The 60,973-nt window shown below is 31.2% G+C and overlaps 1 protein-coding gene across 4 annotated transcripts; it reads left to right on the top strand.

The window, feature by feature from the left end:
* The first annotated feature begins 8,852 nt into the window (after positions 1-8,852).
* PAN3 (Poly(A) specific ribonuclease subunit PAN3) lies at positions 8,853-59,567 on the top strand. Of its 4 annotated transcripts, none has more exons than XM_076462684.1 (17): positions 8,853-8,948; positions 11,279-11,376; positions 17,272-17,397; positions 18,429-18,582; positions 23,078-23,241; positions 25,621-25,806; positions 28,360-28,417; positions 34,362-34,520; positions 34,688-34,804; positions 40,536-40,688; positions 41,010-41,166; positions 43,205-43,292; positions 49,933-50,072; positions 51,542-51,671; positions 52,288-52,352; positions 53,078-53,216; positions 57,887-59,567. In XM_076462684.1, exons 2-17 carry the CDS (start codon positions 11,302-11,304, stop codon positions 58,031-58,033), a joined length of 2,058 nt encoding a protein of 685 aa, XP_076318799.1. In that variant the 5' UTR covers positions 8,853-8,948; positions 11,279-11,301; the 3' UTR covers positions 58,034-59,567. The 4 variants fall into 4 exon arrangements, 3 of the variants coding, with proteins under 3 accessions (XP_076318799.1, XP_076318798.1, XP_076318797.1); XR_013016100.1 differs by lacking the exon at positions 8,853-8,948 and adding an exon at positions 9,020-9,391 and having other exon boundaries at positions 52,271-52,352; positions 57,887-58,022; XM_076462683.1 differs by lacking the exon at positions 8,853-8,948 and adding an exon at positions 9,020-9,391 and having other exon boundaries at positions 41,016-41,166.
* The last annotated feature ends 1,406 nt before the right edge of the window (positions 59,568-60,973 follow it).

Genomic DNA, 60,973 nt, shown 5'->3' with positions numbered 1-60,973 from the left:
AGCCAGATGGATAAGGTATTCGACTCGTAATCCTAGAGTCGCGAGTTTGAATTCCCGTCAGATCAAACATGCTCACCCTTTCAGCCGTGGGGGTGTCATAATGTTACGATCAATCCCACTATTCGTTGATAAAAGAGTAGCCCAAGAGCTGGTGGTGTGTGGTGATGACTAGCTGCCTTCCCTCTAGTCTAACACTGCTAAATTAGGGACGGCTAGCGCAGATAGCCCTCGTTTAGCTTTGTGCGAAATTCAAAACAAACCCAAACTTCCTTTCGCTAAGCTTAATACTTATTTTGTCATTACCTTGTACATTAGTAATATTCAAATCAGACGTGGTTATTGTATTCTAAACAATGATTCCTCGCTAACTGCAGACTGCTCATACACTGTATTGCCTCACACCTAATAAATTCATTCATGCTAGTTGTCATCACCACAAAGCAAGCATAAGTATTATAACTTCAACTAAGCAAGACCTATTTCACTGAAGCCAGTCACTAATTTCATGTTCTGTCTTTATATGGAACACACTTGTTTCACTGCACATGAAGGAATCATAGACGGTTAAGTTTTCAATATAGTCTTTTCGACAAATAACCTCATGGCTTCTTCTTTATAACTCTCACTACTTTACTGAAAGAAGTTTCACTTCGGAAAATTACTCGGACACTTAGAAAAAAATGGTCATGATACCCTTCAATGATTAGTTTCTCGACAAAACAACCATCATAGCTATCACACAAGCAATAATTATATCATAGTATGTACGAGGGCTTTTCAAAAAATACGCGGACTGACGTCATAAAACAAAATGTACTTTATTTAGAAGTTACAGGTCTGGGACCCTTCAAAGTACTCTCCTCCCCAACGCACACAATTATCCCAACGGTGTTTCCACTTATTGAAACAGTCCTGGTACGCTTCTTTTGTAATGTCCTCCAGCTCCTTCGTCGCATTTACCTTAATCTCGGGAATCGTCTCAAATCTTCTTCCTTTCAAGAGTCTTTTGAGTTTGGGGAACAAGAAAATATCTCAAGGAGCAAGGTCAGGTGAGTAGGGGGGTGGGGAAGAACAGTGATCGAGTGTTTGGCCAATAACTCACGAGTTCTGAGGCTCAAATTTCGCAGCAACGCGGTGCATCTTCAATTTTTCGGTCAAAATCTCGTAACAAGATCCAACTGATATCTCACACTCTTCAGCAAGCTCCCTGACAGTCAGACGTCGATTTGCCCGCACCAGGGTGTTGATTTTGTCGACGTGTGGGTCGTCAGTTGACGTGGAAGGACGTCCAGGACGCTCATCATCTTCAATGGACTGTCGACCATCCTTAAAACGTTCATGCCACTTGAAGCATGCCGTACGCTTCATAGCAACATCACCGTAAGCCGTGTTAAGCATAGCAAAAGTTTCAGTCGCAGAGTTTCCAAGTTTAACCCAAAATTTCACAGTGAGTCGTTGCTCCTTCAGGTCATTCATTCTGAAATCCGCCAAACGAAAAAATCGCACTTCACTTAAAACCGCGTAGCTAATACACAAATGAAGATATCTGCAATCGGGAAATAGCGTCGTAATCAGCTGATCTGTGCAAACCTAGCGACACCAAGCGGATTTCCCTGGAACCAACTGGAGCCGCGCATTTCAAACAGTCCGCGTATTTTTTGAACAGCCCTCGTATACCCAGGATCCCATGTCACCATCAGAGATTTTGGAAAACAAGAATTTCTAAGCCGTTTTAATCAGAGATATTTTGACTACATGACTGTCTTAAATACTGCACGAACATCATTTTCAACATGCAGATCATATTTTATATCACCTTCTAGGGACTCTGAAAGCAAGATTTACTGAGCCCTTTCAGGCAATGGTAGCATAACCAAATGATTACTTCCACAAATCTGAGAGTTAATTCTCGTCATAATAATTAGAAAGTTTGTTTATTTATTTGTTTTGAATTTTCGCACAAAACTACACGAGGGTTATTTGCTTTAGCGATCACTACTTTAGCAGTGTGAGATTGGAGGGAAGACAACTAGTCATAACTACCCACAGCCAACAACTCTTGAACTACTCTTTTACCAATGAATGGTAGAATTGATCGTACATTTTAATGCCCCCACTGGCTGAAAGGGCGAACATAATCGGTGTGACAGGGATTCGAACCTGCAATACTCACATTACGAGTAGAGAACTTTAACCACCTGGCCATGCCAAGCCAATCAGAAGGTCTACGGTAGTGACTTGTCCATCTACTAGAGCTTGTATCTGCCTCTTCAAACATTTCCTTATTCGATTAATTGAACACAGCTATATAACTATCATTTTTTTTCTACAAGTCGTATCCTAGACGTCGTAAAGACAGAGTGGCGTCTTGTAAAAGGCTAGAATCCATCAACACAAAAATCAGGGCAAAAAAAAACTATTCATGTATCCCAGGCAACAATATAAAACATAATCAACAATTTTCTTGTGGAAAACGAATACAAGTCACGTGTATACAACTTATTTCCATGCAATATCTTTACAACTTGTGCATCCTTCAAATAGCTGGATAATTGTTACTATTTCTAGTAAAAACAAGTTTCTGGTTGTAGTAGTTCTGGTTTCCTACGTAACCAGACTTTTGACACTGGTGTTAAGAACCTTTATACTCTTACACTAGGTGATCAAAGTAAAACATGGTTTGAGGAATGGTTTGCTTTGAGTATAACAAATTCATAGAGAAGCAAATTCTCTGCAATGAAAACTACGTTACTGAACTATTATCAAGATGTATGTTCGTCAGATAACGCATGGTTTGGCATGATAACATGGACTGAAACGACGTGATGCAATTATGAAATTATTTTAATGTAAGAACGCAACATCTTTACAGTAATTGTAGCATTTATGTTAATTATTAAGGCACGCAATAGACAATGAAATATTTCTTAAATGTCAAGTTTGTGTTGAATAACTTTGCAACAAATATGTTGTTTTATTTTTTATTGTTACCAGATTTTGTAACTATTCATCTGCTAAAAGGCATGGAAACCCATCTTTCCTATCACCCACGGACCATAAGGTATGCCTCGTATTTATAACAAATTCAGTGATTATATAATTCTTGGGTAAAATGTACGACACTTTGAAAAACATAATTAACAACAACTCCAATCACACCACAATAATAAGATTTTTAGTATAGTTTACAACTTCAAGTAAAACATTAGTTAAAACAACTTAAAAACAATTTATGCATCACTCACATGTCCCACAGTCAGTAATTCTGATATTTAGAAAAGTTACTAAATGAATCAGATATAATGGAAAAACAGGTCAGTTCTCTTAAATACCGAGGTATTACTGAATGTTAAAAAACAAACCACACTTCAGGTTATTTATGCTCTCAAAAAAAATACAAAAGAAAATGAAAGTTGTTCGACTAGAACAGTATTGTAGATAAATTAGAGTCCACTCAAACTTTGCTACGTATTCTAAAAACAACTGGTATGAGTATTAAAACTATAATTAAAATACATTGCTATGTATTTGTAATAAAGAAAACTTGTTCAGTTCCAACTAATGCGGATATTGAAGAGTATTATAATGTCTTAAGATAAAACAAACGCATTAAAGCAAATTTAAAGTTTATTTCTTGAACATTTTGTTTGACCACTCTTAACCAAAATAACTACATGAATTGAAAATCAATAAGCAATATCTTCTTTAAGGTTTTGGAGATATTTAGCTGGAACTCAATTTCAGGTGTTGATAATGATGTTCATCATATTATGTTTTTCTGAAAACTTAAGTCTATTTTGTTTGTTTTGAGGTTTTCCTGTTGCAATAAGCACTTTTGACACTGACGCCATTTTTGTCCCACTTTAATTAGCAACGGTGATTTCCTGAATACCATTGTGAATTTTTTGTCCTGCTGTGAAAGTGTCCACTTTAACAATGGTCGTTTCTCAAATTTGTAACAAGAGTGCTGCGACATTTTTGTCTGTCTCTGAGTGAAGGAAACCTAAGATACTTAGTACTTAACTGGAAATCTTAAGTGTGTTTTCTACTCTTATCATGTTGGTACGAATTTCATTGCATCCATTAATTCTTTTTCCAGTTTCTGGTAATTTATTTTCTTTAAAAATTTCCTAGTGACTGTAGTCTTACTTATACAAAGCTACGATCCTACGTCTTACTTATGTGGACTCCATCAGTAAGTTATATTGGGTTTGAAAGTACAACAGTTGAGTATGAGTCTCAGACAAAACAAAATTTTATTTCCCTTTTTATAAATAATAACTTGAAGGAATAAGGAAGATGTTTCTTAATGCTTTTGCAACAGTAAATTAATAAATATGAAGACTAATATTTCTTGATAAACGTCAATATAATAACTACAGTATTATAAAGTCTAAAAGCCAAATGTCCCAATTTTCAGAAACTTCATCATTGCCAGTTCTGACACTTGTATGTCACCAGAAAAATATGTCACGGTTTTCGTAATAGGAAATATTTTTTAAACCCCACTCTTATGAGAACCAACAGCTGAGCCTGGCTTGGCTACGTGGTCAGGGGAGCTCGATTCACAATCTGAGGTTCAGGGTTGCGCCCTTTCAGCCATGGGGGCGTTATATGTTACAATCAGTCACACTATTCATTGGTAAAAGAGTAGTCCAAGAGTTGGCGGTTGGTGTTGATGATTAGCTTCCTTCCCTGTCCCCGCTAGTACAGCGATATGTCTCCGGATTTACAACGCTAAAATCAGGGGTTCGATTCCCCTCGATGGGCTCAGCAGATAGCCCGATGTGGCTTTGCTATAAGAAAACACACACAGCTTCCTTCCCTCTAGTCTTACACTGCTAAATTACGGACGCCTAGCGCATGTAGCCCTCGTGTTGCTTTACGTGAAATTAAAAAACAAATCGAAAATTAATAGCTTGTTCACAAGTTGTAATGGAGGCTAGCTTTTGCAAATTCAGTTTCACCCTCTTCAACTTTAAGACTTTATGAGTTTCATATTTAGAATGGCGTGTAAGAATACATATTGGACATTAATGTTTATTTTTATGATTATTAGGCCTATAGTTCTGTAATCGGAATCTTGTGGCGGCCTCATGAAAAAATAGCAATGCAAACGTCTGTGTTTTTCTTTGTTTTGTTGCTCATCAGGAAAAGCCTTTTCCCCCTTTCCAATTATACAGTGTTTACACTCCAGGGTGCACAACATCACCTTTATTTTACTTTATTTACGAAAAACAGCAAATTGCCATTCCAAGTTATAACATAAGAATACTTTAACACAATATCTGAAATATATTTATTAATTAATTAAGTTACGGATGACAATATTGTTTTATTTATGTATCCAAATTTACTGTCTCGTATTTATTTGATAATTTCCTATCGAACTAACAGATGAGTACAATGAAAATTCTTTTATCTAATAAGTGGTTACATAAATTTTCGAGTCACAAACTTCCTATATCTAAGAAAATATTTTGAATATTTCAGATGAAAAATAATAATAAAAGCAGATATTGTACATTTTTTGTTTCTTTTGTTGTTAAGCACAAAATTACAACATAATAACATAATGTTTGGAATTTGTTTGTTTTTTATTTTTGCGGAAAGCTACATGAGGACTATCTACGCTAGCTGTCTCTAATTTAGCAGTGTAAGATTAGAAAGAAGGCAACTAGTCGTCACAGCCCACCGCCAACTCTTGGGCTACTCTTTTTACCAACGAATAGTGTGATTGATTATATATTATAACGCCCCCACTGCTGAAATGGCGAGTTTGCTTGGTGTGAAAGACCCTCAAATTACTAATCAAGCCTTCTAACAACCTGGCCATACTGGGCCCTAATACTCGCACTTAGGAACAACATGGGAACTGTTAAACCATCTCGGTTTTCCCATCCTCTGAACCAAACTAACTATTTAAAAGATAAAGCCAGTCCTTATCATTCATATATTTATCAAGTGTTTTTTTTTAAAAAAGACTCATTCAAACTAATTACCTCCACAATATCCGAAGGCAATCAATTTCATAGGGCAAACACCCCAGTTATCAGTTCCTTATACAGTGTGTTAAATGTGCTCTGCCCACCAAAACTATCGAAACCTGACGTTTTAGGGTTATAAACCGTCACATTAACTTGCGCTTTTGTTTATTGTTCGCTAAAAAATCTAATGACAGGAATAAGTTTTAAAAACATAATGTATTTGAAAATTAAAGCAATAGAAACTTCACGTTTTGATATATCTTTATCAATCAAAAATGATAGAATATTGCAGAAATGTTTTTGTAATTATATATATAGATACAGAACAAAAAGTTTGTACTTTATTTTATTATATTTACGCATAGAAATAGTTACAAAAACATATGCTGATAAAATGTGTTACAATCATATGCACGATGGTTAGAAAAAAATGCATATTTTTCTTGGTTCTTATAAATTTTTTAAGAGGTTGTGCATTTTGAAAGTAAAAACAAGTGTAAAACTGTTGTGGACATTGTGGTAGTGTCAGGATCTGTATAAAACAGTTATGGACACTATATTGTATAACCTGAGTGATATTTCTGTTATCGAAACACATATATGCATTTTGCTTAACAAACCAACTGTTACAAACGTAATTTGGCAGATGATGAACAAATACTTGGCAAATATGAAAACGATATGTAAGAAGTGAAAACCCATATTTAAATATATCACCACTAATGTGATTGACAAAAATGATCACAGAGTCTGTTTCTTATTAAGTGCTTCAAATTATCCTGACAAAAAGTTAACAATGGATTGAATGAGTATGAAAGTGAATTTATGATACCACACGCGCATTAGGTCTTCCTGCATTCCCATGATGTGTCTTGCTTTCATCTGTTGCCCTTTGTGTCATTACCTTCCAGCAGTTTTCATTAGGGTTAAGATCTGGAATCTTGCCATGTCAGCATGTTTGATCCTCTCCCTTTGAAGATAGTCTTCCACTTGAAGCAAGTAAATGAAACTTAAGATGATTTTTCAGTAAATGTAAAGTGAAATATCCTACTTATTTCTAGTCTGCTACGTAGGGTACCTGAACATTACCGTTATTTTCAACAATGTAACATGGAGTAGAGTTATCTTTGAATGTGCACTGATCAACTTCATCGAAGTGATTCCAAATTCTTAATTCTTGGCTTCAACTGAGACTTGAGGATCTCGATTAATATACTTATTGGCATTGACAGTACTTTTCCTAAAAGGCAGGTGTCCCATACCATGTGCAAAGATAAATCCTCATACCACATGACCCTGTGGATGCTTCAAAGTTACATTCAGACATGCTGGGTGAAACTCTTAATCACAATAACTTCGTACAAATCGTTTCTCATCAAGTTAAACTTTGATTCGTTTTATAAAATCACTTTGCTTTAATTCAGTCACCATATTCTTCGCCTCAGATGAGTCTCATCTTGTTATTGAAGAGAGATTTCTTTCTTCACTATCTTGTTAAGAGGCCAGCTAAATACAGTGAGAGTGGACAGAATACGTTGTGACAGTGACCTCTGAAGTTTCTTGTCATGCTCATTTGAAATCTCTGGACGATAGTCGATCATTCGGTAGGCTTATGCGTTTCAGACACGATTATCAGCTGTTGTGGAAACCTTCTTGTTAGTCCTTCCATCCTTTTGCTTCACACAGCCAGACACTCTATATCTCTGCACCCAGCGGCTCACAAAAGAGTTGTTAAAATGAATTATTCTAGCAATCTTCTTTGTCAAAAGCACCTCTTTGTCCAAAGACACAAATAATACTTTTTACCATGGTGTTAACTCGTAATCCTTGGCTGAGATAGCATCATAAGCATCATTTAGCAGATAGACTTATCAACTGACTCTTGACAAGGGTCTCCATTTAAAGCCCCTCAAAAACGATTGATGCAATATCCAGATAGTTCATAAAGCTGCTAATGTGATAATTATATAGCACTGAATGATCCATTAAACACATTTGTACGAACATGCATTAGTGCCTCAAAACAGATGATGATTCAAAAGAAAAGTGTAAAAAATTGAGTGACGTTATAAGTTTATCCTCCACTGTTTATATGTATTTATATACACCTTTCGTAAAAGTAGTACTTCTAAGATGTCGTGCGCAAAAAAATATTATTCAAATATCGTAAAAAGCAGAAATCTTTTACATACTAATGCATTTCTATTTGTTTTCCCCCTTTTATGACTTCTTAAAGTACACTCCTAAGAATGAATCGTATCTTGCATATACAGACTAACGTAGTAAATATTATTTCTAAGTGTTATTTTGAACTTGATTCTTAATGTTCTTGTTTGAGTGTGTGTGTTTTAGATGTATTTATAATATCTTTGCTTATACATTTTTATTCTTTAAGTTTAACACATACGAATATGTAGATATATAAATATAAGAAAACATTTCGAATCCTTAAATGACAGCCTCCTTACAAATACAAATTCCGAATTTAACATTGCATATAAACATTGATAATTCATTTTTATCGATAAACCACAACTTTGAATCTTAATATTGCTTTCTGGAGGTTTTGTGAACACGACTGTATTCAAAATTGGTGTATTTGGATTACATTGTATTGTATTTACAATGAAAAGTACATAATTTTAATTTATTTAACCTATGCAACATTGTTGCATAAGCTCCATTTGCAATTTACATATATTTTGTAAAATCTACATACGCTTCTTTCACTGCAGCTAATATGTCGAAGAATCGCTTTCTTGAACGGGAAGCTGATTTGAGAATTAATATTGATAGAGAGACAAATTAAAATATTGAATTTTATTTTGTAATAAATAGTAGTGCGCGGTTGACAGCTTTCAAGGTGTATTTTACTGAAGTACTTTCCAACACTAAAACATAGTTTTTTGTGTTTGTAAATGGCGATATGCTACTTTAGTTTTTGGTGAGACGAAAGAAAAGGTTATGTTTTTTGTTTGTATTTTTATCTATTCGAAAACGAGGTTATTTCAGGTCATGAGTGCGCATGTTCATTTATACTGTGTATTTGTTGTATTAAGAGAAGTGAATCTCATTGTTATAGTAGTAGTATAGTATATGAAATTTTAAAATCTGTATTAATTGTGATGTTTATATGCTTGTGTAAGCTAATCAGTTGATAAGATAGGAGCTAATTATGATACCAGCGATGAATGGCCCTTCTGGACCTGGTCGAAAAACAACCATATGTAGATATTTTGCTACAAGTGGAACTTGTTTTTATGGGAACGACTGTCAGTTCATGCATGCTAACCCTAACATCGTACCAAATGATTTATCGTTATCTCAGACTCGGACATTAGTGGTTTCCCAGCCGTCGTCAATGAGAGATTTGACGATTAATACTCATAATAAAATTACAGAAGGTAAATCAGTTTATTATATTTTAATTTGCTACTATTAATTGGTCAAAATATATGTGTCATGTTGCACTTTAATGTTATATGATAATACACTATGATTTAATGCCTAAAACACTTGAGATATGGCATCAATACTATAGTTAGTAAAATGCGTAGACAGTCTCTCTCTCTCAGTATCGTGACCACATAGGGCGTTGGTGAACATAGTTTTCCACTGCTCTATAGGCCCCATTGGTTTTATTTTTATTATTTCTATAATGATAATTCTTAATCACACTTCCTTAACATTTGTTGATAGCTGCATCTGTGTTTTTCTTCTTTTCCTGTGAGTTTTCCTGTCATAATAATGTTTTCAAGCTCTCCTTTTTTCCTGATATGACCTGTTTTCTCCTTGAAGTCATTCTACAAAGGCCTAGACAAAACAAATGTGTATGTAGATTCCATAGTGTTTTAAGTATTTGTCTTATGGAGGAAATTTTCTACTGTATTGATGCATTTCTTCATTGTTGGTGATACTGTCCAACATTCAGAACCTTGAAGAATGATTAGATGAGCATAGCACGGTAAAATTATCATTTGTGTGTACAAAAATAATAAGTTTAGAGGATGATATACATGCATTACTTTGCATCTGAATATGATAAGGAAGATAATTGAAGATAACACAAATATAAATTCCAGAATCCTACATAACAGATTAAATGCATCTGTAATGAGTAAAAACATTTATATAAGCTATATGTTGGACAGTAAATGTTCCATTCAGATATGGTCATACTTTCTAATTTACGAAGATAGAGGTAGTAGAAGTCTGTTTAGTGTAGTACAAGACCTTCTACATCATCATGTACTGTGATCCTAATGATTTTGTCTGTTTTGAGTAAAAATATTTATGTAAGCTATATGTTGGACAATAAATGTTCTGGTCATATATGAACGTTTTTTCAAATTTCCAAAGATATGGATAGTAGAAGCCTGTCAGTACAGTACAGGACCTGTACATCATTATGTGCTATCAACCTAATGATTTAGAACCTGTAGAGTTTTATGTAGTGTGCATGTACAGTTTTATTTCTGTATATTTATCTGATTAAATATAGTATCTATCAACATCTAACTCTAAGCAGCAGTGTATAATGTTTCTGTTAATATCTGTTAAAAAGGAATGTTGATTACATAATAATTATCGTGTTTTAAACCGTGAAATTGTACAACAGTACATTTTAATAATAATAATAGTTGATAGAGTGAATTGTATTGTGTTCTTAATATTTTTATTGTTATACAGATACATAAATTAACCATATATGTATCCATGTATGTCTCCTGAGTGTAATATATATATTTTCTAAGTAAATGTGGTTACAGAAAATCCGTGATATTCTAGAATCTGTGGTTCATTGAAACTTTTGTAATCCACAATAAAAGTTTTTACCTGAGTATTCCAATTGTAAGGTAGAAAATTTGATATCATTTATTAAATGTAAGTCAAAAGTATAAACTAATACAAGTAGCACAGTATCAACTGTAATACACTACATGTAGATATCTATCATAACAGCATTAGTTGGTATGTCAATGTTAATGTGTGGATGTGTCATTAAAGCACAAATGTATTAACCGTAACTCTCTCAGTTATGAAGTCCCTAAATTATATTTTAAACTAGTTATGCCAGAGTATATTCACTGTTTTGTATTAGAGTAAAGTAAAATGTTACATGTTTCTTATCCAATTCGGTTCTTTGTCATAAACAGGAATTTTTGTTCCTACAACTAATACCAAGCTATAGATGGCATATACTTTGTTGAAAAAGAGTAATAGTGCAAGTTAAAATATCGTCAAGTTTATTAATTCAAATTAACATATATATTTATTTACTTTGTTGTTAGGTCCTCCTAATCCTGTCACAAGCATGGACCCTCTGTTTCAAGCTTTTGCACCAACTACAGGATTACCTCCTGAATCAAAGCTACAGACATACATGAATGTAAGTTGCTTTTATTAAAGAGTGCACATTTAACTGTTTAAATGTATTTGCTAAGTTTTTGTTCACTTTGTATTCAATGATCAAAGCTCAAGTTCTGTTTTCTTCATTCTCACAAGAGAAGGTGTAAAGACAATTCACCCATATTTTGGTTGATAGCTGTTTTTTTACTTAGTGGCAAGTGATTAAAGCACTCTAAGGTAGAATGTTTCCCAGGAATGGAGAATGCACACATGAAACTGAAAGTAGGATCAAAATCAGTGTTCTTTTATTTGAATGCACCAGTGAGGTATTTGTGGGATGTTGCTTGTTTTTAACATGAAGATCTCCTTGAATCTAAACACTGTTTTAAAGACATATTTTTAATTGAATTTGTGGATGTACCTGTTTCATTATTTTCTTATTAGTCATGTTCAAAACCATGCCCAGGCAAACCATGACTTTTTTTTTTTTTTTCAAAATGTCTAACATTTAATTACCAACACGTGTTATGTGACATTAATAAACAGAATACCTAATTATTTTAAATGTCCAGAATAATTATTTATTTAAACATTGTAGATTTCAAATTATTTTTTCATTTGCATGTCTCAAGAACAAATACTCCTTCAAAATTACAGTTGGTCTGGATATCATAAAAACCAACATATCACCACCAATTTATAAAGTTTAAAATAGTGGTTAGAAAACGTATGAAAATTAAACTTCATAAGTGAAACTTGCTCGTGTTAAACAATCTTTTCCTGTGACAGAGAAATTCTAACAGATGTTTGATAGAACAGTGGTTAATTTTTTTAAAACAAATTAGTTTTTCTTAACTAGTTATGTATAGTAACTAGTTTAGAGAAGACATTCTTTAAAAAAATCAAAACTTGCTTAACCACTATAATTTTTAAAATGCTTACTTGTACCTGTGTAATGCATTCCATGTATATCAGTTCTTGTAACTAAAGTATATAATGTTAGAAAATAACTTATGAGAAAACACTGTGCTTTAAATTTTAATACTGTTTTAAAAATACTTATGAAAAGGTTTTCAGATAGTTTTGATTAATAATACATTACCATAGTCACTAATTAAATTAAGACTCATAATAATTCTCATTGTTAATTGGTTAGTCTCTTAAGAGACTACAAGTAGTATGGCAAATAAGACTTAGAATTTTATTAGCAGAGATATTGGGTACAAGTATAAAGTTGTTTTAATTTCAGTGTGTAGGCCTATGATTGGGACATTGAATTATTAGAAAGAGTTCAGAGGATGGCTTAGGATTAAAAAAAATTGTTATCAGTGTTTAACCCTTAAACAGCAGGAATGTTGTAAGTAGCAGCATGAATTGGTGATGGCTGCCATTTAAGAGTTAAAGTGGATTGTAAAAGACTCCATTGTGCACATACTGGTGGTATGGAGAGAGAAGGATGTTCTTTCCAAAGAAGTGCATGTAGTGTTTTTCAGAATTAGAACATTTTACTTATTATTATTTCTTTAATACTTGGCATGTCTGCAAACTATATTGTTTTTCTTACCATTATGCATAATGGCACATACTGCTGTACTTTAAACACTCTCATGCAAGGACAGTCTTGGATATCTGAAATTTTGTTTAAGAAACAAACAGTTGGAGGCAATATAATTGTAGGCATATAAAATGTTAAGGGAATTGATAGTGTTGATGTATCTCTGTTTTTTTGTTTTTTTTTACTGTCCTTAATAGTGAGAATGGTAAGATAAGCAGGCACAAATATAAATTTTAATAGGGTAGGAGTCATGTTCAGCTAGGACTTTTTTTCTCTTGGATTGGTTGGCCTTTGTAATGGGTTTCCTTCAAAAGCTATGGATGCAGTAAATTTAAGGGGATGCTTCACAAATACTTAACTTATAATGGTTGGCTGTATTTAGTTTATTTTAGTGGATATAAGATGTTTTTTATTGTCCATAAATTTCTTGTTAAACATAGTACTGTTACATATTGATATACAAGTATCACGTATCCATAAAATTGTATCGGTGAAATATCACCTTGGCTATTATATATAAACATTTTGAGACTCAAGAAAGTAAAATTTAATAAAACAGAATAATTATTTGCATAAGGTTAATTTATATCAACCTACACTAAAGGTGGCAGTTATAATTGATATTACATATAAGTACTAAAATTCAGTTTATTCATCTACATTGTATATTGAAAAATTTGAATAACCAATAATAATTTTTACTTTATGAAACATATACCTGTCCAGTAGGTTAATTTAGAAGTTTTTCAAAGCTTAACAATTTTTGTTTATCAAACTAATCTTCTTGAAATGTTTTATACAATTTATAGACAGCTTAGCAAATGGTAATTGCTGTTGTAAATTGCATTTACATTATGAAATCTATATTCTTAGTTCAAGAGCAGTTTCTGAAATCAAGAGCTTATTTAGTTTTTTATTATGTAACTTTCCCTTTTTTGTGCCAGTTTACTTTGTATATATCTTGGTTGTTACTCAAATTTCAAACATGTAATGAGCTTCATATAATAATTAAGAGAAATCTGACCTCAACTTCCTCTTCTCTGCTGTTCATAGGATGTCACAAGAGATAAAACTTGCTAGTGTGTAAAATGTATCAATAGGTGTTTGTGGCTGTTGGTTCTGTGATGTAGTGCATGTTATATTTGTAGTGCATGTAGTGCATTACAAAAACATTGTATTTGTAATGTTTTTTAGAGATTGAAGGTTACAAACAATAACATTAACATATATATCTGGTAGGATTGAGATTACAGAAGTATGCTTATGATAATTTTGAATCTTCTAGTAAAAACCATTGGTTGTGCTAGTTTTTGTCTGTGCATTTTAAAATGCACATTCCAAAAGGTTTGTGCACCATTCTTATGTTTGTATAAAATAAATTAATCTTGCTATTTTGCTAATAAAACACATTTGTTCACTTAACACTCCTACGAAAAGACGTTTCTAGTCCTGATTTCTCCAAGCCCATTTCCCTGGCTGTGGTTTCGCTAGATAGTAGATAGGGACAGTGGGAATCTCGTTAATCCATTCATTAATGGATTTAAATGGCAATTTCATTTAAATACAAAATTATTAGCCTAATATTAATAACCTTTCAAGTTGCTCTGGGGCCTATTAGGCCCCACTTTTCGTAGGAGTGTTAAATATGATAATGTCTACTCCTTGACCTCATGACTTCAACCTGATAATTTCTAAAATGAGGTTCTTCCTAAACTGTATACAAGTCAGGATCTATGCTTTGTTATATGCCCTATGATAAATTACATCAGTGATTAGTTTATTTGTAAATTCTGAGGTAATAAGAAATCATTTGTGTGTAATTTTCCTAGTTTCATTGCAGTTTGATACAAAGGACATCATGTATAAAGCACCAACTTGTTGATCATGAACATTTGTCAGTGTTATAAAAAAACCAAAAAGATATGTATATAGATTTGTATAAATTTCATTCAAAGCTGACAACAGCTCCCCAGCTAGTTAAAAAAAAAAAAAATATTAATTACATTTAAGATTGACTTTTATCAAATTTGGTTGGCAAAATCTAGAACTATTGTTTTTATAAAAATATCATAAAAAGTCTAAATCATTTTGAAAAACTTTATTTAATAATTGAGAATAAAATTCTGTCAAATTTAATGTAGATTGTAGCACTGGTTTTTATTGAAATATTTTTTATTTATTAATAATTAGATTGTTTTCAATTCAGATTTGAATAAAAAGTAAATACTTAGCAACAAAGTTTGACTTGTATCTGTTAGAAAATGTTTCATGATAAATATAAAAGATTTCTGTGAACTATATTAGAAAATACTGTAATATTGTATGGTCTTGCATGATTTAGAGTCGTATTTAATCATAAATAAATTTATACTTGGTTGTCCCTTTATGGATTTGGGCCCTGATACTGTGGTTATCTTCTCCCAGTGTCAGTATTTCTTCTTTTTTTTTACCATGGTATGCCTCTCCTTGTTTGCCCTTTACTTGCTGACATGGATCCTCTGTTATTGGGAATTTTTGGGTTCAGGATGCACTTGTATCACAGGTTTGCTTGCCTCCCTCCTCATCTTATGCTTTGCAAGTGGCTCCTTTTCTGCACCAGAGTTTTTAGGGACATCCACTACTCTTTGAAAACCAAAGTTGATAACATGGTTGTATACATTTTCCCTTTCTCCTTGGCCTCTGATTTATTGCAACCATTTCCTGGATCTGTTTCTGCATCTTGCCCTCCTCCTTACTCCTTCTTTGGTTCTGACCTCTTCTATTCTTAAGGTTCAATGTTTGTACTTCTGGTGCTATACTGGAAACACTTTTTGATCTAGGAGGCTATATAGCAGATTAAGGTCTTGTGGGGAACAAGCCCCTCTACTTTGCACTTGGCTGGTGGTCCATCACAATGGACTCTAGGATTTTGAAGGTAAGCTTTGAAGATCTGGTTCTGTGTTTTGATTCTCCCTCAGGATCCATCTTCTAGCCAGCATCTTTTGGTAATGATACAATATCTGCTTCACAAGGGTGCCATCAAAGGCACCTAGGGGATTCCTCTTACCTGGATTTTTCCTTTCTGTTTGCTGTCTCCTGTAATTGATATTTTGGCTCTAAACTGCTTCTCAGTCTTACCTTCTTTCATCTTGAAGACCTACTTGCCCTTTGATCTCTGGTCTTTGGAAGACATTGGTGGATGTCTTCACTTTGCCATCTTCCCTACATCCTGACATTATCTTAATTTTTGTCCATCAGATTTATATTTTTCTAATCTGGGTCCTTCTGTTTAGGCTTACCCTGGCTCCCTATGTATTTACTGGGTGGTCAGTGTGTTTGTTCGTCTTTTTCAGTCCTAGTCCCTTCATTTCCACCATTACTTTGACTAGCTACTTCAAGCTTCCTCACAAGTTGCCTCACCCTTCATACTCAGTTTTGCCAATGTAAAGGTGCTCAAGTTGGTTAGTTGTTAGATTGGAAAAGTATTTTCTCAGCCCCATGCAATATCTCATTCATCTTTGGATATTGTTCAGCTACCTCCTCAGTTGGGCCCAACCTTCTCTACTTCATTCACAGGCTATGGAGCTCCTAATTCTCAATCTGTTCTCTCCTGTTTCTACTGTGTGAGTTCCAACTCTTTATGGGAGTGTGGGCTTCTCTGAATGCCATTATTCCTTGCATATTGATCTTGTCTGATGGTTAAATGGAGAAAACAGCATTACAACTGTTCTTCCTTCTCATCTGGAATGTTTCCCGTTTAAGGATGTCTCTCTTTCCATTTGGGTTGGCTACCTGGATGCTCATGAGATCTCGGGTAGTGAACTTTATCAGAGTCTGTATTCCATATCAATCTCTTGGAGCTTCTCACAATTCATCAGGCATTAGTTCACTTCTTTCTGGTTCTTCAAGGCTGGTAGGTGATGGTTCATTCCAACAACTCAAATGTTGTCTCATACATTTCCAGGCAAAAGGGGAAACTGGTGGTAACCAGATTTCTGTTTTCAGACACTGGACCTCATTGTTGGGTGCACAGCCATCTTATTCAGTTGTTGGCTTGTTATATTCTGGGTACTCTGAATTTTGTCGTAGATTGCTTATCTTGTTCTAACAAAATTGTCCTTGTGGAGTGGTCACTGGGCACACTGGTGTTTCAGTAGTTCTGTTCCCAGTGAGATGTTCCAGAACTGGATGCCTTTCCCACACATCTCAATTCCCAGCTTCCATAGTTTTGGTCTCCTGTTCCAAGGCTAGTGGCAAATGAAAATATGCATCTATAGAGGGCAGTATAAGTTAAGAAAAACTATTTGTGAGTAGAGATAAAAAATCTATTGAAAATACATTTTGAGTGTAGAAAAATTTTAACTTTTAGAAACTAGCAGTTTATATCTTGTCTTTAACTAGATTGCACCACGTACACTGTCACCTTCAGTAGAGAAGCCTAAATCTTTTGTGCCTCCATCTTCCAACCTACATTCTAATGATGTCACTAGTGCCATGGCTGCTTTAGCTGTTGAAACGTCAAGAAAGGTACCATTACTAGTAGTTCTTTATATGTTTAACAAAACTTGGTTTCTGTTTGGAATTGTAGATGTGATGAAAGGACAGGTTTTATATACGTATATTTATTAAATCTAAAAAAGAAATACCTCTCAAAAGTCTTATCTTTTGAATATTCATTTGTGTTTTTAACCATATGAGGATTTAACTACTTGTTTTTCCTACATTTAATTTTTTTGTTCTTCACAGGGAGATTGGTTGTGTATCAAAATGGTTATTACATTTATTTTGAAAGTCTATAGTATAGAAAGATTCTCTATTTTTTAGCTGTTCCTGGAAACATTTCTGAAATCAAAATGATACCATCACATACATGGTTAACTTTTTAAATCTTAAGATATATTGTAATTTGTTTTTTTTTACTTTTTGTATGGTTTTCATATTTTGTAATTAAAAAAGATTATTTAAAAAAAGGACTAAAAACAAAATTTTGTCTTTAGTCAATTTTGTTATTTTATTTGTATAGGATTATTAATAAAACCGTGATAGGTTATTATTTAATTCTTTATACAAAGTTCATTTTTTAATCAACTTCCCATTTTACAAGCTGCTAACAACTGGATTACTGTAGTAACCTCAACATCAGATGTGTTGACTTTAAGAATTACATAGCCTGAGATATCTTTGAATTTTAAGCAACTTTAAAATAATACGAAAAGTTGTCACTCTGATCTATCATTTAAATGTTTGGTATTTAGATTCTGTACACTTGACTGAACAAAGTTCTTGGTATAAAATATTCTATTGATTTACACATTTGTTTAAAGGTTATCCCTAAAAGTGATTAGAAACTTGGTGATGTAGTTTCATGAATTCCTATATTATTGCTCGTTGTCTTTTTTGTAACTTGAGAGAAAAATAATAAATAGACTTTCTTTTTCTAGAAAGTATGTAACAACTGGCACCAAGATTACTTATAACCTACAATAATTTATAAAGTATGTAGTAGCATCTGCATATATGTAGCTATTTAACATTTGATGTGTTACTTATTTTACCAGACCCCAAATCCTACTGCTGCAGAATTTGTTCCTATGTCATCCATTTCAAGGCCAACAGCTGGACATTTAACACACAGCATGAGTACACCTTCTTTTTTCCAATATGCCATAGGTGCATCAGGTCTGACAGCCAGTACACCTTTTGGTAGATTTGGTGAGTAAAGCTTTATGTTTATAGTATGCCAGAAAATGAGATAATCTTTCATATCTTAAATGGTTGGAAACGAAATCCATATATCTGATTCTTGTGTGCACTAAATGTTAAGAGTGCATTCCAAAACACACCTTCTCTCACACTTTAGCTTTGTCCTGATATAATATTCTCTTTGCTCATGTGAGTAGTGGTACAAATTCTGCCTTGCTATATTCAGCCTTTATACCCCACTTTACCACTCCTAGTGACTTTAACCTAATGGCCTTTCACCTACTTTAATGCACTCCAATACCCATCTGTATATAAGCTCCCAATTATTCTTATTCACTTCTTTTCAACACCAAAACATACAAAGATGGTCTTACATATTTACTGTGGGTTATTCTTCTGTGCTATTACCACATTGCAAGGTTTTTCTTTTGAATTATTTTTGATATTTTTTGTAGGGCTTGAGTTTAATTTCTTGCTTTACAATAAAAAATTTTTTTGAATATAAATACATTCACGTCTCAGACACAGAGTCCCCTGATGACTCTGTTCTACCACTACAAGAGTCTAACATTACTCAGGTGTCAGTTATAGCTACTAATATGCAGATAAGTAGAGTCTTACATGCAGTGTGAGGTTTTATCTCCTATTGGCTTTAAGGCAAAGTTTGTGGAAAATTGAGAGCAGGCTTGTAAGAATTTAGACTCTTTGTTTCTCCAGTATCTTCCTGTGCTCAGATTGCTACTCCTAAATCTCAGATGATCATTCCACCTCTTGCACTCTCTTTACAACTAGTTTGCCATGTCTGTAATGCTTTGAGTATTTCTCCTGTGACATATGTCTTTTAATCTTTATTGAGGTACACTAGTTCAACTGCTTACCTGGTCATCCCTCAGTTAGATATTCCTGTGCATGCAGAGAGACTTGCAGATCAGTTGAGTTAAGGTGCTGCTGTGCTTCCTCCTTGTTTATTGAATCTTCATACCTTGGCTTTCTATCACCTAGAGAACCCTTATTTGGACTCTTGGAGACCAGACCTTCAACTTCCTGTTTGAGGCTCTAGACAAGACACCACTGTTCTTATTAACCCTTTTGAAAACTACAGGCTTGATATAATATGAGTGCATCTACACATTTGCAAATATTAAATATTTGCACTTTTAACTTTTGATACAGCACGTGTCTTCATAACATTCAGTAGGCTACAGTAAATATTACAAGTATTTTGCATACAAAAAATCAGATTTTTTAATGAAATATTTTACTAAAGATTTTTTTCTGAAAATAGAGTATGTTTCATTACTAATCTGAGGGCAAAGTGATTTCATTTTATGATTTAAAAAACTACTTTGTCTCAAAAAATCTCGTATTATTTACATAATCATTAAAACCTCCTAAATACCTTTCAAACATTTGTTTTCAGTGAGACTTTATATTTTGTTATTTTCTATTCTGTAACTATGCATGGTCTGTCACTTGATCAACCTTTTTAATGTCATAAAAAAAAAAAAACTTATGCTTTTTTCATATTAGAATGGCTACATATATAATGTAAAAATGCAAATGTTTAGTCTAAGTAGCTTAAATCTCATAATGCTATATATTTATTATTTTTTATTATATTGACCTTTCATTCATGTCTAACTAACATTACATAACTTGTATTGATGTGGTGCGTTTGCACTCGTTATGTATCCAATAATATAAAACTGGTCTTTAGTCTTCCTCGTCTTGGTTGTCTTTTAGTAGACTAGTATTTTGTAATATCCAGTCACATATCAGTTATTATACATTATGTATATAGATTATTACTATTTAGAAATAAATTATTAAATTTATATTTTTTAAAATATAGGACATTAAATCAAGAAGTAAAGTGAACAATTATCTCTTCTCACAATGTCTCTTAAATTCGGTTGCTGCTGGATATAGGCTGGTAAGCCTTTTAAAATTCTGCACTTGGAGGATATCAAACAATTTTTTTTAAAAGTATATATATATATATATATATATATACAGTTGAATAACCAAAATATCATAAATAACTACAGTGATATCATAGAATTCCACTGTAATTTAATAAGCTTAGTAACTAAGATGTATTTAAAAATATGAAACTTCAAGCAGACTAAAGTCAAAACCTACCTAATTGAAATCTTGGATTGAAAAAATGTATTTTTTTCAAAGACTAAATTCGCTGAGAAAACGTAGGGACATTCTAAGCTATTCATTGGTTTTTCACGTGTCAGATGTTGAAGTAAGTATATATAAAGGACCATTTTCAAAAATTGAAAGAGGTGAATTGGATCACTGTGTTTGATTCAGTACATAAGCCATGTCTTATTTTATATTCTAGCTTAATAATATTAGTAATTTGAGTTCCTAATTTGTATGAAACAACAGACCTAGTATTTTAACATCACAAATATTTAATTTTAAACAGTGCTGCATTCAACATACCACATGACTCACTAGAATTTATATTTGAATGTTTTTTTTTATATTTACTTTTAAATTAAGAAATGAACTCGTATATAATATTAATGTTTGAATTACAATATACAATTTTATTCCAAACTAATTGGCATAAACTCATAAAATAATAGTCAAAAAAATTTCGAATGCAAGTCAACAAATGACATCACCTTTTGACCTGTTCCCCATCAAAAAGGGTTAATCATCAGTTTCCCAGAATTTCTCTGTCACAACAGTTTTTGTTTTTATATTTAAAACTACTGTCTGAGGCCCATCATAGGTCTCTTGCTCAAATTTCAGAAGGTCTTGTTCATTCATTGACGTTCACTTTGGTTGGGTATTAGCTTGTGAACTCTCATTGGTATCTTGATAAGTTTGTTGCTGGAATCTTTTAGAGAGAGATACCTTATTGGAGGAAGTTCACCTTCCTAAATCAGTTCTTAGACATCTCGGAAGCTCCTTTTTTCAGAAAGTTTATTTTTGTGGGAATTCCAGACTGGAGTCTAGAGTAGACATGGTCTGTAATCATTTTACACTTTTTACACTGGTATCCGAACTGTCCAAAATTTCATCTACAGGATAGTTTATTACATCTCCTATTTGAATTTCCAGTCATCTTGATAGGGGTTCTCCTCCATGGTAAAGCATAGATTTTGGCATCGGTGATAGACCCCAAAAAGTTACAGAATAGAAAAATAACATAAAATATAAATTGTTGCTGAAAACAAACATTTTAAATGTATTTAGGAGGTTTTAGAAATTACGCAAATAATATTTTAGATTATTTACGAGACAAAGAATAGCTTTTAAAATCATAATGTAAAATCACTTTGCACTCAAACTAGTAACAAAACAAACTGTTTTCATAAACAAATCTTTAGTAAAACTATTTCATTAAAAATTCTGATTTTTTTCTTTTCTTTACAAAATTCTTGTAATCTTTACTGAAAGTCTACCAAATTTTGTGAAGATACACATGCTGTATCTAAAGTTAAAGTGCAAATACTTAATGTGTGCAAATGTGTAGAAAAACTTGTATATATTATACTGAACCTCTACCGAAAGGGTTAATATACTTTATTTTACAAAAGCTATAAAATCTATAGAAATTTCACCTTAGGTTTTAAAATTTTCATCTTATGATTTTTATTAATTATTTGTAATCCAGAACTACAATTCATATAATATCATACATCAAAGTAACATATCTTTCCCTGTAAGAGGCTTTTTTTTTAATTTTGCATAGAGCTACAGAAGGGCTATCTCCACTAATTAGTCCTAATTTCACAGTGTAAGACTAGAGGGAAGGCAACTAGTGATCACCACCCACTGCCAACTCTTGGGCTACTCTTTTACCAACGAATATAGGGGTTGACCGTCACATTATAATGACCCTATGGCTGAAAGGGCGAGCAATGGATGGGGATTCAAACCTGTGACCCTCAGATTATGAGTTGAACACCTTAACTCACCTGGCTATGCTGGGCCTGAGAGGCTATGTAATCTATAGAAAGTAATCTCAGATTTCAACTTTATCTTGTAATTTTGTTTTGTCTTTTTTTTTTTTCAATACAGTAAAAACTATATGAAAGTGCACCAACTTAACATATCAAAACAATTTGAGTTTCAATCATGAGCTGTTGTTTTTCAGGTAAATACTGGTGAGGAATATGTGAAGCTGAGACCTTGAATGATAATGTATATATTTGTTGTTTTTTTTACGTGAAGGTTTTAAGCTGTACATTTAACCTATTGATACATACATGCATGTGTGTGTATGTATTGGTTCATCCAAATTAAGTAAATTGTATTACTGTAGTGTGCATTCTTTATCCAGTATATAAAGTAGAAGTGTTGCAAAATATTACAAGTGTGATAAGTACAAGTGAAAAGGAGCAATTATAAATTTACCTTAATGTAAAAATTTGTGCTCAAACTGTTAAATTTTTGTTTCAATTTCTCATATTGGTGTTAATTACTGTACAATAAGTAGCTTTCTTATACTATATATTTTGTATGTTATCCTGATAAGATGTGCCACAGGGTGACAGTCCAGGTCTTTCTCCTGATCAGTCTCCTTTAATCAGTAGAAAATCTCGATCTCCATTAACAACAACTTATGTTGGAGGTCCTCCTGCAACTGTCACAACCTCGGCCACGCAGGATCAGTTTGCACCTCCAGGAACAGTCTATCAAGTAAGTTTTTTTCATTTTAAGCCCTTGCCAATTTGTATTTTTGTGTTGTTTTGCAGAAAAGTGGTAAAATAGGGAACATAAAAATCATTAAAGCATTTAGTTAACTTTACAAAAACAAATTGTTAAAAAGTACATAGAGTTGATAGACTTAAATTTGTGTTTTTTTTATATGCATTGTTTTGGTGGCTATAAAAAAGAATCTATACTATAGTGGGGTTTTGTTGTAATTATTAAGCCTTTTGGTCTTATTGCTTTACCAACCTTTGGCATTTAACCATTTTGCATTGGATAGATCAAAGTGCACCTGTCACTGTAATATAGTGGGGTTTTGTTATAGTTATTAGGCATATTGTTCTCATTGCTTTACCAACCTTTGGCATTTAACCATTTTGCATTGGATAGATCAAAGTGCACCTGTCACTGTAATATAGTGGGGTTTTGTTATAGTTATTAGGCATATTGTTCTCATTGCTTTACCAACCTTTTGCATTGGATAGGTCAAAGAGCATGTCACAAATTTTCATTTTGAGTTTCATTCAAACTTTAATTAAACTACATTATTATCACTATATATTAATATAATTGGCATCAAAACTTAGTTAAGAAACCCAATTTTAATATTATCAATTTTTAATTTTGTAAGGAAATATTTTTAGTAAACCCTTAACCTCCCCTAGTTGTGAGAACTGTGATGTTTGTTTTCTGACTTCCCTCTTCTTTAATTTATTTACCACCCCTCTGAGAAGTTTAGAATTTAACTTTAATTACTCATTATAATATAGTTGTTGTTCAGGCAGAACATAATATTTATAGTCTTTGATCTTATTTGATTTTGGAATCATTATCTAGAAAATGAGGCTCCTCCTGCCATGCCCACCTGTAACATCTCTTTCACAAATTACTGATAGTCCTCTGTGACATTTAGTATTATAACTAATAGAAATCAATAGTTTTAGTCTATCAATTATATATTATATTGTTTTCTGCACTGATAATTATCAGTTTCACTTCCACTTAAAGCTTGATTCTCACTGAAAAGACATTGCCAAGTTTAGCTGAATTTCTAGTGGTTCTTGTTGTATAGATTGAAAGTCAAAATACTTGTGATAGTGATGGGACATGTTTTTCTTTTCACATTTTATTATTCTGTGTTCTTTAGAGCATTATTAAATTAAAAAAAAAAAATTAATTATTCCACTAATACCATTAGTATTAAAGAGTAGGGTTAAGTGTCACTGACAGCAGCAGAAAGATGACTACCTATGTTTTTCACATATATTTTTTATTATTATAAAAGTAACTACAATGGAAAAAGTGGAAATTTTTATCTTGCATCAAGTTACATAAAGTAAAATAAAGAATAATAAAAATGTTCACACTCATGAATAGTCAGTTTGATTTGATGGGGTAAAGCAAGCTGCATGTTTGTTAAGTAATTTCAAATTTTACGGCAGGAATATTAGCTCAGACATGGTTCACGGGGTAATGAAATACAAAAATTTAATTAGAAAATGGTGTATGCTGTTATAATATTTAAACTATTTAGGATAAACAAATTAAGTTTTATGTTGAAATTTAAAGTCTTTATAGAAAGGTAAAAGGATAATTTTGATTTTTTGTGGGAGGTAGCTGGTAAAATTGACCAATCTTGTATAAATGTAGGGTAGAAGAAATAACAGATAAAATATGAAGTTATTTTGGAAGAAAACATTTATTTATTTAGGAAATTTTAGGGACTATGCAAATGAAATTAGAAAATTTTTCAAGTGAAGAAATGTATTCTTTATCTTAACTTGAAAATTGCTTTGCACTTGGAACAGTCAACACCCTACAAGTAAACAGAAATTTTGGTAAAAATACTTAATTAAAAATATTGAGTTTTTGTTCATTAAAGACTTTTTTTTTTAATTTACTGACAACTTGTCAAATTTCTAGAAAATACAAATAAGTACTTTTAAAGTTATAGTATGTATACTACCTTGGTTAAAAGGTTCTGTAAATTACAGGTGCCTGTCCTGATAGGGTTAAAACTGTAGAATTAATTTTTTCTCTTCATATAAAATAACACTTGGAATAGATTTTTGTCTTCCACATTGTCCAGTCCAACAGATAAGTTCTCGTAGTGAATGGAAAACCTTATGAAGAGTGGCACGCTAAAGATAGTTTTAAAATTCTACTGTTTACACACCCCTACTTTTAAATTCAGTAATAGATTACTTAACAAGAATATAGTTGTTGTTTTGAATTAAGCACAAAGCTACACAATGGGCTATCTGTGCTCTGCCCAAAAAAGAATATAAAATAAAGACAACTTTAGTGTGAAATTGACCTTGAATATTAGGGTGTTAACAACATAAGTATATGTTTTTACAACTGTAGCAAGAGTCCGTTGGAGGGACAACATACTTTTTTGCTGCAGAAGAAGCTGGAGGAGCTCAGAAAGAGACACCTGCACCTGTTATAATGCCAGATTTCACACTGTACTCAGGAAATCCAGCACATGTGGAGCACATGAAGCCAAAAGCTAATGCTCCTTCATTTTTTCTTCCAGATGAACTTAGAATGGTAATGTTTTCAGATTGTAATACTAATATGTCAGTTTCTTTTGCTGGATATTCATATTAAAAATCCATTTAGACAAAAGATGTTCATATTCAAGAGATGTGTATTGCAAATATAATTTTTTATTTACAGTTTAACCCTTTTGCACCTTTTGTATTGGGTAGATCAAAGTGCATGTTACAACCTTCCACAGAGTATATTTATAATTTAATTGTACTACTTTATTATCAATGTATATGAATAATCATGGTATCAAAATTTACCTAATAAATCATATTTGAATATATAATTTTAAGTTCATAATATTAAAAGAAAATATTAACAACAAATATCCTCAACCTTTCCTAGTATAAAAATTATGACATTTACTTTCTAATGTCTTTGCCGTTCTCTAATTTATTTACCATCTCTCAAAGAAGTATGGACTTTAATGTAAATTACTTCTTACAATGTAGATATTACTCAAGCAAAGCATCTGTCACAAACTCTTTCACAATATTCTATAGTTTTCTCTGCTAGTACATACTATATTATTTATAACCAATGAAAGTAAAAGGTTTAACCTATCAAAAGACATTATTTTGCAGTGCTGTCTGTAGAAATAATTGTCTATTTTGCTTCCAGTTCAAATTTTATTCCCATAGAAAACATATCAATGAGAATAGCAGATTAGCTCAATTTTTAATGACTCTTATCACTTGGCTAGAAAGCCAGAAAAGTTATGATTATTATTGGACATTATCTGCCTTTTATGTGTTATTATTCTGTGTTCTTAGGTGTAATATTTAATTAAATAAAATTATTTATTCTGGTTGTACCATTAGTATAGAAAGTAGGCTTAAGTTTCATTGACAATCGTCAGCAAAAGAAAAAAGTACTGTATTATGTGTATTCTTTAATTATTATTATAAAAGTAACTAAAATGTAAGAATTACAAACATTTTAGGTGAGATTAATACTAAACATTTTTCATAAGTTATTCTTGCGAGTAGCTAATAGGTTAAATAATAAAGTAGGATGAGCTACACCTTTGCTGAGTGATATATAAGTTGTTTAACAGGAATAGTAGTTAGACACAGTTCAAAAGGCAATTAAACAACAATATTAAGTATAAACAGATGTTAAGTGATAAAAGCTTTACATTGATTTCCTGTTATAATTTGCAACCATTCCAGAAAGTTAAAAAAAAGGAATTTAGTATTTACTAGTTTTTTTATGGTTGTTATGGGGTTGATCAAATTAACCAATCCTCTACAGAGTTATATTATGGCAAGTAAGAGATAAAATATAAAGTTTGTCTGAAAAAAAACTTAAAACATTTGATATTTATGAGATTTTAGGATTAAATAAATAAAATTTGAAAAGTTTTAAATGCAGAAAAGTCATTTTAATATTAATGTAAAATTACCTTGTAGTCAACACTTTTGACACCATTTAATTATGAACAAAGTTTTAGTAAAAATAGTTAAATAAAATTATAATTCTTTATCTACAAAATATTTTACGCTTGCTATAAGCTTTCCAAGTTTAACAAAGATACAGTAAGTTCTTTCAGATTCACATTATGCATAATACCATTGTTACAAGATTGTGTAAAATACATGGCCCATTACAACAAGGTTAAAATAAAACATTACTGCTATGAATGTTTCAATATGTTCAGTGGGTGTTTAGATATGGCAGTGTAGAAACTGGCTGTATTAATTAAGTGCAGGTGCTGTAGATTAATATGTGACAATTTACCTGAAGGATTTAAATTATCAAACTTGTCTCTGTGATGCTACAATCTGGAATGTTCTGCTTAATAACAACAAGTCAGTGATGAAAAGTCCAGAACAGTTGTAGGAAAGAAATGGCTGCTGACTGTTAATTGAGATTAATTTGACATTCTTCTACAGCTTAAGACTTATTTTTTATGTAATTATCAATAGGACACAAGGTGTAATTTGTAATCCATCTAATTGTTGCCTTGTGTTTAATAACCTTAGAGCTACCTTTTCTGGCCAAAGGTAAAGTAAAGAAACAGTCAACTCTCTGTTGAAAGCATAAGCAAGTTATTTTATTGGCCTACAATTTCAATTGTACATCCCATAAACAAACATTAATTCTTTAAGTAAATTATACCAAATTAAGATTATCATAATTTCCAAAATAAATTCATTTCAGTAATCATAGTAAATAATACTTTTCAAACTATTGGAAACTTTAGAATAAAGTAACTATTTCATGTATATTAATGTTCAAATTTTGTAAAAAGTTGTTGTCATGTATTTAATTTATAAAATTGATCTCAGACTCCACAAAACTGTATTTATTTTTGAAGAAACAAGACACAAATTAATGTTTATAAGACTGAATAATTGTACAGTTGTACAATGTTTGAAATGTTTCCCACAGCAACGAATATCATGGTGGATATTCTTGTATTGTTTAAAGTAACAATGTCTACTTTTGTGTATAGGTTTTGTTGACTGTACATTTAATTGTGTTTTTTACATTGATCTAAGTAGCCCTTTTGGGGTGACTTTGGTTTTTACTCTCTTTTTTTTTTTTTAGGATATTCTGCGTAGACGCAGTTTAACCTTAGCTCAAGTGAATTCTGAACAGTACCAAGGTAAATCATTATTTTAACGTTTTTGTTATTTTGTAAATGTCTTTTATTGTATACATGTACCAACTTACTTGAGACACATACCCTTAAAACATTCACTAGCTATTTTAACATTTTTGTTATTTTGTAAATGTCTAACATTTACATGACCAACTTAACCTATACCCTTAAAATATTCACTATTTATTTTAAAATTTTTATTTTGTAAATGTCTTTTATCGTGTACATGCACCGACTTACATGAGACACATACCCTTAAAACATTCACTGGATACTCTTCTGTATTATTTTGAACTTTTAATGAGACAGATGGTCAAATTGCAACAAAAAAATAGTTATATTAATTTTAATATTAGTTTTGTTTCTTTTATTACAATTTCAACTCTACAATGTATTGCACTTTATTCAGTTTTATCACTAGTTAGGTTCATGTTTTAATTGAAAATAGTATTGAATTTTAAGCAAGATGTGTATTAGTGAGGTTTCCTGTGGCTGGTTTATCATTGTGTTACTTATGTTTAACTTTGGGAAAGTTATACCTTTCAGTATCTCTTGTAATGTATATATATGTGCATCAGTTATAGAAGATAGTTTTTACACTTCTAGTGTAAAATGAAAACTATACATAAAAAAAACAACTCATCCCTTAATTTAAAATTGGTTAAGTACATTGTTGTTGTTGTAGTTTGTGTATCTTTGTCCATAGTTACTGTCTGGTGGCACATTGGTTAGAAATTGTGTGCTTATTTCTGACCTGTGTGTAAATAGTATGGTTGACATAATTTTAGAATACAGTTGTTTGAGTATATTATACAAAAATATTTCAAAGCCATGTCTCACTATTTTCTGTTTAACAACCATGCATTTTGGCAATAGCCTTACTGCACAGTTTTTGTTATAAAAGTCTCTTTAGTAAAGTTGTTATGTCCACAGTATTCCACTTCTTGCATGATTTCTATGAACTATAGTGTATGAGGATAATGGTCTTCCAATATCCATTTCATCAATGGTTACAGTAAAATTAACAAGTTCTATATCAGTGTGTTTTTACATTGAATAACATGAGTGCCCATTTAATTCTCCAGTTTCTTGAGGTGTGTGCTGGTTGAACAGACATATCATTGAAGCAACTTGTGGACACATGACTTGTTTCACTTTTTCAGACCAAGATTATTCTTCCGTAATGTACATACTGTTGTCTGGAGTACCTGGACAGATTTTTCCACTGGCATGTGTGCTTGTAGATTCTTACCTGTTGTAAGACATCTTTGCTTACCACAACTGCAGTACAGCTACTTGTAGATCTCTTTGTGGATGGGGTTGAGATCCCAGATTGATCCATATTCATTTTTGTTTTTGTTTTTTTAAGTGTCATTAAGTGAAAGTGATATCCTTACCTGAGAACTTCTGAATCCTTGAACTAAATTCATCTTTATGGTCTAAGAGTAGGAATATTTTCTGTCAGAAAACACTGATACGTACCTTTCCCTAAAGAAATACATTTTCAGTAGATTCACACCATCTCTAAAACTCTAAACAGTGTAAAAAGGCTTAGATTAAATTGAGCAGTTAGTAATGTTTGATAATCGGTTCGTCCCTCGGCTCATTAATTAATTACATTCATCTCAACTGTTATTCTCACATGATAATTGGAATAATTGGAAACAAATTTTGATTTATCTTCTTAAACCATGAAACTAATCAATTAAACTGAATAGCTGTGACTTATTTAAAAGTTATGAGAAATCACAATAGCAATATTTTGATTACTTGTATTATAACTGCACATTTTATTTAGGTAATTATTTCATAAAATTAAAAAATCCTAATTTTCAGTAATGAATTTATTTATCTGACACTAAGTAATACAATCATTGCTTATTGGATGCTTGAAATAGTCTTATGAGAAATTACAAAATACAATTTTTTTATTTCTCACAGTTATTATTATGAACTTTTAGGATTTCATTTCTCCTCCAGTCATTCTTTAGTGTATGCGACACTTCTGTTTTACTTGTTCTAGCAAAACACTGATTTTTAGCTAATCAGAATAAATATTGATTATTTGAAAAGTGTAATATGTTTCTTCTGTTTACACTTCACTTTACCACACCCATCATTTTCCTACATATTTTCTGAGATGGGATACCAACAAAACTTTAGGAGTCACTTATCAGCCAAAATTTATCAAAATGGGATTCTAAGGGCACCATTTCGTGTATTCCATCTTCTGAGCTACTATATTATTTGTTCTCGTATATTTCAGATTATGTTCACCATATTTCATGATCTATAAATTCAAGAGAAAATAGGAACTTTCTCTGTTATTGTTATCAACCAAAACCAATGAATATTTTTCTTTAAATGTTTATGTACTTCATATAAATTTACTTTCACATATTGTTGTCACAGTTTGCAATTATTTGTTAATTTGGCCAAAAAATAACCAAAGTTTTGTTCTCTCATGAATTGATATATTATTTAAAAAAAAAAAAAACCCATTAACAATTATACTGAGTATGTGTTTTGTGTATGAGCTCATTGAATATCAAGTGTGTTCATTGTTGTGTTCTATCACAATCATGAACTAATCTAGAAATAAAACAGTTTCCAATGTAGTGCATTATCTCCTCTCACACACACACACATAGCTATTCTTGTTCAGTACTGCCCACTATATGTAAAACCTTTTTTTCACACAAAACAGAGCTTCTAAGTACCTTACAGTTGTGAAATTCAATGCATAGCACGTGTAAATCATCATGCAACAATCATTAACCAATAAGAGTGCAACAGATTCTCCTAATACATGTGACTCCTGTTTGATTCATTTGAATTACACTTTTTATTTTATAGTACTTTTGTCAAGTTGTTTTTCTAGTGCTCTTTATGTTTGTTCAACTTCTTGACTTTTTTATTGTTATTGTTCTGGATTATTTTTTGTTTTTCAACAGTTAATGGCTTTTCAGATAATGTATTCTCCCAGATTTTCATATTTGTTTTCTCTTTTCATCATACAGTTGTTTCATTTTCATTTTTACACAATGAATTGCATAGTTCAGGTTACCACTCGAAGATAATACTTTCTACTAGAACACCCACACAGGCTACAGGTAAGGAAGGATGACTCATCTCTAGACTTACTGACCATCATCCACTATAAGATTAATCATTATCTGAGTCAACCTGCTTCTCCTGTTCATCCTGAACATGTTGAACCTGTTTGGGTTGACAATAAATTTGACAGCATTTTCCTCCACCTGATTTTGCCATGTCTCTCTGTATCCCTACTATGGAATCAGCTAGAACTAATACTGCTTTTTTAGACATAATTTCTCAGGCATGCTCTGATTTATCCATTTTTCCAAATTTCACATGATTCATTCCCTTTTTTGTTACATTATACCCCATTCTCTCAGCATTTAGTTCCCCACCCCATCCTCACATCTTTGGGTTATTGTCTTCTGCCTGTAGTCATGTTCTTAAGGTTTCATGAGACTGTGACTAGACAGTTTATCTATATACACACACACACACACACACACACACACACACACACACACACACACACACACACACACACACTTTTTCAGGAGTTTAATTATACTGTGTAGATCCTATTCTATGGCTAATGTTGCCTGACCAGGTATACCTCTTATAGTCAAATCTATGCTGACTGCTAAGTTCCATAATACACTGTTGAGGTGGGTTGTTCCACAAGAATGCTTGTAGGTTTGTGTTTGTGATATATAGCAGAAGAGGATAGCTGCTTGTCCCTGCCATGCCTTCAATTGAATAACTCAGGCATGGTCTGCTTTTCAGAACAGTTTTCATGGTCACTTGTTGTTCTGTCTCCACTCTGAAAACCAGTGCTTCCATTTTCTGTCAAAACTTTGAAAGTGATAGTGTAGTAGAGTCGAATAGAGGGAGTTGCATGCCTCAGGAGAGGGTGTCACACTCTTATTGGTGGAGGTTGTTGAACGATTGTTACATACAAGATGATTTGAACCAGCTGATTGTGAAGTACTTGAGAGCTCAAGGCTTGTGGCATGCAAAATTATGTAAGAGGAAGGTAAATACCTATTGGAAATATATTTTCAGTATAGGAAAATTATAACTTTTCTGATTTTGGAAAGCTATAAAAGAAAAGGGAAATTAAATTCTTTATAAAACTAGCTTTTCTATATGTATAGTAACATTCATGGTATTTATTATTGAGTATTTATTTCCATTCGAACCCTGCATTGTTGAAACTTATTTAAGGAGAGCACAATAGGCAATTGAAATAATATAAAATCTGCCAGCTTATAAAATAACCTGAGAAAGTCATGACCCTTTTGAGTAAAATGGGTCATCAGTTTCCAAGAAGAGAAAGAGGTAATCTATCTCAAACCAAATCATTATTTGTTGTGGTTTTTGGCTATGAGTAAATTAATTGTTTAATGGAAACCTTAATAGACTAATTTCCCTAGACTCAGTAAACTTGTACATGAATACCTAGGAATACAAGCATGTGTTCTGCATCTGTCAAACTTTTAGTATTTCTGTAACATTGTTATATGCTAATGTTAAAACCTGCCACTGTTGACATATTTATGTTTGTAGCAGAAAAGTACTAACTCAGTTTACAATCTAAATAAAATTTGTTTCATATTGTAATTATATTGAGATCTGTATTGCATAGCACCATCAAAAGCACATATAAAGTAGCATACTGTATATTTAGATATTTTTGCTCATTTTTAGAGTAAGGATATTTCTACCTAGTGTTTTGTATGTATTAGATATTTATAAATGTATTTTTGGGCCAGTAAGTATGGTTTCATTCTTTGTGATGAGGTGAAATGAAAATTCAAATACCAGTTGGAATAATGTAGGTATGTGTTATTGTTCTCTGATATTGCTTATTCGTTATATTATTAAAGATAATACTCAAAGGTTTTATCTTTCATATATATTGTAAGCCATAGTGTCTGCACAAGCACTCATCTGTTTCTCCTTTGAAAAGCTGTACACTCAGGCAAAGTTCAACATTCACTTTTTACATGACGGAGAACAGACATGAGTGATGATGGTGCAAATTTTATTTCACAAGCAGGATATTTTACACTGAGTTGTTAGGAATTATCCACACTATTGTTCCATTTCAAGATGCAACATAACTTTAAGATTAAAAATTGGAGATTTACCATATTTTATTGTTGAATTTGTCTTTGCAGGACTGAAATACTTAACAATTACTTCTTAAAATGGACAGTATGAGTCACTCAGAATTTTATTTCTGGGTGAAACTAACTTAAATTCTTTCCATCACTGGGGATGGGGGTATTTTTGCTTGTTATTATTATTGTTAGTATTTTACAAGTAATACATTAAACATGTATGATTTTTCACTCAGTATTTTGCAGTGTCAACTCAGTGGTTTTTTTGTTGATTGATTTCTGATTCATGTTGAACCATATTCTGTTTATTTTGGTGTTACAATATGTAGCAAGCTTCATATTGTGTCTTCATAGTACATTTAAATAGTGTTGAGTGGTTCATGTTAATATATAAAACTGTAAGTGTATTATGTCTTTATATGGTTCGTGCCAAATATTTTCTCATCAAAACATTTAATAAAAACACCACAAACTACTGCAAAGACACATTAACCTATTAATTTAGATTATGTTTACGGTTAACATTTTAACTTGAAATGGAATAATGTATTTTGGTGAAATAAAAACTAATTTTTTTGTAAATATTTGCCCTTATATGGAGCTTGATTTAGTGACAAGAACCAAGTTGTTAGAGCTGAACCAAAACATACCTGAACACTTATTGTACCATAAGTTTCAATTATCTTATTTTATTGTAAAATAATATCTTGAAACCTTTTAAATAGTATTTCTTAGTAAAAGATGTTTAACTTATATTAATCAAAATATAAAAATGTTTTCTTCAGATCTTCCAACAGAAGTTGATAACTACCACAACCTTTGTCCGTTGGAAACTTCAAAAGATGGTGCTTCAAATAAGTCTGCAACATTCCGTTTTATTACTTCTGTTTATAAGGCCACAAATATGAAAACTGGTGTTTACTACTGTTTAAGGAGGATACATGGTAAGAAGAAAATTACTAAGTTATTTCTTTATATGTATATATTGATGAATTTGGATATTGTGATTGAATAATAAAGATAAGCAAGATTTAGAAGTTTATATTTTTACACAGTGTTTCTCTTACTCTATTGATTTTTTTAATTCATCTTTTGGTTGATGGTAACATAGGTTTCCGACTGACTAATGCAAAGTGCATGACAGTCGTAGAAACTTGGAAGAAGATTCAACATTCTAATATGGTGCATTTACGAGAAATGTTTACAACAAAGTCCTTTGGTGATCACTGTAAGTGATTTTTGAGTTAAATTGTTTGTTTGTTTTTTTATTTTAACCATAAGATAATAAAACTTAACAATGAAATTAGATACATTACCTTGTTGTTATGAAAAGAGGACTGTCATTAAACTTTGAAGAGTAGCTGCAAAAGAATATTCTGGAATTTGATGTTAGTTTGAAAGTAAATGTATTCATTCATGTTATTCATTAATTTCACTTCAGATGGCTATTAATAATGTAGAAGACATTACAATTACTATAATTACTTTAGCTATAAACCTGTATGTAAGCTTAGAATGGTAAGACTTATGTTTATAAAAACAAACTGACTCGCAAAGCTGCTTATCCTATGTATTGAGATTTGCCTTTCTCAGTTTTAGAAAGAAATTGACATTAAGATGTCAAAGATTTTTTTGGAGTATGTATGCAAAAACCTTACAAAGCTAATTTTTTACATAATAACTATCCTAGTTTATTAACCATTTCCTTTACTTAACCTCTAGACATCCAGTCTTTATAACTATTTATTATTTTAGTATTTATCACTTTCTCTTAATCATATTAATTTTTTCACTTTTATTTTTCACATTTTTCCTTTCTCAAAAGGTGTCTGCCACTTGAATTATAGTACTCTACTGTTCTGGTAATTTACAGGTAACAAATTGCTACTTCTCAAATTTCAGAGTTTGCAAGCATATCTGTCATATGGCATTATTAAGTTTTTATATGGTTTCTTTTATTTTTCTTTATAAGTTGAGTGTACATAGCACTGTTTCAGATTTTCATGGCCTGTTTTTTTTACTTGATGTTTCCTAAGTTTCAGGAAACCAACTATATCATTCTTTTGATGTAAAACATTACTGTAGCACAACTGGAGCTTTTCTGGACAGGGGAATTCTTGTGTCTCAGGTCTCTTTTTTTTTTTTTTTTTAATTGGCTATAAATGTTTTGTCTTAACCTTTTTTTTCTGCTAATAATATTTTAGAAGTTTCTCTTACAATTCCATTTTTTAGAAATAGTTTGAACTTTTTTTGCTCCTGAACTCTACCTTGGGTGATTCTCCCTCTGAAAGATTCAGCAAAACTTTTTTTTCTTTCTTTTCTGGGTAAGACATTTTAATGGACTTCATTTGTAGTTAATTTGGATTTTTGTTTTCTTTTGAGGCTTCTACTACTTCTGTTTAAGTCAGGAATTAGTTTTAAGATCTTATGTATGTTTGCTTCTTACATTAGACTTGTTCATTTAGTCAATCAGTTCCTTAAATAGTAATACATGAAGAATACTTTTTTTTGTGTCAGGAAATTTTGTCCAGGATTATTTATTTTTTCTTATTTTTATATCCTTTTATTTCAATCCTTCTTGAGGTTTTTCATATATTTCTAACAAAATAATAGCTTGAGATGTTTAAGATAGTTAAGGTAATTGATAGTGTTGAGGGATTATCCTTTTCTTTATTTAATGGTGAGAATTGTTGGACAAGGGGACACAAGTTAAAGTTTGAGCATTATAAAAGTGATTTTCAGTCAAGACAATTTCACTTTTTTAACAGGGTGGATGGCTTACCTTCAGATGTTTTGGATGTAGTAAATGGAAGGGAAACTTGACAAATATTTTGAATGATCAGGACTAGCTTTGAATGTTTATTTTTTATTTTAAAGTGTACCTTTGTGGATGGGATTGCCTGAATGTATCAACATAACATCTGCTGTTGTTAAATTACGTGCATATTCAACAGATATTCTATATTTTTTTTATTTTTCTTCATGTGTTACAGATTTTAGCTTACTATTTTGACATTTCTTTATGGTGTTGATGGGAACAAGTTTATTTTTATCTGTTTTGTTTGACATTTTATTTCCAAATCTTCTTTGTTAACTTGTGTTAATGTTTGGAGGAAGTGTCATTTTTTTTTTTTTTGTGGTAGAGCATATATCTTGGTTCCCTTACTCATTGTCATTTGTCTCAGTGATGTAGATGATTTTTGGGGGACCAGGATGTCATCTTTCACAGATTTTTTCTCTGGCTTTTATTCCAAAGATTTGCCAAACTCTGTCCTGTAACTCTTAGTTTTTTTTTGTTGCATTTCAATATTGGTAGTACTTTACATCAACTTTCCTCCCTCATGGTTGTTATTCATCAGGAGATTCATTTTTCTTCTTTTTGGACCCACAGCTATTTTTTGTTTCTTTTGTCCCCATTATATGCTTTAAGAATTTGCCAATCAACATATCAACATATACTTCTTCCCTTACTTGTCTTTCTCCTGTTTTGTCCTTTTTCTTGTTTTTTTATATTCTACAGTGTAATGGAGGGATCACTGATGTTGCTGCATACTTCCTTGAGAATGTCTTGTTTAAGTGATCCACAAATCATAGTAGTCTTTTTGAAGAGCTGTTGTTGTTTTTGGTGTTACTATATTTTCACTTCCTACATTTTTGTTTTCTCCATTTCATAGAAATTTTCTCTTAAACCACAAAGGATCGTGAAAGAGAACTTCTTCTCATGTAGAATTTTTATTTCCATATATATGTGATTCCAGTGTAAAAATTCAATGCTTAGATCTGTGGATAACTTACATGGATAATGCGGACCTGTTGTCACATCCCAGTCCTCCTGTAGCCTATCTTCAAGCATACTAGTTCTTGGTATGTAGGGATGGACTGGGAAAAGCAATGGCTGTTACATGTCATGTATTGCTTGTTATAGTGTCAAATCTCTTATAATAATGTCCTGTTAATTTTTCTGATTCTGGAATCAAAAGTGCTATATCACCAACTCTTGAAATTGTTGCAATGATTTACAGACCAAAATGTTACATTTTAATTTATAGAATGTAGAAGCAGTGTAGCATTTTATTAAGGCTTACACATGGTGCTCATCGAGATAACTCATCACACCAGGCTAAAACTGCTACCTTCGTAGCAGTAAAAAAAAAAAAAAAGGGTGCTTGGATGGCAGTGCCAAAATTACAAAAGCAACGTAGGGATGAATGCATAAAACCATAAACAAATCTGTACATAAGTATCTACTGTGTCAGTGTTACAAGTTCATGGTAATTAGCCATTATTGTGAAACTTTATAGCATTATTCAGTTTAAATGCTGTTATATGAACTGCAATTAATGCTTATGAAAGAAATTCAATATATAGTTGTAAATTAAAGTTTTCCTCAGAAATATATGCCTACTTATGTAGGGATTTTTGTATGATTTTGTGTATTCATAACTACCTTGTTTTTGTAATGTTTGGTATTACCATCTCACTTTATCATTATTTTTTAACACTCCTACGAAAAGTGGGGCCTAATAGGTCCCAGAGCAACTTGAAAGGTTATTAATATTAGGCTAATAATTTTTGTATTTAAATGAAATTGCCATTTAAATCCATTAATGAATGGATTAACGAGATTCCCACTGTCCCTATCTACTATCTAGCGAAACCACAGCCAGGGGAACGGGCTTGGAGAAATCAGGACTAGAAACGTCTTTTCGTAGGAGTGTTAAAAATTGTTTTTATATATGTTTCATTCTTCGTGACAGTATAATAGTCTTTGATGTGAGTCACCTATGTAGGCTGTTAAGGTCAAGTTTACTGTATCAATAAGTTCAAGCTAGTTTATATTACATGAGTATTTTGTTTTCTGTACTTTGTACCAAACGTTTTTTATATTGTAATCAGACAACTACTAGGTAGTAATATATCAACAGTAAAGTCACATCTCTAATTATATACTGTGAATGTTGGTTTTTGTTTGGTCACTAGACCAATACTTTTTAAAAATCATGGCATGCAACTATCATAATAAAGTTACTGAGAGACTGGAGATTTTACTCAGACCAGGTTTTTTCCTATGAACTATTCTCTCCATCATGCTGTAAACTTTGTGTTACACTTTTGGCTGTTATCATAGTTTTGCCATCATCATATTTATTATAAATTTCTAACGTGTCATTCCTTAATTTTTGTTCAGGATTATTTACTTGTCCTTTTTTTTTTTTTTTTTTTATATCCTCCTATTGTAATCTTTCTCGAGGTTTTTCAGATTTTCCTACCAACTGTGTAGCAACTCCCATTCAGTCTCTTCAGCACAGTCCTCCACTGCCTTGATCATTTCTCATATGACAGCCTGTTTTATAAACATTAGCAGAATCATCAGGTTTATACCTGGGGCTTTTAACTTATTGGGTGTTCTTTTAAGTATACCATTGGAAAAGAAATCTTTCTTACTTTTACTTTCAAGTCTTCAAAGTTTTATAAGGAAATGTTTACAGCATTTTGTTTACTCTTCACTATAAGGTTTTTCTTTCACACAGTTTTTACTGGACATTCCAGTTTGATTCGTATTTCTTGTTCTTATTATTTCTGTACTTCACCATTCTAGGGCATAGCTGTTGTATTTTGATTTGAAGTCCTTTCAGCTGTTGGTTTCTTGCCATGGTAGACTTTTTGATTCAGCTTTTCAGTGAACATTTTAAAGAGAAGCTGTTAGTCAATTAAAACTTGTGGTCAGCCATTGAACAACAACAAAAAAAAAGAGAGAGAGAGAGAGAAATCCTTTGAGATTTATGTGAAAAAATGAAGTTTAATATACTTAGTAACTCAGTATTTTAGAAGAGAAAAATATTTTCCTTATAATTTGAAGTTCTTCATGTATATTTAAATTGTTAGTTTTTCATTTCATAAATACTGGATTGAAATAAGAACATGGGAACATCCTTACTTTGTACTGACTCTTTCAAAAGGTAAAATTTAAGATTGTATTCAGGTGCTGTAACAGTAAGTGACTTGAATTTTTTCTGAAAGATAGACATTAAATGAAATTGGTTTATAAAATATTATTTTGTTAATACATGTTTTTCTTTAAAACTGTCTATTTGTCCATGATTACCATGAGTGTGAAATTGATAGACTAGTAGTGTTACATTTCAACTGTTGCCTTCTTTATAAAGCAGTAATGATTTTTGTTTTTAACACTTAATCAATATGAACAACATGTACAAAAAGTAATCAGCTGTAGTTTCTCAGGCTAAATATACCCCTAATTTCATAGTTAAATGTTTCAAAAGTTTAACATGTTCCAACTATAAGTTTATTCTAAGATGCTTCTTGTAATTTGAAGTATTTTCAATTTTTACACATTTTTGTTGTTTAGTTCATTAGTGGGTATAAAATTTCTTTCAAATGTATTACTAATGACAGATATGAACAAACTTCTGTCCTGAATGATCATAGATGCATCAAGTTGTAATGCCCTTCATTGAACCATTGTACATTTTCAACTTTAATAAATAATAAAGTAATTTCTGGCTTATCTTCCTTTCATCACTTGCACAAATATTCAACTGTGATTGCAGCCATGCGTTGGAAGTTCATTTATCCATTTATTTGAAATTTAGGGTTATTAATAAAAAATAATGCTCTTTTTCTTAACCTTTTTTTATATATTTTAATAAAGTAACTCTAAACTGGGTGGGCATGTGTATTTTTTTTCTTTGAGCTATTCATATTTTAATATATAATTTTCAATTATAATAACTGTTGATATAGCTATTTTTGTATTTGCCAATAATTATTATTTTATCTTCTATTTTATTTTCACCTAAAGTAGTATGCTGTAATTATTAAGTATGTATATTTGTTTGTTTTTTTACAAATAACTGTCATTGGGTGGTTTTGATATTTGTAGTATACTTTGACTTTTAGTTACTTCCTAAAAGTAATATTCTTTGTCTGTTTTTCAGCTATTGTGTTTGTGTATGATTACCACCCAGGAGCTGATACTCTAATGAACCAGTACTTCAACCAGCCAGGGCTCACTACTGCTGTCAATGGATATCATCCAGCATTGTTTAATAATGTTGATGGAATGATTAGATCATATGGCCATAGTAAAGGTGACAAAAATTTCTGTCGGAGCATTTTTTTTTGTTTATTTTCAGATTCATATTTTTGCAGTTGTTTTCCATTACATCCAAGGTTAATTTAAGAAACCTTCTAACCATATTTTTTCTAAGTCATTTAGTACAATGTATCAAACTACTATGAGTACACCATCAAATGAGGCATTTTGTCTAAAGTGAAAAAACTAGTATTAAGTTTTCAAATTAACCTTAAAAATTAACTTCATTTAATGTTGATTAACATCTGAAACTGTGAGACATTTGTCATAAGCACCTTAAAAGTATGTTACAATATGTCATATTGTTTATTGTAAGGTTTAGGTGGGTTGAGACAACATGCAGGACTTTTACCCGAGAGTCAGATTTGGGCCTATGTTGTACAGCTGAGTTCAGCTTTACGTACAATCCATGCTGCTGGCCTTGCATGTAGAGCTTTTGAACCCACAAAGATTCTTATCACAGGAAAGTCCAGGTCAGTATTTTGTGCATTCCTTGTGCACTATTGCCAATAAGTGTAACATTTACTGATTTTAAAGTTGTCCTTGTAAACTATCCAAATAACATATATCTATTTTATGTTTTTGTAGAGCATAGTAGTGCAAATTAATTGAATATTGCTTCATTTGGTGGGGGTGGAGTAGAGATGGGATGTGTATATATATTGACTTTTGATGTCATATTTACATTGTTATACACATTTTTTGTAATAAGTTGGTAAAATAATGTTGTCATAGTGTTATCTTATATATTTTCTGCTTACGGGATTTTTTAAGTAAAATGTTAATTCTTTATTAACTCCTTGTGATTCTGCAATTAATTACATATCTGTCTTTTCCTTCAGTTTCAGTCTCTCTCCTAGATACAGTATTGAAGCACATAATGCTCAAATAGTACCTGTGGATCTTTTATTTTTCAGAATCCACCCTAAATAGTAAACTTCTCACAACAAGGAAAACATCTGTATAATTTTGATAATTTTTACTTTCAGTCTTAGACATCAACAGTTGTGTATATTGTCTTGAGAACAAAAGATTCATTGATACTAAAACTTTTTTCATTAAAAGTTGAAATAAAGAATGTCAGAATGTCCATTTTTAATGCCTTCTAGTGCATTAAGGTAATTATGCAGACTTATAGTGCTAAAAACCAAATTCTGATACCCATGGTGGGCGTAGCTTAGATAACTAATCATATAGTTTTGTGCTTGACTACACAATTTTTTTTTTTTTTTTAACTAGGAATATTACAGTACAAATGCTAGGATTCATAAGTTGCTATACAGATCAGGGGATAAGGGTTAACTAATTATTTGATGCATATAGTGGTAGTGGACCTTAATATAACCTTTTAACCACAAAACACAAGTGTATATAAAGATATTTAGTTTAGGAATGTTATATTTATATGATACAAAAATGATAAGAGTCTAAAATTGCTACTGAGCACAATTCTTAAAGTAATGGAAGAAAGACTGTATTCAGAAGTGTAAGAAGTTTATTTCTTAAAACAGAGGATCCTTCACTAAAGTAAAGCAGAACTAAGATTTATTGTTTTTTCTTCACCTGCTAATGAAAGGTATTTGCATATCAAATACTTTCTTTCCATCAAGACAATATTTGTAAGTGTTAATGTCCAGTATTCTTCAATTACCTTCTTTCTAAGGACTGAAACTGGTTTAAACATAATACTTTTAACTCTATAAAATACAAGGACAAGTTTGAAAGTGCTGCATTACTTGCATTAGGCTTTCAATCATGAAATTTTAACAATTTGCTCAGCTTACTATAATTTTAGTATTGTTTTTACACCCTTAATAATTCTTCTGTTTATGTTTTATATTCCCTTATACACATGTACGTTTGCTGATAACAAAACATGAAGTGAGAGTAAAACTGTTTATATCTTAGAGACAGTTGCGTGATAGGAACAAAAAGTCAATCCGAACCTAATTGAAAAAGAAAATGTGATGATAAGGATTTTTCTATTCTGCGTTATGTACAGTAATTTTACATTTTAATGTTACAACAGCTGTACAGTTATTATATGCCCAGGCTGTTAGGTTGAATGCTAGACTGTGCCATTTTGGCTGAAAAATATAAATAAATGTACACTCTTTGTCTTTTGTTGTTTAATTCAATAAAGTTATTCTTAATACCTGATCAGGAATGAAAACCAGAATACATATTTAATTACAAAAATAATATCCTGTTTTGTTTCCAGTTACTTCATCTACCTAATGTATTGTTTTAGATTTTAAGTAAGGAAACACATTATGTTAGTAATAACAGTAAGTAGGCAAACAAAATTTGATAAGCTAAAGGAAGTGATTTATTTATAGTCACATACATCATGTTGTGACAAAACACTTATTCCCGAGATATAGTAACCATCACACAATGTTACATCATGACTTTCACAAACTCAAGAAACACTTTGCATGTACCCTTTACAACAAAAGTTATATTTTTATAAACTTTAAAAAACAGATACAGTACACTTTTATTTTATAGACTGCGACTTAATTGTTGTGGGATTTTTGACGTACTGAGTTATGATGCCAGTCAGATCAACCCTAAAGATCTCATACGCCATTTCCAAGTAAGTAAACTTTATTTTGTACTGCTTGGTATAAATTGTTAACTAAATTTTTATTATATTGTGAATTTCATGTCTTTGTGTATAATATTTATTTGTTACTACATTTAGATTCTCATTATTAGAATTATTATTTGGATTTTTAATTTATCTACCTTTTTGTACCTAAGATTAATTTTTTTAATCCAGAAGACTTCCTTTTTAAAAACGATCATCTGGTGAAGCAAATGTATGTTACAAAGACATTATTAGACTAGGACATTCACATGATGGCTGCTGTTTAATTCATAGGTTTATAACTTCTTGCCTTAACCAGAATCATTCCATTAAAGCAAATGATTTTAACCTGAATAAGTAAATTAACGAACTTTAAAAAAAACAAAAACAAAGAAATTAATAAGTGGAAACTTGTACTCAAAAATTTTTCATGGAAATTATGTGAACTTAGTAACTTTGTGCAGTAGTTTTTCATATTCGACCTTAAATTTGAGTGAAACAAATACTGTTGACAAGAACTTTGTATAATGAATTTCACATCTTACACTACATGACCTATCATGGGTAGGGCAGTCAACTTGCAAAATATGATTGTCAGTTCCACATATTGTTAGTAAAAGAATGTCCCATGAGTTGATAATAGGTGGTGGGGTTCATTTGTTTTTTTCTTCCATCACTTCTAAATTAGGGACAACTACTGCAAGTAGCCATCGAGTAGCTTCATGCAAAATTAAAAAACATCACACAAATATATTACATGTATGAATTGTAAAAACCTTTAACATAATTTAAATCACTTTTTGTTTTTATTAATGTAGAAGAACTTCTATTTTACTATTGAAGTTTTGAAAAAGTCCTTTTAAAATGGTAACGTTCATAAAATGTTTATTTTTATTAAAAAACTGTTCATTCCCTCCCATGTACAAACTTCCCACATGTCACTCTGAGATTCACAGAATTCAAGCCTATGAATAAACAATTGTTTACTTATGTTTGAAATTCAAACACTTAACAGTGTTGAACCTTTACACAAATATTTTCAAGCAGAAACTTTTCAAGGTTAGAGGAGATTAGTATTATGAACTAAGCTTTAAAATAACTAAGCATTTTAATCTTTGTTATGAAAATTTAGATGACATTAGCAACTTATAACTATAGTGATTACCAGTTCGAAACTAGGTTTAAAAAACAGAAGAAATATGAAAACTAACTATGCTTGGTCTTCCTTTCAAGAATGCAAGTTGACTCTTTAATAAAACTCTGGATTTTTAATTGGGAAACTGCATTCACATCTGTGCAATACCAGTTAACATTCTCCACTCTTGAAGGTTTTGGTGCATTATAAAAGTAACAGTCAGTCCCTTAGTATATTTGGTGGGTGCTTTTAACTGTCTACCTTTTGATCAATACATCATAGTTGAGATTGGCAGCAAGTAGCCTTGGTAGCTTTGACTAAATACTGTTATAAAATCTTACTTGCAAATAGTTATGTTTGAAAGCTAACAGTGCCTGTTATTATATAAAGAAATATAAAATTCAGTCATAGAACCAGAGATAAAAAAGGTAGTTGTAATTAAGTGACATTATTATTTTTTGTTTGTTTGTTTAAATTAACTTCATTTTTCCAAGAAGGCTGTAATCAAACAACTGATATTTAAGATCAGTTCGAGTTTTTGTTTTGTTTTTTAATTTTGTTCACATAATTTCTTATGTTAAAAATCATTGTTAAAGAAAGTTGTTCATTATTTGGAATTGAGAGAATTCAAAGTTATTTTGTTTGTTGAGTACCACATATTATTATTTGTACATAAGATATATTAACATAAATACATGTATATCTGTATTAAGTATTTGTAGACTGTGAAATCATACAGGTGATACAGTATAATTATAACATAAGCCTACAAAGAACTATTGACCAATTGACTTACATTTTAGAAAAATCTTGAAACATTCAACAAGGATGCAAATTTAGTACATTTGGTGTGGTACATGTTCTGCTACAAGATAAACATGAAAATTAGAGGGCTACCGATCTGCTCATGACATATTTTGTTTTGCATTCATTTTACTAAAATGTTGAACATACTTAAATTGTTTTCAGCAACACGAAAGGTGAAAGTCATCACAGACATTTCTTCTGTCTTCTGATATATGATTTACTAATTGGATAAGTAGTATTGTTTAATTTATTATATTTGTTTTGGTAACACATAAAGATTCATGAATGAAATTTCTTGGAATACAAGATGAACAATCAAAATAGTATGAAGATTGTAGAAATAACATACCTTTATTTTGTATTTAATATGTTTTCATTATCAGCTTTGAAAATATGAAATGAATTCTGTCTCAGCTGTGTAGCTGTTCATATTCAAATTTTGGTATTTTAGTGAAAAAAATTAAAAAAAATGAAATTTATTAAAGATTCAAAAAACATTAAAAGAGTACTTGTTTAAAACAAAACTTTTACTTCAGTATCTGTGGTGGGTCATCTACTTGTTGGTGTGTCAGTTGCTGTATGTCATGACAGCAATGTTTCATTTTCCCCAAGTGAAAGAGCATGTCGGTTTGAAGGGAAATATGTATATATCCTTTTATGAGTTCCAGGCACACATTTCAACAACATACTACATTATTTGTCTGTACAATGTGTGTGTGTGTGTGTGTGTCATGGTGAATTGTTTTGTTTGTGGACAGCATTACAAAAGTTAGAAAACTTTGTCTCTTAACTAATTATTATTCTAAAAACAGCTGTTAACTGTAGCTATCAAATAAAACTGCTTTTGTCACTAGTGCTTGCTTCTCATGTGACTGTAGTTCATTTAGGTACTTACTGTTAAGTATTGACTGTTTCACAGTTCAAGAGAACTTGTTTTAGAATGATAATGTGCAGCTCTTATGACTCTTCATATTCAAAGCTCTGATGCTTACCCAGATACATAACACGTAGAAAAAACTTAACGGTACTTAATATATCAGTCATAATTTAATTTCTATATAACAGCACAAAATAGAGTAATATTAACATTTCTTTAGATATTTATAGCAAAAGTTTAATGTTTGAAAACCTTGGGGCCCAACAATTGCATCATTGTTCCTCCAGTACTTAAATCTAATTATTCTGAATATAGAACAACATCATAAATGTGTCACCCATGCATAGATACTGTAAAAAATATAAACATGGGCTTATTCTAAGGGGAAAAGTCACTACAGGGTATTCAAGAAGTCAATTGTCATAGGCTTGAATGTCTTTACATTCTTACAAACTACACTAAAAAGGGATTCAGTGATGAAGACATTCAGCTCAGATAACCCTTGCATGTTAATCAATGTTCGGTGTCATTACCTAAAAAGAATTGGTGAGAATGTAAGGAAAGAAGAAAAGCAGTGTTGATTTCCTCAGTATTAAATTGGCATTTGGTTTTGGGACACTATGCATGTCATGTATATGTACATATGTTGACATTAACAGTTGTCTGATCACCTGAAACAAGTGTAAAAATCATTAATCTGAACTTAGTAATATGTTCAGCAAATGCACTATTATGCATGTACTAGTGGCTGAATTCTCTATATGATAATACCACATTGTGACCAGTATATAATTGTGTATTTTTTATTGTTTGGTATTTTATTGCATGTTAATGTCTTAACCAACTGACTTTCATGTTATTTTTAACCACAACATGTTGTTCCAATCAAACAACTCTGAGATCTCTCAATTTAAATACTTAAACAAAAAGGACCTGAGTCAGATAACTTAAATCAGAAACACAACTCAGAAAATGTTGAAAGGAAGAAGTGGAAGAGAAGATTGAATAAGTCTTATAAAGAGAAGATTTAAGTGTAAGATTTGAACTAATGTAGTGTTTTGTTAGTACTACCTAAACTTCAGCAGTGTATATACACTGCTGGCCAAAATCTTAAGGCCAATGAACATGAAGAAAACGGCCCGGCATGGCCAAGCATGTTAAGGCGTGCGACTATTAATCTGAGGGTCAAGCTTTGCATCCCTGTCGTGCCAAACGTGCTCGCCCTTTCACCTGTGGGGGCATTATAATGTGATGGTCAATTCCACTATTCGTTGATAAAAGAGTAGACCAAGAGTTGGTGGTGGGTGGTGATGACTAGCTGCTTTTCCTCTAGTCTTACACTGCTAAATTAGGGATGGCTAGCACAGATAGCCCTTGAGTAGCTTTGTGCGAAATTCCGAAACAAACAAACATAAAGAAAAAATATGCATTTTGCATTGTTAGACTCAACCACTTATTTAAGTAGAGCTTCGAAAGATGAAAATAAGAAAAGGGTAAATAAAAAAAAAAAACTTTTTTTAGCATTTAATAGGGAAAATGTGAACACTATGAAATTAGCCTAAATACTAGCTGGTCAAAAGTTTAAGACCATACTGATACGAAGCATTAATCAGTAAACATGTTACGAAATTTAGTCATTTGTGTTCAAGTATTAGCATTATCAACATCTCCTGTGTTACATTGGGTGAAAACATAGCAAAGGCTAAAAAGTTGACAGAGTTTGAATGTGGCAGAATTGTTGGGCTGCAAAAGTAAGGTTTTCTCTCAACTGCCATCACTGATGGGGTTGGGCATAGTAAAACTGCTGTTGCAAATTTTTTAAAAGACCCTGAGGGATACAGAATGAGAATTTCCAGTGGTTGGCCCAAGAAAATTTTGCGGCATTGAGCAGGAGGATTTGACGGGTTATCTAGCAAGACACCACCCAATTGTCAAACTAGATTAAGGCCCTTATGGATGCAGAATTCAGCTCAAGAACAATAATATGGCATCTACGAGAGAAAGGCTTTAAAAACCATAAACGCCTTCAAAGGCCATGCCTCCTTCCATACAAAACAACTCGATTAAACTTTGCTGAGAAGCACCAAACATGGAACATAGAAAAGTGGATGAAAGTTTTGTTCTCTGATGAGAAAAAAATTTAACCTGGATGGTCCAGATGGCTTCCAACATTACTGGCATGATAAGGATATCCCACCTGAGGCATTTGCTACACGACACAGTGGAAGAGGTTCCATTATGATCTGGGGTGCTTTCTCCTTCCATGGGACAATGGAGCTTCAGGTTATACAGGGGTGTCAAACAGCAGCTGACTACATTGGCATGTTGGAGAGAGCATTTTATTGACTGAAGGTCCTTGCTTGCGTGGAAATGACTGGAATTTTTCAGCAGGACAGTGCTGTAATGCACAAAGCCCACAGGACAAAGGACCTTTTCATGGTAAATAACGTGATTCTTTTGGACCATCCAGCATGTTCGCCTGAACTGAACCCCATTTAAAATGTTTGGGGGTGGATGGCAAGGGAAGTCTATAGAAATGGATGTCAATTCCAAACAGTGCATGATCTTCATGAAGCCATCTTCATCACTTGGAATAACATTCCAGCCAGCCTTCTGCAAACGCTTATATCGACCATATCAAAGCCAATATTTTAAGTTATTCTCAATAACGGCCATGCAACTCACTACTGAGACCTCTTGTTGGGCATTTCCTACCCTGTTTAGGACTTCTTTTTGGCATGGTCATAAACTTTTGACCAGCTAGTATTTAGGCTAATTTAATAGTGTTTACATTTTCCCTATTAAATGCTAAAAAAGGTTTTTATTTTTCCTTTTCTTATTTTCATCATTTGAAGCTCTGCTCAAATAAGTGGTTGAGTCTAACAATGCAAAATGCAAATTTTTTCTTTATGTTCATTGGCCTTAAGATTTTGACCAGCAGTGTATGGTGAGAAGTATTCATGTATAAATTTCATTAATTACCTTTTTGCTGTTTAAAATCTTGTATTAATTTACCAATAAGCAGACAAATCCCAAATTTATTGGAAGAACAATAAATTTTTCCATTAATAATCTTTGGAAAAGTGAAATTTACCATTCACTGGTCTGAACAGACAACTGAGTTTTCAGGTTTATGGTGAATCATGTTGTTACCAATATTATCTAGTAAAATATAATACGTGTAGATTTAGTTGTTTGTGTAGCCCACTTTACTTTGCTAGTAATATTATATGTAAGCAGATAAACAGGTTTTTGTGGATGAAAAATTATTCTGTTTTATGTTTCTAAAACAACCACTTTTATATATATATATATATATATATATGTACACATTTTGTCTGTGTATAATAAAAGTACAAATTAAGCATGATGAAATTCAATAAGCAACTTTACTTCTGGGAAAGAGATAACTTCTGATTTTATTAAGTTTTTGCTGAAGCAGTAAATTTGTTTTATGTTCATAAACAATAAAATCATTATGCCTGTTTAATTCTAAGCAAAACATGAAATGAATGGAACAAACAGCAGAAGTAAAATGTATTAAATAGTATATTTGTATTATACGATTTTTATTTTTCAGTATCCAGGGAATTTCTTATTATCTTATTTTGTCAGTATACTTTATGGTATCAGTCCATCTGAAATTAGTATTGATTTTATATCAGTACACATGTCTTAAATCCTTGAAATATGACTGTTGGTTCTAAATAACTTTGTAAAAGTTTTTAAAATTTTTGTTTTGACACGTGTGGATGTAAAAATATTGCACATGTTTACATAATTATAATAAATCAACATAATCTTTTTTTTTGTATGTGAAATTTAAGCAAGAAGATCTCCTGGCTTTTGGTAAAGTTGTACTGGCCCTTGCCTGCAACTCCCTAGCAGCTGTACAACGAGAGAACGTACAGACCTCCATGGAGCTTGTTTCAAGAAATTACTCTCCTGATCTCAGAAATCTTCTCATGTTTGTTATTTTTTTATTATCTCTGTGATCCATTTTCACATCTGTGAATTATGTTCAACCTTATTTACATTTTGAGATAGATTTATACTATTAAAGTAAAAAAAGTATTATTATAATATCAAGCCCATATATAAAGTGCTATCATGCGAGTACAACTGTAATATTGATAGCCAACTTGTCAGTTTACATTTCACATGCACTTTCAGGACTATTTTCAAATATTTTCTAGTCAGCTCTGTATTATGTGCTGTCTTTAAAAAAAGTACCACATTCATCTCTTGCTAGTCCAATAGTCATTGGTCTTGTAAACATTTAGAGCTGTGAGTACATTATATGAATGAAATCTCCCTGTTTAATTGATATCAGGGATGCTTTTCTACAAATTCCAAACTTTCTGAGTATTTTAGAATTATAGCTTCTCCAAAGATACAAGTTTTATTCCAATGAGAAACAATAAAATGTCCCCCTGTTTATAATTTGACTTGTACTAAAATATAACATGACATTAAGGACGCCAAGAGTTCTTTTAACCCATCCGTGCCATCGCATCTTCTAAATCAACTAAACATTATAATACTTAAAGCCATCTCTCATCATTCAAATATGTATTAAACTTTCTTGTAAATTCCCTTAAATTATCTGCACCTACCACATCTGAAAACAACACATTCCACCCTATTAGAAAAATAAAACTGCCTAATCTAAAGATCACTCCTACCCTGCCAAAATTTATATTTTTGTCTACTGCTCTTAGCATTAAATATAAAAAAATATGATGCTTTAACCCAACTAATTCCCTAACAATCTTAAATACTTCTAACCATACTTTTTTCAACAGGAAGCATGTTCAGAGATTTTAGCCTATCCTTGTTTGACAACCTTTCTATCTCAGGTATCATCTTAGTGTTCTGTCTCTGAACCCAAGGTTGAAAACAGTACTTTAAATGTGGCCTAACCAATGATTTATAAAGTGACATTTTAACCTCCATTTCTGTAGATACAACCTAAAATCCTGTTTGCTCTGCCACTAGTAACATCACATTGCTTGAATGGCATTAGATTGTGTGCTAACTTTCTTGTAGTTTTCTTGCAGTTAAAAATGTCTGTTATAAAAATGGAAACCTTTCAAGTTAGAAAAATCAATAAAACTTCTCAGATACAATCTTTAGTGGGATTGGTTAGAAAAAAATATTTTAAGGTTAGGTATAAAATATATCAAGAACAGTATTGGGAAATTTTACATTAAACATTGACTAGCTTAATAAGTCATTGTGTTTGTGATGTCTTTCTGGAGGCAATGGAGTGATAGCTTTTGAAAACCATATGAAACATAAAAAAAAAACATTTAAGAATAAAAGTGTGCATATTACAATTTGTATGTATGTGTGTGTTAATGTCCATATATTTATTATAGTTATGCAAGTTATTGTTTAAATGAAGCTTTGCTCATATTGTGTAATATTTTACAGGTATCTACTTTCAAGTCAAAGTCGTGTACGAAGCATCAATGAAATCATGCCAATGATAGGTGCTAGATTCTACACTCAGCTTGATGCAGCACAGATGAGAAGTGATGTAATAGAAAATGAATTAACAAAAGTATGTTCAAGATTTAGATAAATCTGTACAAAGAAAAATTGGTTTGAAACTAATGTGGAAATTATATGTACAAAAAGTCACAGTTGAAAGAAAAGCAAAATCTTTTAAAAGAATTATATAATTATAAAATGAAAATACGTGGATGATTATATAAGAGATTAATGCAGAAAAAAATAGTTTTAATGTGAAGATATAAGGTGAATATAGTGTAAAATATAACATTTGTTTTAGCTGCAGATGTTTATGAAAATATTATGACAATATTTATGAACTCTGGTAATAATTACTTTCCATTATTTGCTTATTACAGATGTATTTTTATTTTTGCTCAGGAAAAAATAAATTTTGTGAAAATATGTAAATTTATTTTGTACTTGATTCTTCTATAGTACACCTAATGTTTCCTTTAATCACTTGTAAAGTTTTAGAAAAAAAATATTTTGTGACATATTTTTCATTGAGCTCTACAGATCTGCATTTAAGATTTTGTTTTCAAGAAGTGTATTCTGGGTAATTTCATGTCTGTTTTTTACTAAAAACTTAAATATACATATTTCATGATGTTTATATTTACAGATAAATATAATGAATTATTAAAGTTTTCATCATCTTCTAGGAAATTGAAAATGGAAGATTACTTCGATTGCTTTCAAAACTTGGAACCATCAATGAACGACCTGAGTATGAATTTCAGTTTGATTGCTAGATAAAAAAGTTGAAAGTAGAATGTTAGTGTTATAACTTTCATGGTTAAGAGTCCTTTTTCAAAGATATTTAGCAGTGAATGGCTATTACATTACTATGGGATTGTTTTAGTTGTTGTTGTTTTCTAACTGAATATGGTGTCACAAGTTGTATTGAAAATACTGGCCAACAATGCTTTTATGATAAATTTGAACATTTACAGTCTTAAATGTAAGTTTTTCATATTTTTGTACTAAACTTATTTAATTATTTTCAAGTTTGGTTATCAGTATAATGCACTGTAAATAATCCACCAGTTTTCTTCATGAGTAGTGTTGTCCGATTCATTGAAATCAGCTATTAAACCAGCAAACACTCTTGATTACTTAGTTAATGTAATGATTTATAGGTTAAACTGGTCATAAGTTTGGAGCCTAAATGAGGCCCAGTATGCTGAGCTGTGGATTTGAGGTTCCTTTACTACCAAAATAAAATTGTTAGTACATTATAAGAGTGGTGGTGAACTCTATTGCTTAATTAGAATAGCCCATAATTTGGTGATGAATGATATTGACTAACTGCATACCATCTAACAAATCACTACAAAATTGGATGGCCTTGTACAGATAGCCTTGAGTAGCTTTGCACAAAACTCATTCACCAGCATCAAAACTTAAGTGAATTGCTCTTACAAAATTATTATTTTGGTTGCTGCTTTGTAGATTTAGCATGGATCCCACCTGGGCTGAAACTGGAGATCGATATATGCTGAAACTGTTTAGAGATTACCTCTTTCATCAGGTCACAGAAGATGGAAGACCTTGGATAGACATGGCTCATGTTGTGCAATGTTTAAATAAGGTAATGCTGAAAGAGTGCGTTTTTTTTGTAAGTAATATTATTTGCTTGAAGAAAAGTAAAGAATATTGAAATAACGTTTGAAAGACATTTAAGCTTACGTCACTGCTGAGATACCATTGTATCTTATTTACATATCCATATATCTCCAAAACTTTACTGACTTTGTGCTACTGTAAAAAAAATTAATTAAATCTAAATCTACAATATTTACCCTAAATAGTTTAAAGCTTATAATAGTCTACATTTGTTTATACGTAATTTTATTATTTATTGTTTTTTTAACAATTGTTTAACTCATAATCCAACCATGCAATTTGTAACTCATTAGGTGGACTTGTAGTACGTGTTACCATATTGAATGAAAGTTTTTAATTTTTACATTTTTGTCGCTTTTATAGCAAGAAATGTAGTACTTGAGTTTGACATCTTTTTTGGTATTGGTTGCCACGAGAAATTTCAGTACACATGTTTATAATGATGGTACTGGTACAATATATAATTTTTATGTACACTATGCAATGCACCTCGGAACAAAGTAAACGGTGTCCTGTCTGATACATATGAAAGTTATTTGTCTTTTGATAATGCTATTTATCTGTGTCGACTAGAAACAAAACTGTGACCTGATATTGTTCTCTCTTGTAGTTAATGCTTCAATTGTTCACAAGGGATGGCTTGAATTACTTTTTTATATCAATTTACTTTATACATATACTTAGTTTGATGAAGAATATTAGAGGTCAGTGACCATAATTCATGTTTTTTTTATTAGATTTTCATCAAGTTTTTTCAGTTTTATTGTCACTTTTTAGGTAAAATATCCTTTTGATTGTTTTCTCCCAAACATGTTTCCATTAATATTAAGTAATTACAGTAAATTAAATTATTGTACAGGTTTAAACTTTGTGATGGAATTTTTATCATAAACCTTTGAACTATTAGTTTTTGGGTGCTTCACTTGCTTTCAGAGTTAAACCTTAATTTTTTAGATTATATAGCATAATTAGAAAATGATATTCTTGTATGTATGAAATGCTGATGGGCCTTTGAATCTTCCACTTACCATAGAACCACTTGAATGAGACAACTTTATGAAATAAATAGATAGGTCTACTTCAACAATTTCTGCTGGGATGTTAAGTGTGAAAGTTTGTGTGATAAGATTGTATTAGCAAGGTCGTGGATTCCTACTTTCTAGAGCTGTATATTACTATCATGGATAATTGGGGCTGAATGCCTAGCTTTGGAATGAAGACATAACCTTAATAGATCATAAGTTTTAATAAATCTCTTGCATATATAAAAGCTAGTTGTCATTTTGTGTGTGAGCCTCATATTATGAGTCATTTTTTATTTCATTTTGCACCATTCTTATTGACTTTTTGAGGGTTTGCTTGAAAATTGTTTTCATCATCTGAGTGTCTGATTATATTTCTTTTATGATGAAGAATAAAATTTGGTGAATAATAGTCATTCGAAGAGCAAGAGGCCCCTGGAATTTTTGTTTTGTTTTCACAAAACTCTAACCTGTCATTTTTTAATATGTCTGGCAAAACTAGTAACTATTATAATTTAACTGGTTTCCAACTAGTACAAGAGGAACATAAATTAATTCTTTTTGCTGCTTGTTCTCAACATCATCTAATAAATTTTCAACTCAAAGATGAAACTTAGCTCTCTGTACTTAAAACAATGTAGTATTATACATAATTTAAAACTTTACATTTGTGTTAGTTATAATTGATGTAGTATAACATGTCGGAGAGAAATATGAGTAACTTATGAAAGACAGGATGAGACAAATGGTTCTGATTTTCTAGTTTATAACTTCATAAACAAATAAGATTGAAAAATATAAAAATTATTCCCAGTAATTTACACTAGATTTTGTACTTCAGAGAGTGGTGATAAATAAAGTAAAAATAGGTGATCGAGAGAAAAAATTTCATAATTTTCAAACTAGGAAAAATAGTGATTTTTTAAAAAAAATATTTCCTTGTAAACTTAAAATTTGATTTGCTAACTGTGTTTTGATGCCAAGTTTATTTATAAACATTAAAGTAGTTTAATTAAATGTTGAATGTAAAAGCAAGAGTTTTCCCTACTTGATTTGTTGTCCATTACGTATTTTATTCTCTTTCCATTGAAAGTGACCTGTGTGCGATGGAATACAAAGAATAAATTTGTATGATTTATTAATATTCATAAATATTTCTTGTTTAAAACATCTTTTAAACCCATGATATGTGATATTTCACAAAATTACACCTTTATGTAGCAATTGTTGCCTCTTACTACATATATTAAGAACATACTAAGATCAAATTTCCACACTTGCATCATAATTCCTGAAGAACTATAAATCTGTAACTTGAAACTCCATTAGTTTACATATGTTTTAGTGAAATGTTTAAATAATAATTTTACAGTTTAACAAGTTACTGAGATTTACAACTGAATTAAAATGCAAAACTTAAAACAGTGTGAATAAATAATGTACGAGCCAGAAAATAATTTGTATACTTTAGTGTCATTTAGTAATAGGTAGGCAAACAATAATTTATAAGCAAAAGGAAAAGATTTATTGATGGTGGAACATATTACATTGTCCAGCAGAATATTGTTCTGTCTTCTTCATGCCTGAATAATTAGTGATGTTAAACAAAATAAAGAATCCTCACTCTTCAGTCATAAATCAGGTGAATAAATAATGTTAAGTTATTCATAAACAAACTGAAAAATAATGGTTATCAGGACTGTTTTATTTACTTTTTTATAATAAATACAGAATTATGTTAATGGTTAACTAGCCAATTACTCATGGTGCCAATGCATTAGATTCATATGACATATTCATACCATCACATCTGCACCCTGAGAATAAAGAGTAAAAGTTCTCCATGACTGAGGATGGGAAAATCATGACCCATATTGCAAATCTACTTGCACACAAGATATCAATTTAGCAAAGTTGGGAGTTGCACATCATATAATAAAAAGGTTTTTCCAGTATTGTATAAGAAAGAGTTCCATTATAGTGTGATGAGGTCTTGTTATGTAAACCACATTATGTAGAACTTAGAGGGCATTAGTTATTAGTTACTTGGTTTAAGTGACCGATTGTTACATTTATAATAGTTCAGTGTACTGTGAGAGAATGACCAACTTCAGTTTATGCTTGAATATTAAGGATATTTAGTTTTATTTAACATCACTGTTTATTAGATAAAAGGGTGGATGTTGGGAGTTCTGTAGAAATTAAGGGTGGCTCACTTGCACTATAAGAATGTTATTTTTTTTCTAACATCAAATAAAAACGTTAAGGTTGGGAGGCTTGCTTTGCAGTATTTGTTTGGGCTGGTTTAATTCTGTGTTAAAGCTGTTTCTAAATATTAAAGGTAATTGCCTTCCCCAAATTTACTGCAGATAGCAAAAAGCAATTGGAGCTGAGATGTAAATTCAAGTACTCAACTTCTGACTTTTAACTGATTCTTCTTAGTTGCTGGTGAGCTTTACATTGGCATTTGAAGTTTGCCTAATAAATGGAATTTTTCCAATGCATTTGGGTGCTATGACCACAGGCATTATCTATTATGACTTAAAGATGTCAAGAAGGAATGATAACAGAAGCATAATTTTGAATTTCAGTTTTGTTGTTTCTGGGTTATGTTACACATGTGTATGAACTTGTAAGTAATGGTTATTACTGTCTGTCTAATTTGTAACTTATGATACTGTTGATCTCAAAGATATTTCAAGATTTAAATCTTTGTTTTTCATCTGATTATAGTATGACACACTAAGCAGTACATGATGCAACTACACCTTAGCTATGATACAAGTTATTGACAAGGATGGAAGGTGTTTAGATGTGGCTTAGAAAAAATTTATGATTCACCTTATATTTATGTAATAGAAGGTTTATATTTGTTGTTTTTAATACTCTATCTACTCTTTAAATAGGAAAAATAAACTTTGCTAATGTTTTACTTACCACTATTATACTAAACAAAATTATGAACCTAATATTTTTTGTAGTTGTTGATATAAAACACAGAATTTGTTCATTTAGAAATTCAAAATGAGCTCAATTATTAAATGTACAAATAGGTATGAAGGTTGGTTCATACTGCTATTAATAGGTAGAAAAGAAGTTGTTTTTTCAGATGTTTGATAATTGATTTTTACTTATCACGAGTAATGTTTCATTTGAATTTTTAAACATAAAAAAATTTTTTTTTAGAAATGCTTCTAGATTTCAGAGCTTAAATGTACACGTAAAATGTAATATTGCTACATGTTTGCTTCTGTGGATCTTTAGATGTCTGTATTAGTAAAACTAAGTTCTTTAAAGAAAGCAATGAAAGCCATTGTCTGAAAATTGTTAGAGAAATGTGCTTCTTTTCTTATGTAAAACTCAAGATTTCTAGGAACTATTAATTTATGATTTTGTTTTTTATTAGAAAACAGCTACAAAGTAATAAAACTGTATTTGGTCATTGTTAACATTTTAAATTGAATATATTTTTATTTCAGTGAGAAATATAACGTATGCATTTTCTTATTACAAGTGCTGATCAATTATGTACACACTTTTCAACTTCTATATTTCTTTAAAACTTTAGAGAGAGCAAAACAGTTTAATTTTTTTTCTAATAATTTCACTACAGTTGGATTCTGGCTCACTTGAGAAGATTTGCCTCACATCTCGTGATGAACAGAACGTCTTGGTTGTAAGTTATGCAGAACTGAAGCATTGTTTCGAATCATCCTTCAATGAATTACTGGCTGCTCAGAAGCCTCATACTCCCACATAGCCTAAAATATCACAGAAGAAATAATCTTTCTAATAAAGTAGTATGGGACCAGAGAAGATTGTTGCCAATACAAAAGGCTTATCTGTAAATTGTTCATTGCATTTATATGATCAGGCACAACTACATGCCGTCTTTTTGGAGATTTGGAGAGCAAAATCTGTGAGCCTCAATTGCCAGATAAATATGGGAATTGACATATATTCTTATGAAACATTATCCAGGCAGAGCATAGTTGTAGGGGGAAAAATATTTCAAAGTGAAGAATGAAATAGATATTGTTAGAATCAAATTTCTTAAATATGTACATTCCTAAATGAACAAGTAATACTTGCTGGTTATTTTTATCCATCTTCAAGTTTAAAAACTGTACAGTTTTGTGGTTGACTTACATACGTTTCAATGGGCAGTTTTCATTACAACACAGAGATAATGAATAATAGTAAATGCCCCAAAGAATGTTACTTTAAGTTTTTAGTGTTTTGTTTCCTTTCTTGTGAAAGTGAAAATTTGCCATTTCTCATGTACATGATGAATTGCTACTCAGGGATTGAAGGAGTTGATAGAATTGGTTTACCAATTTGTACTGAGTGTTGTTTAGTCCTTATTGGTCATCAGTAGAAAAGTTGGATAGTATTCTTATAATGCTGGTATAAAAATAATATATACAGATATATATTTTTTAAATACTAATAAACAAACTGATTAGAATTTACCTTCAAACATCAGTGATATACTTAAAAGCCAACAAAATGAAAGGTTTTGTATGAAATAGGTTTAACGTGAGTGATGTTTCACTTTCAGTGAATCTGTATGAATTTACATTTTGAAGTTGTAATAGATACTGGAATTAATAGGAAACATTAACCAGCTTTTTTTGTGAAAAAATGAATAATCTATGGATTATAAATATTCAATCAGTAAGTATACATGAGAAAAATCTTACAAAGGGGTCAGCTCTTGAAAAGACTTGTTTTTTACATCACCTTTAACACTCTACTAGGATATCATTTGTTAAAACTGACACCACTACAGTTCACTTACATTTTATAAACTAAACTTATAAAACTTACAAAGTTACTGACTTAAAAATTTGTAAAATCTGTAATTGTTTTAATATCACAGTTAAATAAAAGAATTTTGAAAATTATAGTAGAATATTTTTGCATTTGTTAAAACTTATACCAATATAATTTACTTAAATTTTACAAGGAAAGTAATAAAATCTGCAAAATTATTGATTTAGAAATTAATACAGATTAAGTGCATTATGTTAAAATAACTTATAACCACACCATATCATCACAATTAATGTCAACTTGTTCAGTCATGTTCTTTATGACAACCATGCATCTTGACAATGTCTTTGAGTGTAGGTTTTAATACTAAAGTCTCTTGCATAAAGCTGTTGTGTTCAAAGCACAACTCTTCTCCCTAAACCTTGCCACAATTCAAGTATTGGACAAAGGTAATTGTTTTCCAGTGCATGATCATACAATCAAATTGCACAGTACATCTTCATGTAGAACAGCAAAAATAACCATTTCATTCTCCAGCTAATTGAGGTATGCTGTGGTTGAACTGATATGTTATGGAAGAAACTTGTTTCATGTGACTTGTGTTGCTTTTTCAGGCTTGGATCTTTCTTGGTTATGTTACACATTGTTACTCAGGTCATATGATCAGTTGCTGCTGCTGACTTTCGTGTAGTTGAATTCTCACCTGTTAAAAGATACCACACTTTGTCAACTAAAGCTGGAATATCACTTTTTCTAAGTCTCTTTTCAGATGGTCATTATGGCCCAAGTTGATCCATATTCCTTTGTTTTTTATAATATTATGAAATATTTGATCCAATTAGTGCTGCAGTTGCTTAATATCAATGACTTTTTAGATAAAATCCAATATTTACTATTCATAAAAAGATCCTTTTTTAATTATGATTGTTTCAATACATAAAGATATAGCATTTGTGCTACTTGTTTAGCCATATAATCTCAGGTAGTAATGACTTCATCTTGCTGTGTAAAATTATTTGAAAAAGTCATTAAGGTTTTAGAAATCATGTTGTAAATTTTTTATTTTAACAAGGTCTGTCGTTTTTGTTGAAAACTATTACAGCCAATGTATTTCATTTTTACAGCTTTTATACCAATTACCAGGTCCACCTCACATCACATTGAGTAATTTTCTGTGTGTGTTTTTTTTTTTTCCTGTTCAACTCCTTAAATCTGAGCAGATGCTAACAGCATCCAGCCAAAAATATCAATTTACCCATCTAATGGAGACAGCATCTGATAACATTTACATCTCTTTGATTGAAAAGAAATCCAAATAATGTTATCTACCTTTTATAAACATAGAAATTTCATAAGGTTTGATTATAATTATTAGAACATCATAAAAATAATTCCATTGGAACATGCAAAAAGTTATGGGTTTAAAGAGTTAAATAACTTGTGAAAACACAGTAGGTGAAATTAATAACTTTCGAAGTAAACTATATAAAGGACCCCAGTTGTAATTAATTAATAGGATTAACTGCAGTATTGATGGCATATTTGTTTAAATCTATTTTACATCTCATTATGTAATCAGTAATGCTGTATATATCAAAATAGTAGGTTCTATAAACAGTGTGGTGCATAAATAGTTCAGAAAACGTATTTAAAAAAAATAATGCAATCAAAGTAGAACTAAACAGTAATCCTAAGTATAACAATGAAATTTTGGAAAAATATTTAAAGGTATTTTCAAAAGGATATTTTGTCACATAGTTAAATTAAATTTTGGGAAAAAAGTTTTACTTGTAAGTTATTTCATTTCTATATAATGAACAGTTGAAAGCATAAATTTATAGTGTATTTTTTTAATTAATACAAGTGTTTATGTATGCTGTACACATGACAGTTTTCTTTGTATGTACATTTTGGATTCTGAACT

This window comes from Tachypleus tridentatus, chromosome 10 (assembly GCF_004210375.1).
Source record: "Tachypleus tridentatus isolate NWPU-2018 chromosome 10, ASM421037v1, whole genome shotgun sequence".
NCBI lineage: Eukaryota > Metazoa > Arthropoda > Merostomata > Xiphosura > Limulidae > Tachypleus > Tachypleus tridentatus.
The sequence above is the reverse complement of the archived record's forward strand: the minus strand, read 5'-3'. Positions and strand labels throughout refer to the sequence as shown.

Excerpts from the sequence above, each read along its gene's own strand:
- PAN3 (XM_076462682.1), top strand. The coding sequence starts at position 9,163 with ATGATACCAGCGATGAATGGCCCTTCTGGACCTGGTCGAAAAACAACC. Across the intron at positions 34,805-40,535 it reads AAAGTCCTTTGGTGATCACT|CTATTGTGTTTGTGTATGAT; the intron begins GTAAGTGATTTT and ends TCTGTTTTTCAG. Across the intron at positions 40,689-41,009 it reads ATCATATGGCCATAGTAAAG|GTTTAGGTGGGTTGAGACAA; the intron begins GTGACAAAAATT and ends GTTTATTGTAAG.